We start from the raw sequence: 72089 nt of genomic DNA, 5'->3' as shown, positions 1-72089 counted from the left end.
TTGGTAAAGGGTAACTTTCTACTAATGAATATTTGAAACCATTGGTTACTGAGTGTCAAGATTTATATAAATTAGGCTTCACTTATACGAACAATGGAGATTCATACACAAAAAAATGTCAAGTTTTAAATATTATCGCAGATTCAATTGACCGACCAAGGTTGAGGTGTGGAACTCAATTTAACGGTGACTACGGTTGTGGTTTGTGTTTAAATTCTGCAGAAACAATAAACAAGAATATACAAGCACTGGAGTCTTTTAGTAGATGGCGTTTCAATTTTGTTAAAATCTTCAATTCTTAAATCAGAAATACATTATGCAAACCAATGCTTGATTGAGTTCATTGCAGGAGTTAAAGAATTATATAGAGAAAATGATTTAACATTCAACGTTCATCTATTAGCACATTTACCTGCAAGTGCATTAAATTGGGGGACCGTTGTGGACTCATAGTGCCTTTAGATATGAGGATTATAATCAAGTTGTAAAAAATTATGTAAACAGCTCTATTGTGTAATGTACCGTCCCAAATTTGCTTCTCTTTTCAACTGAATTCAGCAGTCATTAATTTGGAACAATATTGTGACAACTACACATCTTCAAAAGAAAAATATTTGATACATCAGATATTGAATCGGGATCATCTGCCTAAATCTTCAGTTTCTATTCATAACATCCATCTACTTGGATCTCCTGTAAATTTAATAATGACAGAGTAAAGTTTTTTAAATCTGATATTCATAGTAGTGGAATTAAAATTGATAAGGATGAATTCATTAGTTTCTATTCTAGAGCAATCATTAATCGGCAACAAATACAAAGTACATCTTATATAAGATCCAAAAAACACGATAATTTTAATGTTTTGCTGTTGAATAATACAATATTTAAGATTGAAATATTTGTTTTAATCAAATCACGAAATAGTTTGAAATGTTATGCCATTTGGAGGTTTTTTGAGAAAATACATAATCCTTCGAAAGATCATAATTATAAATTCACATATTTAGTAGAATTAAATGAGTTAAGCGATCAAAGTGTATCGATAGTAAATGTATTAGAGATAAATGAGTTAATTATGGTTTTAGATTCTCCGTTTTTAAATAATCCTGTTGGATGTGTACAATTAAATCATCATGAATGTTTAAAATAAATTTTTTCTATTGTTACTATTATGTTCATTTACAACTTGTAAAACAATTCGTGTAAATAATTATTACATAACACAATAATAAACTATATTCAATATTCTAATCTGTATGATTCACTTCCATGATAAAAGTAAGCACATTTAATTATGATTTCACCTACATTTTGATGTATTACATTTTTTGTGAATAATACCTGTACAAAGTTTAAATAAATTTTAATAATGATGAGTCTATAGGAGACTATAATCTATGAGACGTGATGCACATCCAAGGTTGAACAATGTTTTCTCGCGAAAATATCACCTGCAGGATCTCAACTATCATCATTAGAGTTTGACGTCGTCCAGAGCAGTGAGTTGTTAATGTGTTTGTTGACAATGATATGGACGAACTCAGGAAAAAGAACCGTTATTCATCTTTCAAATGCAGCTAGTATCATGTTATTTTTCTTAATTTCAATATTTATTCATTTTTTTTTGAAAAATGCTTATGTCTCGAAAACGGTAAGAGATAGAGCAAAAACAAATTTTTAAACTGTCTAATTCATGATGGTTATTTCTACTGAATAATAAATTTCAAAATAAATCCTTTAATAATAAAAATAGCCGTTCATACATAATGTTCGTAAAGATTTTTTAGTTACATTTCAAGTAGAGAACTGTTGAGATATTTTTTGTAAATTCTCTTTGAACATATTTGGAATAGATAAGAAGATCGACTTCGAACGAATGCCCTCCGAAAAGGATGTAAGGAAGAAAATTGGAAAGAAATTGAACAAATTAGGAAAAACTTTTTTTTTCTTATTCTAAAAAAAAGGTAGGTATGACTGGTTTTCCCAAACTGCCAGCAATGAGAACTTCTGTGCGTCGTTATTGCTGTTTAAATTATTATTAATTTTTTTTCATTTATTAATTGAATTTGTTGAGAAAATCTCAACTTGTGAATTAACCTAACCGTTTAAGGATAGGGATGATTGTGCCGGAACAGAGCAAACGGAAGTCAGGTTTTATAAAAAATAAAGTATCTTTATTTTAAGCACTAACAGGTACACTAAGTATACTGACAAACTTGAGTTGTTAACTAGGAAGACTGAATGTCGCTCAAAATCACTGAATGTCTAATTTTAATTCTTGAATCTGAATTGAATGTCCAAAAAACTACTCAACTTGGTGTGTTCGGTATTATTGACCTCCCACACGAGCTCAGCACGCTTCTCAAGTTGAGCAAGAATGTGATTGTGCACGTGGCGTTAGCCTATAAATGCAATGCAAAATGAATCTTGATGAAATGTCTTGAATTACACTGAAAAATCTTGAAATATTTCTCGATTCTAGTTTTAGAATGAAACTTGAATGGCTCTGATGATTTTCAATAGCACTAGTACTGATGATTGACTCAAACTTGTAAGATTTGTGAAGAATGAATAAGAATGGCGTGTACACGTGAACGAGAACAGTAAATGAATGGCGACAGGAACTTCATTAGTCAAAAGGGACACTCAAAAGTAGTCAAATGAGTGACTAGATAAAGAATTATTGATTATTAGGTCGATTGGTTATCGACCCCAGTCCCAAGATGGCCGCCGAAGTTCCTGTCAGCTGGCAAATTCAAATTGAGAATTAATTAATTCTTAACAGAATTAATGAAAACAAGTTTTTCTTTTCTTCAAATTTTTCAAGTTTTTTTTTCATTTCGAAAATTTATGTAGATATATATAAGATATATTTTGTAAGTATCTTAAATATATCTTTTTCATTACTGGGATATAAACGGGATATATTCCGGATATATAAAAATCGGCCAAAAGTATAATATCCCAAATATATCCCGGATATATCCCGCATACATTTTTTTTGTATCTGGATATATCTTGGATATATTTTGGATATATTTCATATATCTTCCAGATACATTGAATTTCCGTGTGGGTCTACTGGAGATAATTTGAATTTGAGATTTAAGTAATGTTTGTGTTTGTCTGTTATCGTTAAATAAAGTCTTGATACTATCGCTGTAATATTGAGCGTCATCGGCATCGGGAGTGCCGATTAGCCAGTTGAAAACATTTGATATGCCATTAATTAATCCACGACTTACGCGTGTTCGGTCAAAAATTAATTGTTGTAGAATTTCATGATTTTCATTTAGTTTGTTTATATCATTTTGAATCAATTGAACTGTTCTTTTACAATGTAATGATGATTGAACGTGATCTACATGATCGAGTACCGGTTTGGAGAAACGTTCATTAGTTTAAGATGCAACGTCGAGAATGAGTGTACGAGCTTCCTTAAGATAAATTGTATTTAGGTGGGTTAGTAGTGTAAACTTTGAGTTAGATATTTTTGCTGTTCCTAATTTATTATAAAAGATACCACTAGTGAAAGGTAGAGGGGTATTTTCGAAATGGAAGGAATAGATTGGATTAAGAAGGAGAAGCAAGATTATTGGAATCGTCTGGAAAATACAATTTTAATAGATTATCATGGTATTTGATATGCTTCTTTTTGTTATTAATAATTTCAACGTTATCGTTTGGATAAACTTTAACTACTTAAAAGGTCCTTTATAATTATAGCTAATTTCTTTGATACTCCAGGTTTAACTTGTTTCTGATATCCTAATACTAAATCGTTAACCTTGAATTCTTTTGGGTTTGTATGCTGGTCAAAATAGTTTTTACTTTTCAGTTTTTCATTAATATTATGTTCACGAGCTATTTTGAATGATTGATTCATCCTATATTGTAGTGATTTTATAAAATCATCATAAGTGTAACTAAATCTTGGTTCTTGAGTAATGGAAGAGGGTAAATAAGCTTTATGACCGAATAATAGTTCATATGAGTCTTTCGAGACCTTCATTAGTTTCAAGGTGATAAGGGCTGGTTGTTACGTGTTTAGTTTTGAATAGGTTGCTTAGTTCTTTGATTAAATTTGACATAAATTCAGTGCCTTGATCAGAAAGGAAAGTTTTAGGAATCCCAAAAGTTGCAAAAATTGAGTTCGTTAAAATTTAGCAACCGTTGTAGCTTCATGGTTTGGTGTAGCAAAAGCAAAGGAATATTTCGTAAAATCATCTTGTGCTGTTAGTGTGAATTTGTTACCAGATTCTGTTAATGGTAGTGGGCTGACTATATGTATAGCCAAACGTTCAAAGGGTTGATCGAATGTGGTTGTAATTTCCATGCGTTGTTTATTTGGTTTAAAATTAGTTTTATTTATCTGACATGAATGACATGTCTTAATATATTTTCTAATATCAGATTTAATGTTATGTCAATAGTAAGTTTCTTCAATTTTCCTATATGTTTTGTTAAATCCATAGTGACCTGATAGTTTACTATCGTGGTTTTCTTTTAGTATATGGTTAATTCCATTTGATCTTTGAGAATTATTTTTTTTGTATTAAATATTTTGATTTCATTTTTAGGAAATAGACATTTTGTTATTCCGTAGAGGTAAGAAGGTTTTATGTGTTCATCTTTATTAGGAGGAATAACTGTAAATGATTCATTACTAATGATCTTCTTGAGACACTTTAAACTAGTAAATAAATGTTTGCATTCCATCTTATCATGATGTAAATTTTTAGGGAATAAAATATAAATTGTTTGAGTTTTATTAGTAATTTTGATTAGTCAATTAAGGGTAGGTTGAGAATCAGAGAGGTCAAGGTTTTCTTGAATGTATTGGAAATATAAGTTGCTTTCGTCTAAGTCTAATGACTAAAACAGTATGATAGAATTCTTGATCTTTTCTAAAGGTCTATTTTCAGTTTCGAATTCGATTTCGTCGGAATTTGTATAGTGAAATTTTATAAAGTTTTTTTAGTTCAGTTCGTCATTAAATGATGTTAGAATGTTATGTGATTTATGATACTGGTTGTTCAGGGAAGATTCTTGATAAGCCATCTGCGTTCGAATTGATTCTACCAGGTTTATATTGTATTTCATATTCATCTTCATTAAGTGTCAGTCGCCATCTAACTAGTCGTGAAGAGGGGTTTTTCCAATTGAATAACCATTGGAGTGGTCTATGGTCAGTAAAGATAGTAAAAGATCGTCCAAACAGGTAGGGGTGAAAGTGTTCAATTGATTTTACTATGGCCAGTAATTCTTTCTCGGTTGTGGAATAGTTTTGTTCAGCTGAGTTAAGGGTTCTCGAATAGTATGCTACTGGTAGATCTTTATCATGAATGATTTGAGATAAAACATTGCCGATACCGATATGAGATGCATCGCACGTTAATACAAATGGTAAATTGAAGTCAGGATATCGTAGGATTAGTTCAGTTGTTAATTTTTTAAGGACTTCGAAAGCAGTTTGTTGTTGCTCCGTCCAGGTATAGGATGTATCGTTTCGTAAAAGCGCGGTTAATGGTTTAGCGATGAGCGAAAAGTTTTAAATAAATTTTCTGTAATACCCGATCATTCCTAAGAATATTCTTAATTTTTTTTGGGGTGGCATTTGAGAATAGCATTGATTTTATCAGGATTTGGTTTGATTCCGTCACGAGTAATAACATGACCCAAATATAAACATGATCGTTTAAGAAATTCGCATTTTCTAAACAAATTTTTGAAGGGATTTTAGCTTCTCCAAGAGTTTTTAAAGGAGCGTTAGGAGTTATGCCATTAGGAGATATACATTTATTATCAGTAAGAATTGGTGAAGTTAGACTTTGCTTTTGATTAGGGATATTGATGCGCCTGTGTCAACTAGTAGTTTTAGTAATTTATTAGAAGTCGTTGATAAAGGAGATTTAAATAGCACATATGATAAATCATTTGTATTAAAATTATAAATGTTTGATTGACTAAAATTCGCGAGTAAATGATTCATTTGATCACTTGAGTTAGGTTAATTTGGATTTGATTCAGTATTGCATACATAAGTAGCAGTTTTAGATTTATTCCCAGTAAACACTGAATATAACAGCAATATAACACAAAGGTAACAATATGTAACACGTTATGTAACGAAAAGTTACATATATGTTATATAACTGTAATATATTCTCAAAGTAACAAGTTTATATTGCAGATGTCACACCCATGTGACGTTGTAGCTATATAACGTAGTTATCTAATGGCAATATAATTAGTGTTACATGCATGTTGTATCCATGTTATATAACACTGTTATACTAGTAGTATATATTTTTTGTTATTTTTAACTTCCCAGTGGGAACATTGTTACTAACAAGTGATTATTGATCATAGTAATATTTAAATAATAAGTTTTAAATTGTTATAAACAATAAAAATAGGGACCCTTTCTATATATATGAGTACTTTTAACGCATAATTTTTTCGTTTACTAAAAAAATGTTACCAACCGTATGCCATAAATGAAACATACTTTTTTCCGTGTATAACAATGAAATTTGTTGTAAATAATGAAAAAAAGGATCTATGAGGTACATTCGAATTCTTCTAACGCACAATTTTTTCTTTTACTGAAATAAAGTAACTAACCATATCAAATGAATAAAAAACAGACTCATTTCGTTATAAAAATTCCATTCGTTATAAAAAATGGAAACGGGTTCTATTCAAATTGTTTTTTTTCCACTGGGAAGTTGGTCGTGTGGACCTTTCGGGTCGCACCCAGACCACTGCAAAGTACTGATATTTGTAGTTATCAACTGTAATTCATATAAAGTTGTAATTCGGGTTTAAATAAAGCGAAGTGAATAAGAAGAGTATTTAGTGCGTCAAAGTCTTCTTGAGGAAGCACCTCTATCTACCTTTGTCCGACTTCATTCCCTGTCAAACCTACATATTGTAAGCCGACACTGCTGTGCGGTAAGTATCATGATAATTTATATTATTACATTAAATTCATTAACTGAGGCGTGGGTTCTCGTGAGATAAGATTTCATTGCGACGATTCCTTTCTCAATAACAAATTCTTCTGGTATTATATATGTTAGAAGAGAAAAGCCCTGTTAGTCTAAGATCCCTCGTTTAGGCTTTGGCTGCTAACAACCTATTAATTAATTCTTCAAATTAATTAATAATAAATATCTTCGGACATAACACGCGCAATATTCTTGTAATGTAACATTGCCACATCGATGTTACATACGTTCTCTGTATTGACGGCATATTCTACAGATGTAACATTACAAAATTCTGATTATAGTTGCTTTTTTTTCAATGTGTAGATAAACTGAGATTAATAGCAGATCAGGGTAATTGCTTCTAAGCTACGAGGATATTTTACAGTTCAAGAACTATTTGTATACCTAAATTGTCAGAGAATTTCTCGTTCACTTTATTATTGGCTATGTGTATTTAATACTCAGAAAATAAGAATTTTTTAATCAATTTTTTTAACCTAAGACATTTACAAGATGTTTTGTAATCTCAAAAATGAATAAATCTCAATTTAAACAATATCAATCTTGATAAAAATGTTATGTAATCATAATATTACTGTAATATAACGAAGTTATAAAACAATGTTATATAAGTAAGGCAGAAATAGTAACATCTATGTTACTTCTATGGTACATATATGGTACATATATGTTATAACTGTAATGAAATATGTACCAAAAACTATGTCAAGGATATATAGCTACAATATAACAGTGTTTACTGGGTTGTTATTAGGTAAATTCCGATTTAATACGTTAGAGTTGGACGATTGAGATGGTCGATTTTGATTACGATTTTGTTGGTAGAAATTATTTCCTGAGTTAAAATTTTGGTTTTCATTTCTTTTTTATTATTATTATACTCGCGTACATTCTTCGATTGTATGACCTTCGCGTTTACAATAGCGACAAATTATGATGTTGCGTTAAATGATTTATTGAACAAGAATTGTTATTACTGTTGTTATGATTAAATTGTTTTTGTTTGTCGCCACATTCGTATGTTAAATGATTTGATTGTCGTCCGCATATTTCACATCTTTCATCTTGATCATCTTGATTAATATTTAATATTAGATGTAAGTTTAAAAGAAGATAATTTTCAACAGATATTTAGTATAGACTTGTCGAAGGAAGAATTGTACGTGATCTGACTAGTGAAGAATGATGATCATATTTATATTAGTGCATGGTGTGCATTCGGTACTATGATTGATGGCAGGGCAAAGGTTCCAACGTGGAAAGTTGGGAAATTTGGGCGTTAAGTCAGTGACCGTAGTTTTATTGCATTTCTTCGAAAAAGTCATAAAGCTAGAAATTCAGAAAATTTTTAGTAAAAATTAGAAAGTTAATAATTTTATTTTAATTGTCAGTAATTTCCTTTTGTATTAATAATAGTTTTGTTTCAATAATTTTATTGTTAATATTGGTCAATCATTAGGTTTTCCAACAAAACTTTTATTGACCAAGATTAATAATAAATGACAAAATCACTTGAATTATGCATGATGCAAATAAATGCTCTATATTTTTATAATTTAAATTAACAAACTTTTATCATAGTATCTTCCAATAAAAATATAAGATATTTGAATTAGGAAATACGATGCATTTATTTACATTACTCGAACTTTTACAATAATTGTAAAATCTTTTTAAAAATCAATGATGCATCACAAAGATCTGTTATTTCCTCAATAGACCGACTAATAAAATTGTTGTATTTTATCAAGAAATACTATCTTTAACTGATGAACCTTTTATTGCAAATAGGCATTGTACCGTTGATCACATACAAGAGTGTTATGTTAGTGACAATATAATATATGTTATCCCGAATCATACTAAAACATGGATTCTTAGTAAAATTCAGAACCGTGACTTTTATATTTTTATTCCGAAAAAGTGTCGTACCGATTAAAAACACTCCTATAACATTCAATTTATCAAGTCTAGCAACACAGTATCTTATCATAATAAGAATGGTTTCATTTTTAAGTTATAAAAAAGGGAGGTAAAGATGTAAATTGTCTGTAATATATTTTTGTATGAATATTATCAATTTTAGAATAGGAAAAAAAAATGATGAGTAAGCAGAACAGTTAAATGAATGCAATATATACATATACATAAATTATGTAATATTGGTAACGAACTACTTGAAAATGTCATAAAAATGTATTGAAAATTTTTTAATAGCTATGTTTATACACGTTTTGTAAATATATAAATAAACATAATAAAACATGAGGAAGAAAAATTCATATTTCTATGATGAAATGAATAACAAAACAAAACTTTACGAGTTTCCCAAAATTTTCCCCAGACATTTCCTAAAAAATAGCAGAATTGGTTAATTTAAATTCTAGAGTTTTTTCAGAAATTTACCAGAGTCTTGGCAATACCATCGAAACTCTGGTAATGTTCCAAATCACAGACTTTTCTGTTACGCCCAGTTACGATAGATTACAAGAATTTCTCTAATCGTGATTTACGACACGAAACGATATGATACAAGAAAAGTGTCTCAGATTCTCGTTTAAATTTTTCTGGATTGATTACAATAGATACGATTTAAATCTTTATTCGAAAATAAATTTTCTTTTATAGATACCATAACGAACAATAAAGGCATGTACAACCGGTTAGAAATCCTGTCGTTCTCTATCTGGTTCTATCGGTTTCTTTCACAAGGGATAATACATATAAATACGAGCTCACTACCACACAATAAAAAAACAGACTGGCCAGCATTTAACGTAGAAATAATCGAGAAATCAGATTAACTCTATCACTAAAAACACCAGAGGAAATTGATGATGCAGTCGTGCATTTTAATTAACCGATCCTAGAAAATAGGCGACTATCATTTTTCGATATCTATTATAGTTTTCGCTAAAAACGTTGAAGAAGGGCTTTTGGAGCAATTTTACCCCTTTTTGCACCCTGACGCTGGGTTCGCAACTCCCTAAAAACTACCCCTATTTAAATCTAGCATGCCTAGGAATGTTCCAGCCAAGTTTGACCGAGGTTGAGATCTGTTGTTAGCATTGTCGACAGACTTACGTACGTCTGTTTCCTTTCTGCGGCAGCATCTGACGTCTGACGTTGATCTTATGTTGATCATACGATAGGGAACCAAGGATACGATCGGATAGTCGCAGTCGCGACTGCGCTATCCTAAAACATGGAAACATTACTTTCGCCTAATCTATTTTATCTCAAATATTTCTCATCACGATGTTCTCTATTAGGATTTTGCTTTTCAATTGATATAATGCTTAAAACAAAAAGAAGGGTATTCACTATTGAATGTTGAAAAAGTTTAACCTATTAAATAATCCTAATCCTCTTGCGACATTTAGATATAAAGATAAATGTTCAAAGTCGGATTATCTTATTGAATCGATCAATTTCTTATTCAAATCTCTAATCTCATATTTTAAAGAATTCTTTTTTTTCTATAAAATCGCTAACTTTTTTTAGAATCATTATAATCCCATTCAGTTTGTGTCTGGATAGTCTAATGACTTTCATTCTAATAGAATCGTATAAAATCAGACGGCGTCACTGACTCATAAATTCTCATGGGATCTTATTTGAAATGGTCAAATAATTTCTTATAAATCAATGCAGAAATAAAAAAATATTTTTTTTTCCTTCTCATTAGGACGTACAGGGTTGTCCCATTTATTCTCTATCATTCTCGTATTATATTGTTGAATTTTCGTACCACCTGTAAGTTCTAAATTGACCAAATCACGCTAAAAGGATCCAAGCGATACCCAAAAAAGCGCTGGTATTTATCACATCGTTAATCAATATTATTTAAAGAATAAATTATTATTCAAGCCAGTGGAAGTATTGTAAAATCATAATAATACCGGAGCCAGGTTAGCCACCTGAAGTTGTTACCTCTTACGGGCCTATGAGTCTCCTACCAATACTGACAAAAGTATTTGAAAATTACTCCTTAACACATTAACACCTGAGATAGAAGAAAACAAAATCATTCCTGATCATCAGTACGGATTTAGAGGAAGACACTCATCATTAAACTAATATGGACGTATAGAATACAACTATGGGCTCAATTAAAACATTAGCAAGTATTTCAAAGCGGAAAAAAAATAATTGTCATTTGTAAAGATATGACAGGTAGAATGCAACTCGGAATTATATATTTAGCCCAATGTCCCATGATACGATTTTATATTATTTAAAAGGAGAACATTAAAACAATTTTTATAGAAAATCAATGGATTCGAAAGTGAAATACGACTTGGAAATTAATTTCATAATGCATTAAACCTCAATAGGATTCTGCATTACTTAATAGGTTTAACATTTCTAATATCCAATAGGAGATGAATAGATCTCTATATAGTCCAGTCATATTAAATTTTAAATCGGGAAATCTTGAAATGGATAAAATTTTAATAGAGTATTTGTAGGGGATGTAGAATTAGTTTCCCCTAAAAAAAAGTGAGCTCCGACACCGGACAAGGGTTGAAATCACCCTTTAAACGCTTTTTTATGTATTTTTTCACGTTTGTTCTCATTTTTTTCGAGAACTATAATAAATATGAAAAAATGTTTTAAATAAATGTTGTAGCGGCTACGTTTTTACATAAAAAGTCCACATCTTCGCAACCTTACCTGTAACAGGTAAAAAGTTATCAACCTCTAAAGGTTGGTAAAATTAAAACCGGTGAAAATATTGAACACCCTTGGCGTACGATACTGCTGTGAGAGAGACAGAGCGATACGTTCGCGCTTGTCACTCTCATTGCATGTTTTCGGGCCTAAACGCACGCATGTTAAACTACGCCCTTTGAGAAAACAAGAAGAGAAGATACATAGAGTCAATGAGTTAGAAAAAGAGAGCCTTATTGACTGATTTTGGGCTTCTCCGGAAATATCTGACGCACAAGGTCAGTGTTTTCCTTTTCAATACATCTCAAGTTTTAAATGTATTGAGTTTTATTTCAATTGACTTGAAATAAAATATCCAAGCCAAATAATAATAAATAAATAAATAAATAAATTAATTAATTAATATAATAAAATTAATAGAATATTATATATTGTGACGTTATTTTTGGGATAAACGTCCCATTGACACCTTAAAGAATAATTTAATGAATATTGGAAGCTAATCGTAGCCCATGTGGGTTGCTCTAGCTATTGTCCACGTCACATTTCATTATTTTGAGTCCTCAGGGGCTATTTAACCGATGGTTACAGTGATGGTTCACGTTTTGGTTTATAAACTATTTTAATCTAATGAATTGTAGTTATTTTTATTATTACTTATTTTGAAATATTAATGTAAAGAGAGGTAGCAAGGTTGGAAGATTATGTATTTAATTTTGGTAGTAGAAAAAGACTCAATAGGATAAGGAGGAGCTAGTAGAGGAGAAGTAAGAAATATTTGAGGAGCTGTGAAACCATTATGAGAGAAGTGGGTCGCTAACGTGGAGATGAGGGCCAAATGAAACGTGCCACCCGTTAGAGGATCCATGCTAGAAGACGTTCTAGCCCTGTGAGTGATCATCACTTGATCAGGCCCAGTAATATGCTAATAGTAGTTTTGTTACAGTTTAGAAGTAGAATAATGAAATGTAGGGAATCTTCCACCCTTGGCTTGCTTTCGTGATTTAGTTAGTTAATAAATTCAGTTTAGAGTGTTATAGTTTAAATTATAAGAGATATTGATGATTTTGCTTCGGGTTTTTCGAGTCATTATAAGATAAAATCAGGGTATTTGAGATTAGAGCCGTTAGATTAAGGTTAATTAATGTTTAAATTTTAGAAACGATAGGTAATTATTTAAAACTTGTTCCAGAATTCGAGTTAGAATTATTTGTTTGTAAAATATTTTTCTTTATTGATGATGCAGAATCGTTACAGAATGATTTATGATTTTGTTAATTGAATAATGAATAAGAAAATGATTTTGTTTTAATAAATTAAGCATTAATTGATAATTGGTATTTAAATAATTAGTAAAGAAGAGCCTTCAACTCCAGTTTGTTTATTTAACAATTTTAAATACTTTTGTGGGGTTCAACCGAGAATTATTGCCGGCCCTGACCCTCTCTCCACAACCCACATAACTGAGCTCCAGGAGATCCCCTGTCAGGACCTCTTTACCAGCAGCATCTTAATTAAGTTTAGTTTAAGATTTCGTAATTAGTTTTAAGATTTTTGAGAATTGTGAGAGTTTGGTTGGATTTTGATCTAAGATTAGTTGTAAGCTTGGGAGCGTGACATCCGTCCCCAATAAGATGTCAGTCAAAGGCATTTTTACAATCTTTTAAATTTAAATCTTTAAATGTATCATCTTACTGATTGTTAATCAAATTCTATGATACCCAGATTTTTTATCTAATGATCATTTAAAAATAAGCTTTATTCTTTTAATCTTTTAAAATTGGTTTTTTTTATTTCAATCATTTAATATTCAATCAAATTATAAAAATTTTTCTTTTTTTAAGGCTGGGCTGAAGTCAGAAAGGCGACTGATTCCCCCTATCCAAATACATGGGATCGGGAAATTTCTAATTTCTTCGCCAATTTACCATTATTTCTATAAAATTAGGTACCAAATTACAGAGGAATTGATGCCGGACTGACGTAAACAACAATTTTTTGTATATAGTGAATATTTTATTGAAAAAATTTGAAAGAATAATGAAAAAATTATGAATTGACTTGCCGCGCTTAAATTTCAAGATGGCGGCCACATCATTCAGATGAAAAATCACTAATTATTTCATTTTTATACGTTTTTCGCCCAAAATTCGTGTTTGCGTCAGTCCTTGCCACCTGTCTGAATGTTAAAAAAATCAATTCATAGTGTAAAATTGAATAATTTAGAAATAATTAGAAATCTTGTATTCCAGATGATATTCTCCGGAAAATTAGTTTGAAAAAATTCTGATAGGTGACAGCATTATGCTCGCAGATGACCTCAGTCATCCATATTGAAAAAATGCTCAATCCGTATCCAGAACTGATGGTGCCCTGCATTTTGGCGAGTAAATTCTGTATGTGTGTGTACGGGTAATATATGTATGTGATGTAAACATAGTGTATCACTTTACAATGCCCTACACTTTGATGACTATTGCAGTTAGGATAAAAAAAAATGATGATACTCATTTAACATTAATTAATATAATACCTGCAAATAACTTCAAATACATATACTCATCCATTATTATCATTTTTATTAGGTATAAATGTTAATAAGGAAGCTCAATTCCAAGTCGGCGTATCCAAGCATGTAGTGTAAAAACAAATATACATTAACTCAATATCGAGATTATGCTGGCCATGTGGTTAGGGCGGTCAGAGTTCTATTTTGCCGGGCAGGTTCGATCCCAGTCATAACCAATTTTTTTTTTCTACTTTATTCGTTAGATTAGCATGTAATTATAATATTGACATGCTATAATTAATCTTTTATAACAATTTGATTTTTTTTTCTCTTTATTCATTGAATTTATTGACGCTAAGTCGAAAAATATTTGAACAGAGCCATAAACTTTCTTTTTGTATAAATACATTGATAATAGCCTGTGTTTAACAACTTATACATCTTTACATGTATTAACAATGTTATGTTATTAACAAGTTAATCATATTATTATCAACATTGAAAAGTAGTTTAAACAATCCGTGGCGAGTTCCGGCACTTCGCTGGCAAGCTCTACCCCCACTCTCTATGCCCAAGCCTGCAGCTTATAATTTTTGAGCATATATAAATGTTTTGTAATCATAATAGCTCGGTGGTTAACGCATCGGTCATTTATTTTGATGGGCAGGGTTCGATTCCAGTCATGGTAAAGTTTTTTTTTTCTTTTTCATTTGTTAGATTTGCATGTAATTATAATATTAACATGCTAAAATGAATTCTTACCAACGATTTGATTTTTTTTTCTCAATTATTTATGTAATTTATCAACGTCGAGTCGGAAAACATATGAACAGGGTTATAAACACTTTTTTTACTATAGCTATATGAACGTAGCTTTTTTTAAGCAATTTAGAAATATTTAGAAGTAGTTGAAATAATCCACGGGGATTTCCGGCACTTCGCCGGCAAACTTTATCCCTACCCTTCGTACTCAAGCCTGCATTATACAATTTATAAACATAAACATGATGTCAGAGATAATATGTTAGCTCTGTAGGTAGAACACCAAGCTTTCATTTTACCGATTAGGGTTCGATCCCAGTTATAGCCAATTTTTTTTTTCATTAAAATTTTATATAAATACAATAATTGGTTGTTTGTATAAGTTCAAAATCAATTCATAGTGTCTTTTAAAGACAACATTTTCTAAAAAAGAGAATTCATAGTAACTCGTTCCTCACCCTCAGCTTATTTTCAGAAAACAAGTTTTTTTTCGTAATTAATTGGAAGAATAATGTAATAAAATATATGAATTGATTTATAAGTATATAAAGTCACTTGAACAAGAAACAGAAAAAAAAATTGCCTATGACTGGGATCGAACCCTGCCCAGCAAAATAAAAGGTCGGGGCTCTAACCACTGAGCTATTATAGTTCCAATTATATATACGATGCTTGAAAATTATAAGCTACAGGCTTGGGCACAGAAAGTGGGGGTCGAGCTTGCCGGCGAAGTATCGGAACTCGCCGCGGATTGTTTTAAACAATTTTTTATTATTAATAAGTTGTTTAAAAAAGGCTATTATCAATGTATTTGTACAAAAAAAGGTTAATGGCCCTGTTAAAATATTTTCTCATTTGTCATTGATTAATTGAAAAAAAAATTTTTACATAAAATTGAAATTTAAAACTCATTTTTGGCATGATAAAATTGCAATTACATGCAATTTAAATAAAAAAAAAATTTTGCCGCAATTGGAATCGAACACCGTTCGGTAAAATAACTGGCGAACCTTCTGACTATAGAGCTAGCATATTTTCATTTGCTTTGTTTACGTTTAGATATCGTAAGCTTCAGGCTTAGTAACAGAGGGTGGGGAATGTGCTTGCTCGTCAACTGTTCGAACTCGCAGTCTTCTCTGAAAATAAGACGGAGATAGATAGATATATTCTGTGCTTTGTCTTGCTCGAAACAGATTATTCAAAAATTTGTAAATTTCTTGGTGCCCTAAGGCTCCCTTTTGTAGTGCATCCCTGAAAAATTATCATTTTTCGAACGATTTCCCTGTTACCTACTCCATTTCAGTTGATGTCAAGCTTCGGCCTTTTGCCGCACAACGCGAGGGCGTAAAGTCAACTCCGGGAAACTTTCTGACTTCAGCCCAGCCTTAAAATTATAAGCTGCAGGCTTGGGCACAGAGAGTGGGGGTAGAACTTGCCGGGAAAGTGCCGAAACTCGCCACAGATTGTTTAAACTACTTTTCAATGTTAATAATAATATGATTAACTTGTTAATAACATAACATTGTTAATACATGTAAAGATGTATAAGTTGTTAAACACAGGCTATTATCAATGTATTTATACAAAAAGAAAGTTTATGGCTCTGTTCAAATATTTTCGACTTAGCGTCAATAAATTCAATGAATAAAGAGAAAAAAAAATCAAATTGTTATAAAAGATTAATTATAGCATGTCAATATTATAATTACATGCTAATCTAACGAATAAAGTAGAAAAAAAAAAATTGGTTATGACTGGGATCGAACCCCTGCCCGGCAAAATAGAACTCTGACGCCCCTAACCACATGGCCAGCATAATCTCGATATTGAGTTAATGTATATTTGTTTTTACACTACATGCTTGGATACGCCGACTTGGAATTGAGCTTCCTTATTAACATTTATACCTAATAAAAATGATAATAATGGATGAGTATATGTATTTGAAGTTATTTGCAGGTATTATATTAATTAATGTTAAATGAGTATCATCATTTTTTTTATCCTAACTGCAATAGTCATCAAAGTGTAGGGCATTGTAAAGTGATACACTATGTTTACATCACATACATATATTACCCGTACACACACATACAGAATTTACTCGCCAAAATGCAGGGCACCATCAGTTCTGGATACGGATTGAGCATTTTTTCAATATGGATGACTGAGGTCATCTGCGAGCATAATGCTGTCACCTATCAGAATTTTTTCAAACTAATTTTCCGGAGAATATCATCTGGAATACAAGATTTCTAATTATTTCTAAATTATTCAATTTTATACTATGAATTGATTTTTTTAACATTCAGACAGGTGGCAAGGACTGACGCAAACACGAATTTTGGGCGAAAAACGTATAAAATGAAATAATTAGTGATTTTTCATCTGAATGATGTGGCCGCCATCTTGAAATTTAAGCGCGGTAAGTCAATTCATAATTTTTTCATTATTCTTTCTAATTTTTTTAATAAAAATATTCACTATATACAAAAATTGTGTTTACGTCAGTCCGGCATTAATTCCTCTGTAATTTGGTACCTAATTTTATAGAAATAATGGTAAATTGGCGAAGAGAATAGAAATTTCCCGATCCCATGTATTTGGATAGGGGGAATCAGTCGCCTTTCTGACTTCAGCCCAGCCTTAATGTTTATCATTTCGTTGAACAGTCAACTTAAGAAATTAGGACTGGTAAGTTATCTTGCGTCGGTATAGTAGAAAAAAAATTCAACTAGTGTCACGGTTTTCTAATAGATGACAGTAATCACACTGTTTTCAATCAAAAAGTAAAAATGCTTATATGATTTTAAATTTTGAATTGTTTAATAGCAACTTACTACCAAAAATAAATATTAGATTGAGCTTCTTGAAATGGAGCATAATTTTCTTCAAAACCAATTACTTATATCGATATTTTTCATCGTTAGAGATATACCACATCAAGTTAGATTGAGTTAATGTCTTTACAATATCAATTACACATTCAAAATAATAAAAAAATACGTTTACTTTTAAATGAATTTTTCTTCAATATATTTCCTTTTTTGTTTCAGCAATCATTTAAGTTACTGAATTACTTGCTATTCTTCAGTTAGTTTGTGTTTTAATTGACTATCAGTAAGACAGTCTTCTAGTATTATCGTAATTATAAATAAAATAAAATATATTATTTGTATCATTAATTTACGCTTAGTTTAACTTTCTAATAAAGTTAGTTTCTTCCATTGTGTAATGAAATTTTTTAAACAGGTTTTTTTTCAATATAATTTTATTCAAACTCGTTTTTTCATTAATGACATATTTTTAAAAACAAAATAAATTTTCACACAAATAAATTATATATTAAAGAGAATAAATTAAGATCATATTAAATTTTTATATACTCAATTTAGTTCACACGACAATTAGTTTTAACACAAAAAAGTAATTTTTGGGTAAATATTAAAACACATTTAATATATATATTTATACATATTCATAATTCTAAATTGAATTAAATTTCATTTTTCAGATCGATTAATAAACATAATTTGTGACAGTGACATTGAATATTGTAGAATAATGAATGAAACTACACGACAAAATCATTCTCGAGCAATTCAACATACAATTGACTTGTACATTAATAATTTACAAGAGTCCTTGAGAAATGGAAGGTACTTATATAATTTGTTAATTTATTCAATCATTTTATATTAAATTTAAATAATTTGTTATAATATCAATTTATATATAGGATGACATTGTCAGAATATTTGTAGGCAGTAGTTGAACGCACAAATATTCGACGGGAGCTGAGACAAACGTGGCTCATAATTTGGAAGTGTAGAAAACCAAAGTTAAAGAGATACCAGCAAATGTAAACTTTCTTAAATATAAATAAAAGTTATACTTATAACTTCAGGAATGATTTTTGAATTCTTTAATTGACCCTGATTATTTTATTTTAAAATAATTGAATTAAGTAGTGATTTATATTAATATTATTAATAAATTATATTCATATTATATTTATATTTAAATTCAGTTAAATTAAGGTATTCATTAAAAATACTGATTTATTTTTATAAAAACTTAAGTAATAAAACTCGTTGCACGAAAATCGTTTATGTTTATTAAAGAAGAGAATAATACTGACAGACCTTATTTTTGAAGTTTTTCAACTTTTAATAATTCAGTTTTCAAATTTTTTTCACTTGGATTACGTTATTACGCTAACATTAAGATGAAAATGTTATTATCATTACATTATAAGCCTAATATACTTATTTATGTAGTGGAATTACATGACATTACATGAGCCAGAAAGAAGACTTTTTTTTGTATAAGCATTTTTAATTTTTGATTGAAAACAGTGTAATTACTGTCATCTATTAGAAAACAGTGACACTAGTTGAATTTTTTTTCTACTATACCGACGCAAGATAACTTACCAGTCCTAATTTCTTAAGTTGACTGTTCAACGAAATGATAAACATTAAAAAAGAAAAATTTTTATAATTTGATTGAATATTAACTGATTGAAAATAAAACACCAATTTAAAAGATTAAAAGAATAAAGCTTATTTTTAACATGATCATTAGATAAAAAATCTGGGCATCATAGAATTTGATTAACAATCAGTAAGATTATACATTTAAAGATTTAAATTTACAAAGATTGTAAAAATGCCTTTGACTGACATCTTTATTGGGGACGGATGTCACGCACCCGCAAGGACGCAAAGTCTACTTCGGAACTTTTCTTAGGTACACTCGTGTTCATTAATGCCTTCCCATTACCATGGGAGAAATTACCGACCGAGACGGTTTTTTTTATATGAATTATTCCATCTATTATTTTTCAAATATTCTATGACTAAATTCTCCTCCGGCCCTGCCCCCTCTTAAAAATAAATTTTCCCTACTCCAAAACATCTTATTTCCCCTAATTTTAATTATTTCCCCTCATTTTTGACAGCTAACAAACATTTTTGTTTATAAATAATAAACAGTGTACAGTGTCAATTTTATAAATGTAAACATAACTCGTGTTGACATGTATTCGAGAGGCGAGTTATCATAGGATATCTAAAGATTTTGTAAGTAATTATCAAATTTAAATTTAATTTAATATTACAGGTTATAATGTAATTAAAATATAATTGATATCAATTATATTTTATATGAGTTATCTCAATTTTAGAGCCGGCTTTCAAGTACTCTTTGGAAATTAAGCGATAGTAGTCAAAAAATTGATCAATTATGTGGTACATTCCAATGATAATAAGAAAAAAAGAAGCAAAAAGTTATAGTACAAAAAAATGATTAAAGGTGAATACAAAAAAGGAGATAATTGTGTTATTATCGAAGATGTTATTATCAGTGGAAGTAGTATTTTAGAAAGACTTAACTCCAGAAGGTTTGAACGTTACTAAAGCATTAGTAATTATAGACCGAGAACAAAGTGGCAAAAAAAATATAGAAAATGCTGGTATTAAAGTAAGAAGTTGTATACTCTTACCAAGTTAATGAAGTATCTTTTTGAAGCTGTTAAAAATTACTTTAGAAACGATTAAAAATGTTTCTCAATACATAAAAGAATATCAGCGACATTGATAACATTGAATAAAGGTAAAAATTAATATAAATTTTAAAACATTCATAAAAATGAATGATTGATTTTTAAATATTTAATATGTTTACAGAATCATCACATAATCGTTTGATAATGGATTATGCATCTAGATCAAAGCTTACTATGAATCAGCTGGCTGCCAATCTTTTCGAGCTCATGGGAAAAAAAAAAACAAATCTTTGATTAGCAGCTGACATGACAAAAACTAATGATATTTGTAGAATTAGCTGAACTTGCTGGACCCCCACATTGTTATTTAAAAATCCACGTAGACATAATTGATGATTTTTATGAAGCATTAAAACATAAATTTTTGATCATGGAAGACTAAAATTTTGAGATATCCGTAACACAGTAGCTCTGCAATATTCTAAAGGATTGTATAAAATCTCGGAGTGGGCGGATTTGGTAACTATTCATCCAGTATCTGGTACAGAGTGTTTAGATGGTGTCAAAGAAGCTTCAAAACATATTTACAAAGATCGAGGAAAATTCTTAATCACAGAAACGTAATCACAGAAATGTCATCACTTATTTTAGTTTTTTTATTTTTTTTAGTAACATTATTCCTTCACTCTCTTTCAGAAGCAGAAATGAAACAGATTCATTTTTGTTTATAAATAATAAACAGTGTATCTTCAGTGAATTTAAATGTTACATTTATTATAATTATAAAAAATGTTATGACTCAGTCATAACCAATTCATTATTTTGTTATTTTTCAATATACATATTAATAATGTTAATGATAATCACAAAAAATACTTTTTATTTTATTCTTATAATATTTGAAACATAGTACATTCTCATTCTTAAAAGATCTAATTCTTTTTGAGAAAATATCATACGTTATTTGCAATGATATGATAAGAAAATTTTTATTAATTATTTATACAAAGATATTTTATTTTATTTATTTCCGGAGTATCTGAAGCTAAATCATGACTTGTAGGAGTGACATTAACATTGACATGTGATTCTCTTCTCGCTGGACCAGCACCAAAACCAAAGGTCAAGAAAGATCTCTGTTTCTGTTGAAGTGCAAGAGGTGCAGGTGTTTTGACAGCTTGTCGATACTCTTCGCTGTTTGACTTGTCTTGCCGTTGACCCCGGTGACGAGGTCAAAGGTCCGGTAGAACCGAGCTAGGTCGTGAGCCAGGCGATGAATCTGACCTCTGGAAGTCTCCTTCTCCGCTGCTTCTTGCACGTTCTCCTCCTTCTCGATTCTGGGTGATAACAGGGCTGTATTCGCTAGCTGTGGTACTAGCTGTAGACTTAATATTTCCAGCATCGTCAGAAGTCGGTGGGGTCAGTAGGTCTACAACTTCGTCTCTTGAAGAGTCCCACTTGCTCGCAAAAGTCTGGCTTCATGTCGTTCTCGTAAGAAGTTTTGTTGTCTATTGCCAAAGATTATTTCACTTTCAGTTTTTTCTCTTCTTGGCCTTGACTATTTCTTTGTGGAGCTTGTGCACCAGATCCTCCACTGCCTGCTCCACTTGAATTCGCAGCTGAATGATGATTAGAAGGTGGCGTAGAAACTTTGTGCTGGTGTCTTGGATCATCTCGAGGGGTTGGTGCCATGGTCGAGAAGGCGCTTGTGGTTCAATGAGTCGGTGAGGAATGGCAGGTCGTGCTGGAGGTCCAGGTTCAGGTATTCTCTCTGATTTCTACTGAGCTTTTCTTCTATTAGAGTGTGGCTGTTGAGGATGTCTTGAGTAACGTTCGCTCTTCCTGGATTTGCTGGAAATTATGACGCAATGTGTCGCCTCCAGGAGATTGAACTATTGATGATGGTTCTCCAACAATAATTGTAAAATCAAAAGACACTTAAAAATACTTAATACAAACTAAATTTGAATTTATTTAGATAGATAATCATTCTTATCACTTGTTTTTTATCATTCAATTGTTTATGACATTGATTTATCATAACATGTTGAACAAATATTTTTTAAGATATCTAAAGAAATATTTCACTCGAGTGATATAATGAACAGATCCAATATATTTACTAATTTATCTCCTGCTCAAAGAGGCATATTATTGGACTTTTGGAAGCAGGTAAGAGTGTAGCAGAAGTATCTGCATATTACATGCAGTAAAAAAACTGTGAATTTATGGAAAACGAAATATGAAATTGGTAATGAGCATATTGGAAGATCATGAGAAAAAATAACCATCGGCTAGAACGAGAAACCAACATGCAGTGAAAACAGCTGATGCTCGCAAACACGTCAGACAATCCTCAGTCAAACGCAGCAGATATTGCTCGATCCGATATCGGACTCAGTATTCAGATATATCGTCATGAGAGCTGCAGTGTCAAAGGAGGAGTTTCGGATAGAGTAAATATATCTTGAATCTGACAGCTCGACGTAGGTTCAAGAGGGCAGGACTGTGATCTGCATAGCTGCACCATCCCGTACAGATGAGCATCGAAGAGCTAGTAATACCAATATGCTCATGATTTTCTAGGAGGGGACAAAATCACTCGGCTCATGTAATTTGGTCAGATGAAAAAGTAAGAAATAACTTAATCCTTTCTCTAATTTTAATTTACTAGAAAAAAGCTTTATACATTTCAGCTATTTTCAACATCAATGTCTGGAAAATTAAAAATCTGGCGACCTAGATGTGTAGATTGAAAACCGCGATACGTATTCCAGACAATTATAGCAACCGACAAACATTATGTTCTGGGGTTGCATGACCAGTTATGGAGTAATGGTATTACAAGAGTTGTCGTCAAGAATGAATGCTGAAGAATACGTCGACGTCCTTGAAGAAGATGTTGCTGCTGCAAGAGAGGTTTATCCAGAAGAAGATTATCGAATTCTCCTGTCAAGCGGTAACTGTTGCGTCACAGTCAGCAAGATGCAGTGGGGACTCTGAAGACACGCTGATCTGTCGCTGCACTCTGCACGCAAAATGCGCTTCCTGATGCTCGACACTAGTTAAGTACTATCTGGACGTAATCTCACTTCTCCTGCCTCAATCCTGCAAATCCCAGATATCTGAATACTATTGGAAAACAGCTGGAGTAATTCAATAATATTATTCTAAGTCTATAAATTTCTAATTCTATAAACTTAGTTTATAAAATAAATTTTATCTAGGTTACATGAGTCTGAATGGAGACAGGACAGCCTCCCAAGAACGAGAGACGATCTCCGAATACATGTCCAACAAGTTTGGCGACCAGAGTTCCGCACGCGTGATAGCGACAGTAATTTATCAACTCCATGCATAAACGATTGCAGGATGTTATCATAAACAATGGCTATTGGATAAAATATTAACTAGAGATCATAAGGCTGGAACAGCAATATAGTTAATACCTGAGAATATTCCAAGAACTAATTTTTGATGTATTGGATGGGTTCTAAAAATTTTTCCATAAATTCTGATAAGTGGCACAATTAAATTAATTTATGCCTAGTTAGTACATCTACAAGACTCACACGACATTGTTCATCATTTTTTTAATAAACATATCTTTGTCAAAATTACAATCTACTTGGCATAGATATATAAATTCTGTAATATTATTCAGTAATTGTCGTTGATAATATTTCTCAATATTCTCAAAAGAAACAGTAAGAGTCTTCTCATCTGGAGTTGCAAATCCTTAGTAGCTTCCAAGTATTTTATTTCATTATCTTATTTCAATTATTTAAGAAAATTTTTTTTAAATATTTAAATTATTTAAGAAATTTTTATTTCTTTCATATCTGAACATAAAATTCGTTTGGTGATTATTATTGATTAAAAAAAAATGTTTAAACTTTAGTTTTAATTATCACGTTTTTCTTTGTTCATTTAAACAAAAAAGAATAAAAATTATAAAAACAAAGAAAAATCGATTTATAGATTTTAATTCATTATACTACATCACTTTTGGAAGTGAAATTGATAAAAATACGTTAATTGCACAATTATTTCGAAAAATATTTAAAAAATGTGGACAGAAATATGATGAAGAAGTTGATTATGCTTCGAATGTATCGGTATCGATACATGTTTAAAAGGAAGGATTGTTGCAGGTTTTCAATATTTATTTGCACAACATGAAAAGTATGGCAGTAAGTTTTTTATAATATTATACTTAACACTCATTCAATATTAAGCTATCTTATTATAATAGTAGTGCGTCAAGTACGGTTACTGTATTGTTTTTCATCTGAAAATAATTTTTTTTCATTTTTTAAAAAAATCATTTAAGAAAAGAACATTCTTTATAAGACACCTTAATAACTATTTATCAGATTAAATTTGTTGTAGAATGATTGCAAATGATATTGGCGTTAAAGAGATTAATTGCATTGACTGCTATTTAAAATATGTGAACTGATGCTTGAATTGAGGTAAGTAAAATATTCAATTTTAATGTTAAAAAATTTTTTACAGCGACAAAGACGATTATACAAAATTGGAAATTAAGATCGAAAGGAAAACTTTTCGATTATATCATCAAGTTTTACTTATAATTTAATCCTGAAAAGCAAGTCTTCAATGTATAAATGTCTAGTGATAGACATATATATGTTTGCAATGTCTAGTGATAAAAAAGATCCACAATTACATAATTTATCTCGTTAAATATATTTATATTATATATTTATATATATAAGGAATTCAGATATAAATTGTAGAGTTCAAAATTAATGAATTGTTATTGTAAAGACCGTTAACAGTATATTATGCAGTGAAGTGAATATTTATTGTTACTGTTTTCAGTAACATAGTTAATAGTTTGTCTTCGATTCACTTAATAGAACTGCTTATTTATTAAATATCTTTGTATAAATAATTAAATAAAAAATTTTCTTATCATATCATTGCAAATACGTATGATATTTTTCTCAAAAAAGAATTAGATCTTTTAAGAATGAGAATGTACTATGTTTCAAATATTAATAAGAATAAAAATAAAAAGTATTTTTTGTGATTATCATTAACATTATAATATGTATATGAAAAATAACAAAAATAATGAATTGTTATGACTGAAGTCATAACATTTTTTATAATTATAATAAATGTAACATTTAAATTCACTGAAGATACACTGTTTATTATTTATAAAACAAAATGAATTCTGTTTCATTTCTGCTTCTGAAAGAGAGTGAAGGAATAATGTTACCTAAAAAAAATAAAAAAACTAAAAATAAGTGATGACATTTCTGTGATTACGTTTCTGTGATTAAGAATTTTCCTCGATCTTGTAAATATGTTTGTGAAGCTTCTTTGACACCATCTAAAACTCCTGTACCAGATACTGGATGAATAGTTACCAAATCCGCCCACTCCGAGATTTTATACAATCCTTTAGAATATTGCAGAGCTACTGTGTTACGGATATCTCAAAATTTTTAGTCTTCCATGATCAAAAATTTATGTTTTAATGCTTCATAAAAATCATCAATTATGTCTACGTGGATTTTTAAAAATAACAATGTGGGGTCCAGCAAGTTCAGCTAATTCTAAAATATCATTAGTTTTTGTCATGTCAGCTGCTAATCAAAGATTTGTCCCATGAGCTCGAAAAGATTGGCAGCCAGCTGATTCATAGTAAGCTTGATCTAGATGCATAATCCATTATCAAACGATTATGTGATGATTCTGTAAACATATTAAATATTTAAAAATCAATCATTCATTTTTATGAATGTTTTAAAATTTATATTAATTTTTACCTTTATTCAATGTTATCAATGTCGCTGAATATTCTTTTATGTATTGAGAAACATTTTTAATCGTTTCTAAAGTAATTTTAACAGCTTCAAAAAGATACTTCATTAACTTGGTAAGAGTATACAAACTTCTTACTTTAATACCAGCATTTTCTATATTTTTTTGCCACTTTGTTCTCGGTCTATAATTACTAATGCTTTAGTAACGTTCAAACCTTCTGGAGTTAAGTCTTTTCTAAACATACTACTTCCACTGATAATAACATCTTCGATAATAACACAATTATCTCCTTTTTGTATTCACCTTTAATCATTTTTTTGTACTATAACTTTTTGCTTCTTTTTTCTTATTATCATTGGAATGTACCACATAATTGATCAATTTTTTGACTACTATCGCTTAATTTCCAAAGAGTACTTGAAAGCCGGCTCTAAAATTGAGATAAATCATAATAAAATATAATTGATATCAATTATATTTTAATTACATTATAACCTGTAATATTAAATTAAATTTAAATTTGATAATTACTTACAAAAATCTTTAGATATCCTATGATAACTCGCCTCTCGAATACATGTCAACACGAGTTATGTTTACATTTATAAAATTGACACTGTAACACTGTTTATTATTTATAAACAAAAATGTTTGTTAGCTGTCAAAAATGAGGGGAAATAATTAAAATTAGGGGAAATAAGATGTTTTGGAGTAGGAAAATTTATTTTTAAGAGGGGGCAGGGCCGGAGGAGAATTTAGTCATAGAATATTTGAAAAATAATAGATGGAATAATTCATATAAAAAAAAACCGTCTCGGTCGGTAATTTCTCCCATGGTAATGGGAAGGCATTAATGAACACGAGTGTATAGCCCAGCCTTAAGGCTGGGCTGAAGTCAGAAAGTTTCCCGGAGTTGACTTTACGCCCTCGTGTTGTGCGGCAAAAGGCCGAAGCTTGACATCAACTGAAATTGAGTAGGTAACCGGGAAATCGTTCGAAAAATGATAATTTTCAGGGATCCACTACAAAAAGGGAGCCTTAGGGCACCAAGAAATTTACAAATTTTTGAATAATCTGTTTCGAGCAAGACAGAGCACAGAATATATCTATCTATCTCCGTCTTATTTTCAGAGAAGACTGCGAGTTCGAACAGTTGACGAGCAAGCACATCCCCCACCCTCTGTTACCAAGCCTGAAGCTATGATATCTAAACGTAAACAAAGCAAATGAAAATATGTTGGCTCTGTAGTCAGAAGATTCGACATTTATTTTACCGAACGGTGTTCGATTCCAATTGCGGAAAATTTAATTCAAATTGCATGTAATTGCAATTTTATCATGCCAAAAATGAGTTTTAAATTTCAATTTTTATGTAAAATTATTGTTCAATCAATCGATGACAAATGAGACAATATTTGAACAGGGTCATTAACCTTTTTTTGTACAAATACATTGATAATAGCCTTTTTTAACAACTTATTAACAATAAAAATAGTTTTAAACAATCCGCAGCGAGTTCCGACACTTCACCGGCAAGCTCTACCCCCACTCTCTGTGCCCAAGCCTGCAGCTTATAATTTTTAAGCATCTTCAATATTATTGAAACCATAAAAGCTCAGCGGTTAGAGCACCAATCTTTATTTGCTGGGCAGGGTTCGATCCCAGTCATAGGCAATTGTTTTTTCTTTTTTTTGCTTAAGTGACTTTATATAATTATAAATTAATTCATATATTTTATTAAATTATTCTTCCAATTAATTACGGAAAACAACTTGTTTTTCTGAAAATAAGCTGAGGGTGAGGAACGAGTTACTATGAATTCCCTTTTTTCGAAAGTGTTGTCTTTAAAAGACAATAGGAATTGATTTTGAACTTATATAAACAACCAATTAGTGCATTTATATAAATTTTAATGAAAAAAAAGGAAAAAAAAATTGGCTATGACTGGGATCGAACCCTAATCGGTAAAATGAAAGCTTGGTGTTCTACTCACAGAGCTAACACATCATCTCTGATATTATGTTTATGTTTATAAATTGTATAATGCAGGCTGAGTACGAAGGGTAGGGATAGAGTTTGCCGGCGATGTGCCGGAAATCCCCGTGGATTATTTCAACTACTTCTAAATATTTCTAAATTGCTTAAAAAAAAGCTACGTTCATATAGCTATAGTAAAAAAAGTGTTTATAACCCTGTTCATATGTTTTCCGACTCGGCGTCGATAAATTACATAAATAATTGAGAAAAAAAAATCAAATCGTTGTAAACAATTACTTTTGGCATGTTAATATTATAATTACATGCAAATCTAACAAATAAAAGAGAAAAAAAAAACTTTACCATGACTGGAATCGAACCCTGCCTAGCAAAATAAAAGACCGATGCTGTAACCGCTGAGCTGTTATGGTTTCAGTACGCTTATATATGCTCAAAAATTATAAGCTGCAGGCTTGGGCATAGAGAGTGGGGGTAGAGCTTGCCAGCGAAGTGCCGGAACTCGCCACGGATTGTTTAAACTACTTTTCAATGTTAATAATAATATGATTAACTTGTTAATAACATAACATTGTTAATACATGTAAAGATGTATAAGTTGTTAAACACAGGCTATTATCAATGTATTTATACAAAAAAAAAGTTTATGGCTCTGTTCAAATATTTTCCGACTTAGTGTCAATAAATTCAATGAGTAAAGAGAAAAAAAAATCAAATCATTATAATGGATCAATTATGGCATGTCAATATTATAATTACATGCTAATCTAACGAATAAAGTAGAAAAAAAAGTGATTATGACTAGGATCGAACCCTGCCCGGCAAAATAGAACTCTGACGCTCTAACCACATGGCCAGCATAATCTCGATATTGAGTTTATGTGTATTTGTTTTTATACTACATGCTTGGATACGCCGACTCGGAATTGAGCTTTTTGATTAACATTTATACCTAATAAAAATGATAATAATGGATGAGTATATGTATTTGAAGTTATTTGCAGGTATTATATTAATTAATGTTAAATGAGTATCATCATTTTTATTTATCCTAACTGCAATAGTCATCAAAGTGTAGGGCATTGTAAAGTGATACACTATGTTTACATCACATACATATATTACCCGTACACACACATACAGAATTTACTAGCCAAAATGCAGGGCACCATCAGTTCTGGATACGGATTGAGCATTTTTTCAATATGGATGACTGAGGTCATCTGCGAGCATAATGCTGTCACCTATTGGAATTTTTTCAAACTAATTTTCCGGAGAATATTATCTGGAATACAAGATTTCTAATTATTTCTAAATTATTCAATTTTATACTATGAATTGATTTTTTTGACATTCAGACAGGTGGCAAGGACTGACGCAAACACGAATTTTGGGCGAAAAAACGTATAAAAAATGAAATAATTAGTGATTTTTCATCTGAATGATGTGGCCGCCATCTTGAAATTTAAGCGCGGCAAGTCAATTCATAATTTTTTCATTATTCTTTCTAATTTTTTTAATAAAAATATTCACTATATACAAAAAATTGTTATTTACGTCAGTCCGGCATTAATTTTTCTGTAATTTGGTACCTAATTTTATAGAAATAATCGTAAATTGGCGAAGAAATTAGAAATTTCCCGAACCCATATATTTGGATAGGGGGAATCAGTCGCCTTTCTGACTTCAGCCCAGCCTTAATGTTCGAATTCTCGTGTGTAACCTAAATACATACTTACATATAATACATACAAATAGTAAATATTTTAATCAAATGAATAAAAATAAAAATATACGTAAACGAAAAAAAGTGTTACATAAAAATAAACTTTCTGATAGTCAAGTTACTCATAACATAATTACTAACGAACATCATTTCTCTACAATTAATAATGATTTATTCAATGAAAATAATAAGAATCAAGCAGCTACACATTTATACACTTTTCATAGATGGAAATCTTTTAATGTTGTTGGCAATGAAAAAACTATGTAAGTGAGAGCACTGCTGTTATTAAACGAAAAAAAAATAAACAATAATTTTGTCCAATACTTGATAGCAATTTTTCTTTTCTTATTTATAATTGCAATAAATACTGTTTCAACTGAAAATATTTAAGTAATTACAATTCTATAATTATTAAATACTTTACTTACTCAGAATATCAGTACAGCCTATAAGATGAGAGCTCACTGTTAACTTTTAAAGATCATTAACTTTACTTATTGATAAATAAATCGTTTTTTTCTTGTTAAGATTAAACATTGACAGTAATTTGAACAATAGGTTGTAAAAGTCAATAATTACCTTTTTAATACTATATTTAAATCAACAAAAGTAAATCACTGCACTAATTGACATTAAACTCAGGCACCTTGCAGTGAGAAAACGATATCAAATTTTATAAAGTTCTTAAACGATAAAAAAATTTATCACCAATAAATATATTTTAATATTTGTTTTTACCCAAATATTAGAATTTTTACTTAATCATGGATATAAGACTTGACTAATAGATAGAAATCAACAGAATAATATGTGAGAAAATATCTTTTAACTAAATTAACAATATTCCATTCACAATTCTTGATGTAGTCTTAATGTATTAGAGCGAGCTCATAATATATTAGAGAATACTTGAAACATTATTGTACAATATACCATTAAGATGATTGGATCGAATTAAAAAGAGTTTTACATTAAACGTTGATATAAAATGCATTAAATTGAAATTTTATGAATTATTTTTTAGAAAAACGTCGCTTTTATTTCTGATAAAATCTTTCTTTTAATTATAAAAAGGAATAAAACCATAAATAAATATTATTCCTAATAAGTAGTAGTTTACTTAAAAAAATGATTTTTCAACTGATCATTTAAATTTTATTAACTTGTGTACAAATATTTCATTATTCATAATATAATAAAAATTAATCGATTCCTACATTAGTTTTATTAAACAACATTCTTCATATTTGTTTTCACATTTTATAGCTATTTAATGAATGATTTGACCCAATCTTAATATTCTTCTGTGTATTTCTAATATATCATTGAACTGTAATTTTTACAGATTCTCAAAGAAAAAAAGAATTGGTGGAATTATTTTATTAAATACAATTGTGGTTATAATCTTTATTATATTAACTCAATCAGAAAGAAAAAAATTGATCATCAATGAAGATAATATCAAAAAAGTTCCAGATGTTGAAGTACCTATACCTCCGTCTCATAGTAAATTACGAAAATTTAGAGGGGGTGGCGCCATTTGTGCTGATGATAATAGGTGTGCAGAAATCGGAAAGTAAGTATTCGAAATACAATGAGCATAAATGAATATGTTTAAGTTAAGCAAATTATAAGTGTTATACACATTTCAATTTTATTGAAATCGTTAATTAAATACACAAAAAACTTGAGAGTTATTAAATAATTCTATAGATCAATTCTTGAAAGAAATGGATCTGTAGTTGATGCTGCTATTGCAACAGCAATCTGTAATGGCTTGGGAAATATGCAAAACATGGGTATTGGAGGTGGATTTTTCATGACGATATATAATAAAGCTACTGGAAAAGCTTATAACTTGAATGCACGAGATCGTGCTCCGTTAGCAGCACATACGAATATGTATAAAAATAAAAATGGGAAAGCATCAATAAATGGCCCTCTTTCAATAGCTGTCCCTGGTGAAATGGCTGGATATTGGGAAGCTCATCAGAAATTCGGAAAATTACCTTGGGTTGAATTGTTTAATGATACTATAAAGCTTTGTAGAAATGGGTATAGTTTACACCAAATTCAGTATGATGACTTGTTTAGAACTCATAGTACAAAAACTGATCCTACATTAAGGTAAAACTCTACTTTCATATCTCAATAATGATAAAATGATAAAATTATTCCTATTAAATTTACAGATTTCGGTTTTTTAATGAATCAACTCAAAAATTCAAACCTCCAGGAAGTTTAATAAAACTGGGAAATCTTTGTGATACTTTGCAAATTATTGCAAATAAAGGTGCAAATGAATTGTATAATGGATCACTGGGCCACATGTTAATTAACGATTTGCGAAAATTAGGTAGTATTTTAACGATAAACGATATACAAAATTATACTGCAAAGTGGCAAAATACTTTAGAAACACGTTTTTCGGATGGAAGTATTTTGTACACATCAAATTTCCCGAGTAGTGGAGGACTTTTGATATTTATTCTTAATGTACTTAACGAATTTAATTTTACTAGAGAAAGTTTTTCAGAAAATAATATTACAATTAACACATATCACAAAATAATAGAAACATTTAAATTTGCATTTGCACTAAGAAGTAAAATGGGTGATTCTGACTATGTTAATATGACAGAGGTCATTATAATAAATAAAATAATACATTATTAGTAAAATTTTTACTTATTCAAAAATTGTTTTTTCTTTCATACAGATTGCTGGTAATTTAACATCAAAGCATTATGCTAAATTGATAATGACACAAATTGACGATAGTAAAACATGGAATGATCCGAAACATTATCATGGAGAGACACACGTTTTGGAAGATCATGGAACTTCTCATATTTCTGTTATTTCTCCATCTGGTGATGCTGTTTCTCTAACAAGTAGTCTGAATACATAGTAAGTTCTATCCATAATGGAATATACTATTTTTTTTCATTTCCATTTTACATAAAGGTAATAAATTCATATTTTAGAAATGACAGACAACATGTTTTTTGATTTTATTTAAATTTTAGTTCAATTTCAACATCATAGATTATAATATACAGTATATATGTCTAATAAATACAATAAAACATTTATTGATGAATGTTTCATTATTCCATATCAGCTTTGGAAGCGGTATTGTAAGTGAATCAACCGGAATCTTATTAAATAGTGCAATGGATGATTTTGTGATTCCATCAATTGTAAATTATTATGGTCTTTCTAGTAGCGACAAGGAAAATTTAATTCAACCTGGTAAAAGACCTTTATCATCTATGGCACCATCACTTCTTGTTGATTCTGATGGAAATATTAAAGTGGTTATTGGTGCTGCTGGTGGTACAAAAATAATCACTTCTATAGCTTATGTTGGTATTAATCATTATTCATAAAAACACGAATTGTCAAAATTACTAAATTTTGAATTTTTTTAAAGGTAATAGCAAGAATTTTATGGATAAAAGATACAGTTAAAGAAGCTGTTGATGCTCCTAGAATTCATCATCAGCTGTTACCAATGAAACTTGAATATCAGTATGGTATTATGAAACCGATTATTGAGGGTCTACAAAAATTAGGCCATATAACATCTAGATACAGGGGTCGAGGAAGTGTTGTATGTGCATTGATTCAAGTTAATGGCACTATATATGCAAATGCAGATTATCGAAGAGCTGGAGATGTTTCTGGCATCAACGAATGTACTATTTAACTACCAAATGAATAAAATTAATAAAATATTTTATCATTTAAAACATCGTTTTGAAAATAAAAATTAATTATTTAGATAAATATTTATAAAACAAGCTAAATATCGGTTAGAAATTCGTTAAGTATGAAAACATTATTCTCTGAGACATCGTTTTATTGAAATAAAATGAATGACCTTAATATTGGTTAATTTTCATATCGACTTAAACGTGATTATTCTTTCAAAATATGTTGTTTATCGTATCATACTAATACACTATTATGTAGTAGAACTGCTAAAATATTTATCATTATTTTTGCTGAATAGTTAATTATGTATTATTCTGAATATCAAAGAAATTTTTATTCATGTAAACTGTTATCAACACCTGTTTCTAGAGATCAATAAATTCAATGTTTTGATTGGAGCTGTTCTACATACATACTCAAAGGTCAATTAACCTAAACGTGAAATTATTACATGTTATATTTCCAAAAATTGAATGGATTAAATTAATTCACGTAAAGACTACATTATGATATGAATATGTACAAAAATATACTATAATGGTAAAAATATATTATACCATATTTTAATATTTTCAAGTTTAAAAAATTAATGTATTATAAAAAAAATAAAAGTGATTGATAACATGGTTCACAATGTATTGTTAATGATAACTAGCATGATATAATGAACAATGAGAAGAGAATCGAATATACATATATTTCATTGCAATTTACGATACTAAATATTCATTGTAATTTCTTGAATGTCAATTGATTAGATTTAAGCCTCTTTTATGAATCATTTTAAAATGATTTTTTTTTACATTATAATTTTTATCGCTAAAAGCAATATAACAATTGTATAAATAATGACTCAAAGATGACTTTTATGAACATACATTAATAAGTACATGAAAGACAAAATCCTTGTATTTACATTCACATTTATATGCATATATTAAATGACTGAAAAGACAATATTTTTATATGTATACGTATGTAGTGACTTACAATGTGAACATATTTTGTTCATATTATTCCATTTATTCATTTATCATTTTATGTTTATATACACCTTTGTTGATCCTATATTCATCTGATTACTTCCAATTAATTAGAACACTATATATAAGCTCAGTTGATGATACAACACTAATTCGTTTACATAATAATAAATATTCAGAAATGAAAAATAATATATGTATATGTATTTATTCATATTAGGGGCCAATAAACTTTTTTAATTTTCACAGTTTTAATGTTATAATTTAATTTCAAAGTACTGATATACATATATTAACTTTTACCTTATATCTTTAATAAATTAAAAGTAGATATGTTATTATAATTATTCTTTTTTTTTCTTTTTGAAAATATCACCTCTTTTTTGGATTGATTTTTCTCCATTTAAACATCTTATGAAAATTAATCGTTTCAGAAAATTATTTAAACAGTCCAATTAAACAATTTATGTATAAAAGGCCATTTTTAATGGCCGATACATAACAACTTACAGTATCAAAACATTTCTAGAATAATCATGCCTTTTCTCACGTATAAATGAACATTGGAGCATGCGTGTACCGAACATTCCAGTGTTAATTCTAATATTGCGATAAAACATCAAGTATACATATCATAAAGTATTAATTGTATACATTCTTAAATTTCAAAAATTAAATTTCCTTCACGTCTTTGTAGTATGCAAAATTTTTTATCGAGTTGTTGTGATGATTGAAAATAAAAGAGAAAAATTCAATTGGGTATACAATCTCAAGTAGGAGCATGCGCAGTTGTGTATCAGAGGGTATATATTGAATCGAAAGGTCGTGCCGCATAACAGTAAACACACGTATTGAATGAGTTGTATAAGAAGCGTCTGACGCAAATTTTTTTCTTCAAGAACTTTTTATTGAATCTCTTGTGAAACATGTCTGAGGCATATATTGATGAGTACGAACATTTCAACTACGACTACGATAAACACATTTTTACTGGACACGGTGGTAAACAACGTAGTAAACGCGAAGCAAACGAGCACACAAATCATCCAGACCCTTGTGGTCATTCTAGAAAAATCGCTACGAAACTAATGAATTCCGAACACAATAAACGACAAATTGTGAAGAATAAAGCATAATAGACTGCCGTTAAAGGTAATCAAATTTAATTAATAAAATTCTACGATAAATATTTTATTCTAAAGTCATGACACTGCCAAAATGGCAGCCAAGGTCGTGGAAATTACGTCGCAATTTTATGTTTATTGACATTTTGTTCTATTTTTTTTGTTACAGTCGTGTTATTTGTGAGTTCATCTCCTTCGTAACGGAATCTCGGCTGTGAATAATATAATCACAAAACAACCTTAGAAGTACTCATAAAATATATTATAATAAAAAGAAGAAGGAAACATTGCTGATCATCCGCTACGAAAGCTGCCTGAACAAGCATTTATTCACGAATCATCGCTACACCTGTTTAATCATTTTACTTACGAGTTCAACGTTCATCTACTCAAAATTAATATTAGATAAACATTGACTTAATTTTTTAATTTTCAGTATAATTAATTAATTTTTAAATTTCTGAAAATAATTGTAACATTAAACAAACACAATCCGTGGCCATTTTCTTTACCAGTTATTATTATCATACTTTATACATTAGTGAGTATTGTAGAATATCTTTTTTGTATGACGAATAAATCAGGAATAGTTTTTACTCAAGTTATTGATGTACAAAAAGTATTACTTCAATAAAAATTGATTAAATCTTGGTTCTTTTCATTGTATTTCAATTTTCCGCCTGCTTTATATTAAACTTTTTTTTTCACTTCAAACGTAGCATTGACAAATTTTTTTGCTTCAAAATAAATAATGGTTGCGTTATTGAGCAGTTAATAGCAAATAAAAACAAAAATCAAACTTTAAAGTAATAAAACACTCGTATTAATACAACTATTTTCTTTTATCAAAATATAATTGTATAACCAGAAAAATAATAGATTAAACGTTATTTAAGATAAGCTAACTCTTGAAGTATAATCTCTCATAAAACACTCTAAAAAGCAACATTAGAATAAAATTTATTACTGAATCTAGTAGTGTCTTAACAAAATAATATAATTCAATAATAGATTAATAAATATAGACCAGGTAAATAACATTAGACTTATATGTATATATATATATATATGTATTTATATATTTTTAGTAAACATGTTTCAAAACTATTTTGAAAACATAGTTATCATTACATAAAAAAAGTAAGAGACAATGTAACTATAATAAATTATTATTTGATTACATTGTTAACAATAACATTTGTAGTTTAATTTAGAAAAATATTTTTGAACTCGAGTACTGTAGTTAATAATACTCTAAAACTTTTTTTTAGCATTGATTCTTACTGTTCATTAATTCTTACAAAATTTAAAACCTATAAGAATACAGAATTTGTGATTGAAAATTCATTAGTAAAGCTTATGGACTTCTGGTTCCAATTTTTGTTTCAGTATTCCAGAAAGAATAAATTCTGTAGTAACAACTGGCACTTCAATATTTTTTGGAATTTTTTTTACCATTTCTTTAATTTTCGGGATATCAATATCACAACCAACAATCACTGTATTTGGAATCCAAAGTCTTGGCATTCTTATTAATGATTTTCCACCTGCTACTTGTATCATATCTGTAACGATAACTTAATTTAATATTTATGAAGATGTTTTGAAAAACTATTATTTACCTTTAAGGTCCTTAATGCTAGGATTAACAATTTTAGGAGTAATGATGAATGTATATCCCAGTAATAATAAACCTTCACTCGATTTTTTTAAACTTTCACTCAATTTAAAATCAAATTTAATTTCTGATATATCATCCTTCAAGATATATTTATCCGTATCCAAAAATTCATCTTTTTCAATACATTCATCAATCCATTTTATAGAAACAATTGGAATACTTCTAGAAATTGCGCAAATAAATTTATATGTTCTTCTAACTTTGTCGGTAACCAAAACAGTTGCTTTTGAAGGTTCATCTGTTACTGTTCCACCTAAAAATTAACACAAATAACATTAAACTACACTTACTTCGTAACTATGAATTGTAACCTGTAATAGTATTCTTGCATTGATTTTTCAATTTGAAATAAAAAAATTCAAAGCATGATCATTTGTATTCGAATAAAGATATTATATGTATTTTCATTTAATAAGTTACTTCAATGTCCTACAACTAATGATTTTCGTGATTAAAAAAAAATTAAATCAAATTAATATAATATTAACTCTTGAATTGTTATTTATAATAATATCTAATTTTGAAATTTTTGGGTGTATAACTTTGTATTGTTAAAAAGATCTTATTCTTATACATTCCTAAAATTAGAGAAATCTTTTATTGTCAATATACTGCTTTCTCTCTCTCTCTCTCTCTCTCTCTCTCTCTCTCTCTCTCTCTCTCTATTAATATTGAACGAACAATCAATTGTATTCATATTAAGGCGCCTCGAGCGGAAATATATAGATATATAAAAGTATATGGACCTTTGCGCACGAGTTTTAGGCAAATAAATAGATAAAATAAGAAAATATCTATAGGAAAAGATTCGCGCAACAACAATTTATGGAATGATACGAGATAAGGACGATTAGTTGAAGAATAAATAAAATATCCGAAATTAAAAGTCTAAAGCGATTTGACAGATTGTTTTTCATATTTCTAACTCTTACTCGTTTACATATGGCCGACCAAAATCTGGTTACCCTACAATTTATGATTTATAAATCATTCGTTATTTTATAATTTGAGAAAAATTTTAAGCTCTAATATTATATATTACACTTACCTAGACTCTTTATTGATTCAATATAATCTTCAGGATTTATTCCAGTAAAAATAACACAATACTTATGAACTTGGAAACTCTTACGTTTAGATTCTTGGCGCAAAGAAATATTCAGACTATTGTCTAGTCTTACAACTGGTTTTTTCTTCTTAGAATCAATTAAAGACTGTGATACATCACAAATAGCCTTACGTTTTTCATGAATTTTTACTTCTTTAGATTCAGAACTAGAATTATAACCAGAGGTAATTACTTCAGAATTTAGTTCTGGTTTTGAAACTTGACTTTGATTCATTTGCCCTTTTCGTTCTGGTGTCTTTTTTATTCTCTTTTGATCTGTAATTGAATTGTAGATTATTTTTTTTTTTGTTAACAAATTTAAAAAACTAAAAAAAGTATTTGATTGTTAATATATTACCTAATTCAATTTGTTCATCTGACTTTGATAATTTTCCACTATTTTCTGATGATTTTTCTTTCTTATCATATTGTGAGAGCTTAACAGTCGCAATTTTGGTTTTTTTTCTATTGACCTCATCATTATCATTTATTTTATTATCACATTGTATAGACAAAACCAATTTTTTGGTACCGCTACTTTTTGAGATCATTTTTGGTTGTTCTAATACTTTTTTTTCATTGTTTGGAATATCTTCATCTGATGAATTTAGAGAAGCATGACTACGTGGAGAAAAGCCAGCGCCGTTTAAATTAACTTCTGGTAATCCTGTTAAAATATCATCATTCACATCGTTTGTTTCCTTATGATTTATAGTTTCATCAAGTCCTAAAAAATAGTCATTTCAAAGAATTTACTTTTTCATATGATTATAGTATATGCACATTACTTGAAGCAAAATTAAAGCTTGGACTATTTTAACCATTACAGACAAACAAAAAAAATTCCAAATATATAATAATGAGTATAAAATAGTATTACTACCTTGACAATCGAGTCTCTCACAAACTATAGCTATCCCATCAACAAATCCAGATAGACAAGGCTCATCGTTCTTTAAACCGGAAGAATTTTTCTGATATTTGTTACTGCGTTCTGAATCAGAACTATCTTGACTGTCAAAAACTGCTTTTCGCTTCCTTTTGAAGTTCAAATGAGCAAAATAAAGTTCTTGAGATTCTCCATCAACACGAGAATAATTACCCAATGTCTCTTTCTCCTTTTTCTTCGTATTTTTTCCATTCTTTTGACCACCAAATTTCTGAAAAGCAATATTATCTACTACTGTATCTACATTATCGGATTTTTCGGGAGTTTTTAAAATATCTACAAGTTGCTGAGTTAGAAGCTGAGTTGGTTCAACCATATCGTCATAAGCTACTTCACCAAACATACTGTCCAAATGTTTTAATACTACATCGTTATCCTCGTAATTAGAAGTGTGAATTTCTTGATTCTTATCTTTTTTATTTTTAAATCTATTTTTTGTACTTTGATTTAATGATAAATTTATTTTGTTCATTGAGATAGGAGTTGTTAAAGTATACTTTTGATCTTTATTATCAATTTTTTTTTGTGATAAATATCCATTTTCATCCTTTATATGATTGATTTCCTCATCATTTTCATTACTTTCATCATTATTCTCAATTTTTGATATTTCCTGAGATTCTTGTTGAAAACGATCATCATTACAACCAATTTTACATGATGAACTTATTCGCCACTCTGCACAATTTTTTGAAATTTTATTTTTTTTCAATCTCAAAGTTTTTAATGGTTTCTCATTAATATCACAGTCATTGTTAATCTCATTTTCAATTTGAATTTCTTGTTCTTCTAGCATATTTTCTGTCATAGTATCATTTTCGAATTCTATCAACTGTGTTGATTCATTATCATAATTATTACTCAAACCTTTATTATTTTCTTCATCATTATTTTCAGAAAACTCATCAGCTTTTTGTGTTTCTAAAATTTGTGTATCAGCTGATTGAGTTGTAAGTTTCAACACTTGTTTTCTTTCAGGAGATTCAAAATCATTTATTTCTCGTACCTGTGTATCTATAATTTGAGTTTCTAATGAATAAGTTTTACGTTCAATTAAATTAACTTTTTGGGTTTCTATTAAGACTTGAGTTGCAATTATAGATTGAGTAGCCGCTAAAAAATTTTTTTTACTCATTTGTATCAGTGTAGGAGATACAATTCGTTGAGTAGCAGCTTCATTATTATAAGAATTTACTTGAATGTTAGAATGAAGATTCGATGTTGTTGGTGACATAATCTGATTTGGTGTCATATACATTTCATTATCACTATCATCTACAATGTTATCTTCATTTTTAGCACCGAGTGATTCTGAAATTTCATCTAAATCTACAAGAACTGGACTTCCAAAATTTCTATTAAATAAATGAACGTCATTGTTTATATTTTCATTATTTAAATTCATATCAGTTATAACTTCACTATTAGTAGTAATATTTATATTACGATTTCCATTAGAATGTTCTTTTTGCAAAAAATTAGAAAAAACGCCTTCATCATCAGTTTCAGACTCATCATCTGTTTCTGCTACAATTAAGCACGATTGATCAGGTATTAAAGTTGATGAATTTTGAATGTTTTCAACTGCTATTTCGTTTATTATCGGACTTGATTGGTTTTGAGATGCATTATTAGACTTATTATTACTAGAAATATTATTAATACAAACCTTTTTATTGGTGGTCATAATCTCTTCATTTTTATTACTTCTTAAGACCATATCAGTGACAGGTACTTTATCTTGTTCATGTTCCTCATCACTTTCTGCAACCATTTCAACTTTTTGAAACGGTGCGTTTAATACTTGTGTTGTTACATTCTGATTTTTAAACTTACTTGATTTCTCTTTCGACTGTTGAGTCTCGGCATCATAAATTTCTGTTTTTTCTTTCCTAATATTCAAAGGTTGGAATCTTTGTGTTGCCATATTGTACACGTTATTATTATCTTGATTTTCAAATTCATTTCGTTTTTGTGTTTCGATGTCATAAATTTTTTTATTATTGAATTTTTGTGTCATCGCATTTTCCAAATCATTATCTTGTTGGTTTACAGAAATTTTTTGGGTTTCAGCATCATAAACTTGATCATTTTGTTCACTTGCTAATTTTTGCGTTGAAATTTGGCTTTCATCTGTATCGTTATTTTTATCACGATATTTTTGTGTTTCTTTATCAAAAATTTCGGATTTTACTGATATGATGTTTTTTTTTGCCTTTTGTCTATTATCCGTAGTTATATTTTTTCTACCAGATTGTTTGGAATCATATTTTTGAGTAGCACATTCATGGATAAAACTCTGACTTTCAATAGATTTATTAGTACGTTGAGTTTCTTCATCATATATAGATTTATCTGATTCATTAATGTTTATTTTGTCATTATTGCTAGTATCTTTTGAATTTATAGTTCGATTAGGTACTAAAGGCTTAACAAAAACAGCTTCTGGAGTCTCTTGTGTCCCCAAAACTACAGAATCATCACTATCACCGGTGGATGAAGTATTAGGTCTTGATGAATTTTTATTTGACTCTCTTCGTAGTTTTAATCCAGGTTCAGGTGTTGAAGGAATAATAATTGATTCATCATCTCGTAAACGTAAGTATGTACCATTTAAAATACCAAATGTTAATTTGGTACCATCTAATAATTGGTAAAAACGATCAGGTTTTAACTTCTCCTGAAAAGAAAATTTATATAATGTGTTATAATATTATCTTTATAAATTTAACAAATTATTGTAGTTTTCTAATATTACATTTGTTATTTTAAAATTTTTATAACTTTAGCATATTAGTAGAGCCTATTAATTCATTTTATTTCAAATTTTATTAAACTAACAAAAATTATCATGTTAAGATGTGTAAAAAATAATAGATTTTTGTTTTTACTAATTATCATAAAGTATGAATTATTTAAATTAAACTATATAAATACTTTACATCGTTCATTCGTGTTTTATTAGTTGATCGTAAGTCACAAATGAAGGCATGTTTTGCATCAGCTTCAATTTCTGCATGATACATTGAAACATTCTGTAAAAGTAAAATAACAAATAATGATTTATTAATTTATTAAATTACTGATAATACTATTAAGATGTTGACAATTTTATATAAAGCCAATATTTTTTAAATGTTCTGAGAGGTCTAGGTTAATAATGATAACTTTCAAGTTATCATAATAGAAAGTTCACAATATGCCATGATTAACTTCATAAATCAACGTAAATTTCGTTAATTACTTGTATTTTATTAAAAATAAATGTTAAAATACATAAAATTTATTCATATCATTTATTTTATTATGTAATTAATTAAATTTATCATAATAAATAATTGAAAGAGCATCAACCCCAATAGAGATAGTGGTTTACTATCATTTTAAATAGTGGATAACTTAAACTTGGCTTACTATATAAAGGGATAAATAAAAGACAGACCTACAGTGGAAAACAGTCAGAGTTTTCGAAATGAATCAAATTCTTTTGATTTGTTTCTTGCCTCTGGCTTTCGCTACTTTGGACATCGATAAAACTTCAGATGGTCCAAAAGTGATAACTCCGTTGGGAGGAATTCGAGGATTTTACGATCATTCACTTAATGGTAGAAAGTATATAGCTTTTGAAGGGATTCCATACGCTAAACCACCTGTTGGGGAACTCCGTTTCAGAGTAAATATCAAATCCATGTTATTAATTTTATTTATAAATTGTCGAAATAAATGTTTTCAAACTATTTATTTATTGAACTCACATACTTTTATATAATGTATTAACTTATGAACATTATTTAGCCTCCTCAAAAGCTTCCAGCTTGGAATGAAGACATAGTTGCAATTAAGACAGGATCTCCATGTCTTCAATATATTCATACTCCTCTGGATGCAAAAGAGAGAATAGTTGGGTCTGAAGATTGTTTATATTTAAATGTTTACAAACCAGTTCTTGAAAGTGCTAAACCCTTACCGGTGATTATTTGGATTCATGGGGGAGCTTTCCAATGGCATATGGAAGCTCGTGATGGTCAATTTACCAAGCCAGATTATATTATGGACAGGGATGTCATCTTTGTCACTTTCAGTTATCGTGTTGGTCCTCTTGGTGAGTAATTAGTTTATTGATATTTATTATTTAATAACAATTTATTTATTACTTTTAATCCATTATAGGATTTTTAAGTACTGGTGATGAACATATTTCCGGTAACATGGGTCTTAAAGACCAGAATATGGCTATACGTTGGGTAAAAGAAAATATCAAAGGCTTCGGTGGAAATCCTGATGAAATCACTCTTTTTGGATTAAGTGCTGGAGGTGTTAGTGTTCACTATCAATATTTATCTCCACTCAGCAAGGGTCTTTTTAAACGTATGCTTAACTGTTTTAAAAATAGACTCATTAATGTATTTACTTTTAAAACTTTTGAAAACTTTCAATTAATTTTCCACAATTTTTTAGGTGGACTTTCTTTTAGTGGAAATGCACTCAATCCTTGGGCTATAACTGAAGCTGCTCCAGAAAAAGCTAAAAAATTAGCTTCTATCGTAGGCTGCTCAACTTCAAATGTTGAAGAAATGGTGAAGTGTCTTAGAACACGACCAGCACGACAAATCGCAAGAGCCGATATGGACTTTATGCCTTGGTTTTTTAATCCAATGACTCCATTCGGGCCTGTTGTAGAAAAATCAACTGCAGAATCTCCATTTATCACCAAAATACCAGCAGAAATTATTATGGATGGAGAAGCTTACGATGTTCCTTGGATTACTGGTGTAGTTCCTGAAGAAGGACTTTATCCCGGAGCTGGTTAATTAATAGTTTTTTATATCAAATTGTTTTTTTTTTCAATTTTTTTTCAGTAGTTATACTTTTTTTTTTTAATTGTTCTATTAGATTTCTGTGCTGACAATGTTGCTTTAAAGGAACTGGATGCTCGTTGGGACTCTCTTGCACCATTCCTTTTCGATTACAACTACACAATTCCTCTTGGAAAACATATTGAAGTTGGACAAAAATTAGACAGTATTATATTGGAGATAAGCCAGTTGATAAAACAACTGCTTTATCTGTCGTTCACGCGATCGGTGATCGTCTATATGTGATGGGTAGCTTGAAGGCTGTTAAACTTATGTCTAGGGCTAACAAAAGCCCCATTAAATATTATTACTTTACTTACAAGGGTGCGGAAAGTTTGGGACCTGCTATGACTAGAACTAATATGGACTTTGGTAATTAAGTATCTTTTAATAATAAAATAATTGAAAATTAACAAAATTCTTCTCAAAGAACTTAGTTATAATATTATCTTAAACTATTTTTAGGTGTTGCTCACGGCGATGATCCTTACTACGTCGTCGGTTCTCCATTTATGAATCCAACTACAACTTCTCAAGATCGAGCCATGCAACGACAATTGCTTGACATATGGGTATCTTACGCTATTAATGGGTACGTATAAAAAATAAAAAGCTTATAATTAATTAAAAGTTATTGATAATTTAAGCATAAAATATTGCTTATTTTAGAACACCAAATGTCGGTCTTGACTGGACTTCAATCAATCCATCTCAAGATAAATTAGTTTATCTACATATTAAAGGTCCAGGAAAATTAGAAATGAACTCTGAAACCAACTTTGGTAATATTGAATTTTGGAACAGCATTGATTTTGATGAAAGCAAAGTCAATGGAAAACGAGTTGAACTTTAGTTATCTAAATGGAATATTAAGTTATGTTTTTTTGTGTTTTATCTTTCGAGATATAATTTTTTTTAAATCAATTGCCATAAATAAGTAACGGAAATTGTAATAAATAAGAAGTTCATATTGTAATAAAATAATAGTACATACATGATCATTAATGCAAATATCATTATCTAAATGTCTTCCCACTTTGTTGATTCCTTCAAAGATCGGATATTTTTTGTTTCCCACTGTTAGAGTCGCAACCTTAACAAAAAAAACGTAACAGAAAATATAACGCAAATATTTATCATGCAATCAAGAGATTTTAATTTAACTAATTATAATTTTTATAAAAATTTATTAATAATAGATAATTAAAAGATTACCTGATATACTCTTTTTGGTGTTTTTTGCAATGATTCTGATGATCTTGAAGAAGAACTATCGTTATCGTCTAATACTTGAGTAGATGGGGAATCCATGTCGTTCGAATTACACTCATAAACAATTATGCAGCAGTAAATTTTTATATTTAAAAAAAAATATTCATTGAAATTTGCCAAATAATAACATTAATTTAACTCATTTACAATGATAACATCAAAATAATTCTATATTACACACGTGATAATAACTTTTTAGCGGCGTCGTTGTTTGTTTTGAAGTGAAATTTCTATCAAATACATATTCAATCATGTACACTACGTAATATATAATATATATATATACAATAATGTATTTTAATATACCGGTGACTTTTATAAAAATGCTCCTTTTTAGTATATATCGACAAAATATATGTATGAATGTATATTTGTTACGCAGGTATGATTTTTTTTTTTATATTGAGTTTCCAATCTAGAATTTTTTTTAACTTCGGCTAAACTGAAAAAAGTATAAAAATTAAGATAACATTAAAAATATTATGTTTTAGTATGTAAAAAATTTCTTTTTCGTATTAGTAGGGTACAAAGTTATGTCGTAATCAACAACAATTAACAGAAATTCGTTAAAAAGTGAGTAGTTAGTTATTTATCTTGCATGTCTCGGTATTAAGATGGCCGTGCAAACATGATAATAGAAATTTATAATTTATTAATTTCTTAAGAAATTTTCATTGATTATTATTATTTACGGCAGACTTTTCAACCGTTCTAATAATAAAAAAAATTATTTTTCATACTAAAGCATCATATTTGGAATGTAATCACAAATTTTATAGCTTTTTGAGTTTAGCCAAAGCTTAAAAAATTCTAGATTCGAAACTCAATGTAAATAAAAATCATACTTGCGGTCGGTAATTGTTCTCCAAGGATACACCAGGCATTAATGAAGCCGAGTGTACTGATTGTTATGACGCCGTTTAATTCTATACTTTGTAGTAAACGTTGCCAGATTTTAAACGTTCTAATGGCGGTATAGATAGCGGAAATACTAGATTGAATGGTTGGGATCAAGTAATAATAATAATAATTTACATGTTCAATTTTAAACTTAAATATTTATTTTAAAACCTTGGTGACTTTAGTTTTTATTTATTTTGAGAAATAAAAAAAAGAATATATTTAGTAAATTTCAAATTTTTGATTTCAAGTTATTTTTTGCAACATCCCAAGTACTGTCATTTTCTTCAGGATTAGGACATTTCCGGTAAGCGTAACATAAAATTGAAGAGAATGTTTTACACTAACATTCATTTTCAAATGGCTGATAAAGTACATATACATGGTTTTTAATCATTGCAAAATAATTAATAACGTAAAATATTCAAAATTCACAATAAATTTTATAAAATCATTTCTGTGAAAAATATTTTTTAGCATAATTGCTTACTCAGTGTATTGCTTTTTCATATAGGGGATGAAAAATTTTTCAAGAAACCAACGTTTTTCTTACTGCATTGTAGTTTCGACCTTACCGTTCTGTGGTATATGTATACATATATTTATTCGTTCGTTTTCTACCTGCTTCTAACCTTCACTCTTATAATGTTTTACAGCCAGTACAATAGAGAATCCTCAGAAGACTGATTTTTCGAAACATCTAGTACTTACATTATAATAAATATATAAAAATGTGTATGTACAAGCGTCGATCTTATTGTGAACAAGTGTATTAATGCAATGTCCGATTCGAATTTGGATAAACAGGACACATTGAGTCCAAATCTTTCAAATAATTTACGAAGATTTCGATTTCAGAAAAAACCAATTGAAAAACTCAAAATGTGTAAGTTTTTTTTATTTCATTTAAAATTTTTTCTTTTTCTCTACATTTGAAATATAATTATTATTCTTTCCTTTAGAATTGCTATTTTTGGCCTTATTCAAATGTTTGGTGAACAAAGTCATTATTCTAAATCATTATTCACGTTTGTAACCCTATTTTAATAAGTCGTTGACTTTTAAAAATATAAAATATATAAAAATTTGAATATTATTTTATTCATCAAAAATATTATCCTTACGAATAGAAAATTTAAAAAATGTTCAATGAAATTAAGAAAAAATTATTTGTTTTCAGCTGATGACGATAGTAATCTAGTAGGCTCAGATACTCAAATCCGTAGAAAAGTAGTAAATCGCATTGAAGACAGTGATAGCGATGTAGGATCACCCATCAAGTTGAAAACATCCGACTCAGATGGAGATGAAACCAAAGAGAAGGATAGAAAATTGCAGTACCTGATTAAATTACATCCAAATCATGACACAGATGTAATAGTTTAATATATATATATATATATATATATATTTACATAAAAATGTTTTTTTAAAAGAATAAATATTTATTGAAAGAAATAGTTACAATATTATTGTTAATATTTTATAGAAAATTCAAGAAATATTAAACAACACCAATTGGGATTTGGATCTAGCAAAAAACAAGTTACAAAATAATAAAAAGAGACCATTAAAAAGTTCTCACAAATCAAAAAACAAAAAGCCTAGAAAAGATTATGATGATGATGATGATGGTGATGCTGACTCTGATGAAGCTACTTATAAAAATAAAGTTTTTGATAGGTAATATACAATTGATTTTTCTGTCAATGTAATGTTTTAATTTATATAATATGTGTTCATTTTAGTGATGAAGATTCTGATGTAGAGATATCGAATGAATTAACAGGTGATAAAAAAGCAGTATTAAATTTCATGCAAACTGCAATGATGTCAGAATTACTACTTATGAGTCAATGCTCTCAAAAAAAAGCTCAAGCAATCATTGATTCAAGACCATTCGAAGACTGGCGTGATTTAATAGAAAAATTTCAACATACAAAGTATCTGGATACAGAATTACTTAATTCAGCACAAGTTTTATTAGCTACTCGATCAGCAGTCGATAGTTTGATGAAAAAATGTCTCAGGCTTTCGGCAAATATGGAAAAAGCTGTAGCTGCTGGTGCTTCTATGATAAAAGAACAGCCAAAAGCTTTGGCTTCTGGCTTAAAATTAGCTCCTTATCAAATGGTTGGCCTTAATTGGCTAGCTGTGATGCATTCTCAAAATGTTAATGGAATTCTTGCTGATGAAATGGGTTTAGGAAAAACTGTTCAAGTTATTGCTTTTTTAACATATTTAAAAGAAGCTCAATTAATTGGAGAGAATGATGGTCCTCATTTAATTGTTGTTCCTAGCTCTACGATAGGTAAATTTTTACATTAAAAATATTTTCTCTTAATACTAAAATTATTTATCATAAAACTTTTCTCTTTACAGAAAATTGGAGTAATGAATTAGAACGTTGGTCACCAAATTTGAAGGCAGTTCAGTATTACGGTTCTCAAGAAGAAAGGAAAGACATACGAATGGGTTGGCGCAACGGTGATCTCGACGATGTTGATGTAATTTTAACAACCTATAATCTTGTTAGCAGTACTCCCGAAGAACGTAAATTATTCAGAATTATGCCAATTACGTATGTTATTTTCGATGAAGCTCATATGCTAAAGAATATGGGTACTGTTCGATACACAAATCTTGTGAGGATTAATGCCAAGCATCGAATCCTTCTTACTGGAACTCCTTTACAAAACAATCTTCTGGAACTTATGTCTCTTCTAATTTTTGTTATGCCGTCGTTGTTTGCAGGAAAACAAAATGATTTGAAGAGCCTGTTTTCTAAGACTCCAAAACTTGCTGGAGATAATCGAGATAAGCCTCTTTTTGAACAAGAGCAAGTAAAAAATGCTAAATTAATCATGAAACCTTTTTTTCTACGTCGATTAAAATCTCAAGTATTAAAAGACTTACCGATCAAGACTGAGAAGATAATAAAATGTAGTTTAGTGAAAAAACAACGAGAAATGTATAAACAATTGATGGTACAATTCTCAGAAGCAAATTATAGTGAAGATTCGGGAGTTTCCATGATGATGAAATTGAGAAAGCTTGCTAACCATCCATTACTTATGAGAGATTATTATGATGAAGAAAAAGTTCATGCAATGGCTAAAAAATTATCAAAAGATCCATCTTATAAGCAGAAAAATTCTCAGTATATTTTTGAAGAACTTGTTTTACTTTCTGATTATCAATTAAATCAGTTGACTAGAGTTCACAAGTGTCTTGCTGGTCAAGGATTACCTCAAGAATTAATTCCTATATCTGGAAAGTTAAAAACTCTTGATGAACTATTACCTCAGCTGAAAGAAGATGAACATAGGGTCTTAATTTTTAGTCAATTTACAATGATGTTAGATATCCTAGAGGAATACTTGACAATTAGAGGCTACACATTTTATAGGTTTATATTCGAATACTTTTCTGTTCCAACTAAATTTATAGATATTAAAATTATAAATACAATACCGGAAATAAGAATAAATTTAACTTATTTTCAGATTGGATGGTCAAACACCAGTGATAGAAAGGCAAGCTTTGATTGACGAATTTACACAAGATTCATCGATATTTATCTTTCTTTTATCAACTAAAGCTGGTGGTCTCGGTATTAATCTTACAGCAGCAGATACTGTAATTATTCATGATATTGATTTTAATCCATACAATGACAAGCAAGCTGAAGATCGTTGTCATCGTGTTGGCCAAACTCAGTTAGTTTTGCTTCTATATCATGTTTACTTATAACTTATTATCAAATTGAAATAATTATTTTCACATTTCATCTACAGACCAGTAAGCATAGTTCGATTATTAGGAGAAGGTACGATTGAAGAAGAAATGTATCAGATTACACAAGAAAAACTAAATTTAGAAGCACAAGTTACTGGTAACGAAGGTAAAAAACAAGTTGTATTATAATCAATTTTTTAAAATCAAAACCGCATTTTAAAATAAAAATTATCTTACTTACAGAAACAGAAAATACTGATAAAAAGAGTGTTTTAAGATTGCTCAAAATGACTTTAGGAATTGATCTCAACAAATCACAATCATTGTCACCAACAAAAAGTCCAAATATATCAGTTAATGGTTTTCATGGATAAATTTTCAATTTTACATTTTTTACAAATTTTCAATAATACATATGTGGCTAGCTCACTAGTGGGAAAAGTAATTATCTTAATGTGTGAAACACTATTTTTATGAATTGGATTATATGTTAACTTGGGATAAATTTAAAAATAGTCATCGACAATTTAATAATTACAATAAACTTGTTTGTGAGATATAACGTGATATACGATCAATAACACTCCAGTAAAATTTATCAATTTTTTAACACTTTTAGGTTTTTATACATCAAGTAAATGTAATATCAAATTCACAGTAACGTATTTATCGAATTACTCATTAAAAATTGCATTCCATAATTTATTGTACATTTGTATAAATTGTGAACATTTCTTTCACAATAAAAATCATTTTCAAATAATTAGCATTGTCTAAAAAAACTATTCATTACTAAACTTCCCTGAAATAGACGAAAGTTTTATTTTGAGGAAAAATATACAAAAGATTAACATACATTTTAAAAATAACAAACAAATATTTATTCCATGAAAAACAATTATTATACGTGCATGTATAAATTAACAAATTTCATCGATTCAAATTTGAAAAATTCCATGTAATTTTTACTAAGAAATATAAATTTAAGGTAAGGTATTTCGCTCGCTCTGGGCCGTATCAAAAAAAGAAAGACCCTGGGCCCGGAATTAAATTAATTTTTTTATAGAATATACATACTAGCTTTCTCCATATTAATTATTTTGTCTTCGATTATTTTGAAAAACACAAAAAGATTCAAAAAAGAAGGTTAATGCCTATTTTATAGGAGAGTTTAGACTAAAATTATTAACAATAACTTATTCTTTTAGGAATGGTACGATAAAACTTAATTTTTCTTTTTTGACAAAATATTTGGTATAAAAGCATTTACAGTATATACATATAATTTTTTTATGAAAATTTAAAGAACCGTTTTTGAATGAAAGTTAAAAAACCTAATCTTGTAGTCAATTATCATCGATTTAAATGGAGAGAAGAGTGAACTTTGATTTCGACTAACTCGAGTTCTAAATGATGAATTGATTTTTTTATGAAAATAAACTTTATTTTCTAATAATTTTTCATTCTAATGTAATAAAAAAAACCTTAAGAAAACTAATATCGATCGAAATACCTTAAGCAATCAATTATATTAATTCAATAAAATCCGTTGCATGATTATAATATGTGAAATAAATAATAAAAACTAAAAGTTCTCTTTAACGCAAATTAATAACTCTTCTTTATCCTCTATTCGTTTCTTTAACCCTTCGTTGGTCGCGCTATGAGGGAATCGCCGCACTTTTTAGTAATTGTATAATTATCATGCAACTAAATGTCATCAATACAAATGCACCGAGCTATTCCTAAATTACACTTTTAAGAATCGAGTGGACCCGTCAAAATATTTTGAATAACTCATATTTATTAAATAATTCAATTCTTAATATCAAAAATGAGTCGATTCACTGACAGAAATTTTTTCCGGTGGCGAATTATAGAATTTCCTTGTCCCCAGTATAAAAGTGATAGGTAAAAAGTTTCGGAAGGCAGGTAAAGAAAGTACCTGGAATCAGTAAAACTTCGTTTTAAAATGAATAAAAAAATACTGAGTCTAAATACAGAATATACCCACTCCTGAGTAGACTACAAGCGGTTGAAGAAGTAATAAGTATACAAGTTTTATGAAAATAAAGTACTTGTCTTTAAGTAGTCTTTCTACTTGGAATCAGTATAATGTGAGCCAATGTATTTGTATATCTCAAGTAGGTAGATAATAAAAGAAGATTACAAAGTTTCCTTCAGTTGATAATATAGTTTTCCTTACACTGAGGATCTTCCTTACTTACCACAAGTGTATTTTATACGGAGATCCCGTATAAAGCGTACTTATGCTAAGTATAATGCTGTTTTACACTTCAAAAAACCATGTTCTCACATTATGAATCCTTTTTTATTAATAAGAAAATACTTGTTACTTGATTCAAGTATGTCAATTCTTCACTGCAAGTATATTATATACTTAAATTAAGTATACGAAGTACTCATGCTAAAATTTTTTTCTTATTAATTTAAAAATTTCAAAATATAAATAATCATATTAATAATAAAAAAGTTACTGTTATACCCATTGATGAAAAGTAATCTTATAATAATTACAACAATTACTGTTGTACTTTTAAATACGTGGAGCTGCTACACTTACACTGGGCAGCAGCTCGAGATATGAAATATGCAACAATATTTGTTGCACTTATGAAAAAACTATGATTATCTCTATGATAATGATTATAATAATAATTATAATAATTACAACACATTACTGTTGTACTTTTAAATACGTGGAGCTGCTACACTTACACTGGGCCTGTTAAAAGTCTAACTCGTAATATAGCGCTCAGAGCGCAATTAATTATTAATTATTATTAAAGATTCTATAATCAATAATTTATCTCTGAGCGCTATATACGAGTTAGACTTTTAACAGGCCCAGTGTAAGTGTAGCAGCTCCACGTATTTAAAAGTACAACAGTAATTGTTGTAATTATTATAATATTATTATAATCATTAATTCATAGAGATAATCATAATTTTTTCATAAGTGCAACAAATATTGTTGCATATTTCAATATCTCGAGCTGCTGCCCAGTGTAAGTGTAGCAGCTCCACGTATTTAAAAGTACAACAGTAATTGTTGTAATTATTATAAGATTACTTTTCATCAATGGGTATAACAGTAACTTTTTTATTATTAATATGATTATTTATATTTTGAAATTTTTAAATTTAATAAGAAAAAATTTTAGCATGAGTACTTCGTATACTTAATTTAAGTATATAATATACTTGCAGTGAAGAATTGACATACTTGAATCAAGTAACAAGTATTTCTTATTAATAAAAAAGGATTCATAATGTGAGAACATGGTTTTGAAGTGTAAAACAGCATTATACTAGCATAAGTACGCTTTATACGGGATCTCCGTATAAAATACACTTGTGGTAAGTAAGGAAGATCCTCAGTGTAAGAAACTATATTATCAACTGAAGTAAACTTTGTAATCTTCTTTTATTATCTACCTACTTGAGATAAGACAAAATATTGCTCACAAAACATCAAGTAGAAAGCTACTAATACGTACTTCTTGTCATAAACTTGAATATACTCTTCACCGCTGTAGTTATGAGTGGTTATCGATGAATCATATTTTTTTTATCATTTAAAACGAAGTTAACTGATCCAGGACTTTGTACCGCTTCCGAAACTTTTTACTATACTTTTAACTGGGGACATAATTTATATTGCACGAAAAAATTTCGTACTTGCATCAAAAATAATATTATACTCAAATTGAGTATATTTTGTGTTTGCCGCTAGTATACTTTCTAGCTATCACATTTTTTTCTGTCAGTGTACATACAAAAAATTATTGTTTACGTCAGTCCGGCATTAATTCATCTGTAATTTGGTACCTAATTTTATAGAAATAATAGTAAATTGGCAAAGAAATTAGAAATATCCCGATCCCATGTATTTAGATAGGGGGAATCAGTCGCCTCTCTGACTTCAGCTGGTAATTTACTTTACCAACAATCAATTTTTAATATCAACCGTCGGTAATTTTTCAATTTAAATGCAGTTACTATAGTGTGGGGGCCAAATGTCGCTTGGGGATATTGTTCTTGTTCTACAATTTTGATTGGGCTCTTTGTAAAAGTTATAAATAATTTTGGTAGTTTTATAATTGTATATTAAATTATTTAATTATTATTTATTATGTAATTAAAACGAGTTTAGTTATTTTTATCAATTTTCCTTTTAATTATAGTTTTACTTATAATAATAATAAAATACAGTGGACTTGATACTATGAAGGGATTTTTATTTTTGAAACTTTTAATATGGTCGGCCTTCTGCTCTTTCCTACTACCCTATGGCACCCCTCGTTTTCACTTTTATATTGGTAAAAATATGAATGAACTATTAGCAAAGGCTTTTCAGTGCCCGTAACATCATTTAGATTTTTTTTGAGTGCTTTGTGAAACCATCAATGCGCATACTCATTATCATCGACAAATTACAAAATTGGAGGGAGACGTAAAGTTGCTCCATCCAAACCATACTACAAATCTTAAATGGTTATGTGGAATAGACAATATTTTTTTGATACTGAACCTCTTACAATTTATCTTTAATTTTATTTATCTCTTGTGTTAAATGATGTATATATTTCAAAAGTAGATTTTTAAGTTCTGTACTAACATTAAGTATTACTTCTTTTATTTACTAATATATTTTTCATTTATTTCATTTTTTGAAAATGAGTTTATGGGTTGATAAATACCGTCCGATATCTCTAGGAAAACTGGACTATCATGTTAATCAAGCAGAACAGTTAAAAAATATGGTAATCGATATTTTCATCAACATTATTAATTGCAATTAATAATTATAAACTGGTTTAGTTTTGTTCAAATGACTGTCACCGGTGTAAATGAAATATATGATTACAGGTTGAATAAATATTTATTGTTATTAAATTTACATTCATAACAGATCCAAAAAAGTGATTTTCCTCATTTGCTAGTTCATGGACCACCTGGTGCTGGAAAGAAAACTCGAGTCATGGCTATTATACGCGAACTTTATGGTCCTGGCGTTGACAAGACTTCGGATGGAATCGATGCAATTTGAGGTAGCACATTTATCGATATTTACTATATTAAGGATACTTTTATGTATCTAATCTAATAAAATATATTTTTAGACGCCATCAAAGAAAAAACTTGAATTAATGACAACTAGTAGTAATTATCACATTGAAATAAATCCTAGTGATGTTGGAATTTACGATAGAAGTGTTATTATGGACTTGGTAAAAACCACAGCTCAGACCCATCAAATTGACATTAATGGTCAACGCGATTTCAAAGGTAATGTAATATATTGATTAATATAAATCAATCAATATTTTAGAAATTATAATATTTTTTAGAATAAATTTCGTTTTTTTATTATCATCCAGCATAATAAAATTATACTATCAAAACTTACAATACAATTTTATTTTAGTTATTCTTTTGACAAATGTCGATCACTTAACGAAAGATGCTCAACATGCGCTCCGACGAACTATGGAAAAATATATAACAACTTGCCGATTAATTTTATGTGCTAATTCAATATCTAGAGTGTTACCAGCAATTAGATCACGTTGTCTAGAAATCCGTGTACCCGCACCTTCAATCGATGAAACAAAATCAATACTTATTTCTATAGCGAAAAAAGAAAATTTGAATTTACCAATGAATTTGCACAAAAAATAGCAGAAGCCAGTGGACGGAATTTACGACGAGCTATACTAATGTTTTGAAACATGTAAAGTCGAATCGTAAGTTGGACTCCACATAATAATTTTTAATAATTATTAGATTGTAATCTAAAATTTGATCTATCAAAAATCAAATAATTTTTTTATCTTTATCTTCATGATGAATTCAAGTTCATTCTCATTATTTTATATGTCATTTTTACATGATCAATTAATCAGCTTAAAAAATCAAATACTAAAATATTTTATTATTAATTTGAATTTTTTATTCCTAGATATCCATTTACTGTAGATCAACAAATAACCCAACCGGACTGGCAAGTATTATCACTAAAACTGCTGCATTAATGGTGGCAGAGCAAACTCCAAAAAAACTTTTAGACATTCGGAGTAGGCTGTATGAGTTATTAACTCATGCTATTCCATGTGATTTAATATTTAAAGGACTTCTCAGGAATGTATAAGAAATTGGTGATTTACAACTAAAGTCTGAAATAGTTTCAATTGCTGCTGAATACGAGTACAGAATGTGTCGTGGTTCGAAAGCATATTTCATCTTGAAGCATTTGTCGCAAAATTTATGGCCATTTATGAAAAATTCATGAATATGACTATGGATGATTTTGAATAAGTAAATATAAAAGAATTTTTGGTATTATCAATAAAAATTTAATATAATTGTGCTATTTATTTGTATTTCCATATTCATAACAATCTTGAGTAATTTCTATTTTCTATAAATAAATTTAATTAATGATAGTATTATCTAATTATAATGATAATGAATCATTTAAAATATTGCTGATATTATTAGTGCTGTGACAACTGAAGTTCCTAACATCGTCCCATCCTGTTTTATATACATGGTTCATAGATAAAAATATACCTATGTCCCAAGCCTGTTATATTGTAATTTATATTAATATTAATATGTAATTTAACCGATTAAAATATTCTAAATAGATCATCATAACTTACCAAATGTCTAATTCCATTAAAAAAATGATACATCGCTGGCCATGCGATAGCAAATTTTGTTAAAAATACTATGGGTACGGGCAAGCAAAGTGCATGAAATGAATCAATAAAAAGATTTACTCCTCCCGGAACAAAAAGTTCAGCTGAAAATTATTTGATTTTATCACAATGTATTTTCAAATTAAATAAGAAAAAATGTTATTCTTACTTAATCCAGCTCCAATGGCATAAAATGCTAAAGCCATTCCAGTACCTCGATGGGTAATAGAAAGCACACTAGTTAACTGAGGTTTATAAATGGTCAAATGTGGTGACATTGGCCGTTTTAATCTTTCATTTTTTTCTGCATGAGTTTCACATACTGGTGTTGTAACTCCTCGTAGTAGAGTTGAAGAAATTCTTGGAGCACTGTCAATAAAAGTCATTAATACGAACAATTAAAATTGTTACATTACTTTTAATGAGTTTATTTATCATTCTATTTACTCAAATAAATGTTCTAAACTTATTGTACATAATATTAAATTCTACTTGAGTGAATTATAATTGATTGAATAACCAATTTTCAATTTTATCATGAATTTTATAATGAAGTGTTCTTATGTTCAATTTAAATTAAACGAATCAAAACATTGTTAACTAATACAGTTTTTTTAAAAATAATTTTAATAAAAAATATCTTGTTATATGATTTAAAATAAGCCGATAAAAAAATACTACATGGCTATTATTAATGAAATATAATAATATTTGAAGTAGTAGAAAATACCTTTTTATAAAATTCTCTATCAATAAAATATGGATATAACATTATGTATACAAGAATCTTACCATAAATTAAGAAGTTTTTATGTCCTAAAGATATTATATTTCTTTGCCATAATAATCTGAAAAACGCAAATGAATATTTTTTTAAATTATTATGTAGAATCATGTATAAATATAAATAATGACATTTTACCTTGAATAACACAAGCCATTTTTGCATACGTGTGTATTATAATTTTTATTTTTTAATATATTGAATATCTAGAATTGGAATACAAAAAGAATTGTTAAAAAATTTATTACATGAAAAAAAAATTAAAGATTGGATCTAACTATGTATTAAGCTAATAAAATTGAACTAACCAAAAAGATACCAAACGAGACTGTTCCTACTTTGCCTTGTTAACACAACATTTACATGAGTGGGAATAAGTGTCTTTTTTGGTTATAGTCGAACTGGACAAAGAGGTACTATAGTATATGGAATAGTGTATAGTATATATGGAATTCAGACGGGTGCCATAGAGTGTCCCGAATGCCCAGAAATGTCTACGGCATCATTGTTAACAAAAATGAAATACCCTAGCGTTTAAAATATACACTAACTATTATGAAAGAGTTTTTCTTCTACACTCGACATTCGATAAAAAGTAGTGAAAGTAAAAAATTTCATTTTGTCCAATTGTTACGATAAATAATGATTGTAATTTGATAAATTAAAAAAATATATCTTGAATAAATGTAGTTAAATTAATTTTTTTACATGAAAATGATTCATTTTGTCTACATGGCATACACTAGCGCTCCTTTCAACATCTACTGCCGGTAAACTAGATTTCGTAAGGTAAGTCAAATACCAACATAAAAAACTACAAATTATTTTAAACATATTACATAGCAAATTTTCTATTTTATTACTTAAATAATTACAAAAATAAATTTAAGACGTTTGGGTTGAATTTTAAAAGAAGAAAACATCTTAACAATCTAGAAAATATTATTAGAATTAAATATTTTATTTTTAATCCACTTAATACATGTTAATTATTAATTTTAACTAATTTGTAAGAATATTGTTTAAAGACATTACCATTTTAATTAACAATAAAAATAGTTCTTTAATGTCAAATTTCTAGAACGTTTTTAAAATCAAAGAAATTAATAAGAACTTTAAGAAACTTAAAAGAAAAATTACTAAACCTTTAAATTTTTTAAATAATAAACTGATAAGTGAGAAAAATAAATTTTTGTCTTAAAAATTCCAAAAGTAGACCAACTAAAAAAACAAATTCTTTGGAGTACTTCTCCACAAATTGAGAATTTCAAAACATGTTTATAATTCTCATGTTCAAAATGACACTTTTTATTTAGAAAAACAAATTATAGAATTAATTAAGTCGATCAATGTGTTGTGGAACAGCTCTACAGATAGGACACACTAATGCTTGCTCATCTAGTTCTGCCAAAGCCTCCAGTATCTCCAGGCAATTCCAACAATAAACTTTATGTCCATAAGGTTGCATTATGTATTCAATTCTGTTCGATGAGCTTGCAACGCATTCGTTGTTTTCTTGATTTTCTATAAGAAAAATATTCATTGAATTAAAACCAAATTATTTTCTTTAAACATATATCCTTTTCGTCATCAAAAGTCATGCCAATATCAGTGAAAACTAATATAGAACCTTCTAAATTTGTAACGAAAGTAAATACCAGGATTTAGAAGAAAAAGCAACGTCAAAGTATTGAAGGAGTAAGAAGAATGACAGTATTGAGCAAGAAATAGTAGTGTAGTCAATGATGAAGCGTTTAAGCCTGTGAAAAAAGTGTATATTTGGAGAAATCATGAAAAACACTCATAACTGACTTGTATTTTTTACTATTGTAAAATTATTATATAATGTAATAAAAATCTTACCATGTCTGATCTCATTTTGTCTTGGGAGATTTTCTAATATATTTCGTTAAACACATTATTTCATTATAAGATATCTCTGGAGGATTTTCATTTAAATCTACTAATTTTACTAAAGAGAAGTCTGAATAAAGTGTTAACCCATTGAATCATATATCTTGTACAATTGAATCGATCAAATTTGATGCAACTGCTAAAATGTGTTTGTATCTATTAAATTGTTATCAAGTCTTCTCCATAATTCTCTTAAATCAGTTGATTTAGGACAACAGGTTAAAGATGGTGCAGATATATATCTGTTTTCTCCTCTTTCTGTACGATCAAGATCTCGATGAGTTGATTGCATCCATTTAACAATCATTCCACAGAACTTCCAAATATCAGGTGATTCATACAATTCGCAGTTATTTTCTTCCAATGTTTATGGGCGATGTTCGAGAAAGCCTCAATCTCTTGATAAAAAGAAATGTTGTTTACTCCAACAGAACTGATCCAATTGGAATAATAGTATTTCACGAAATCTAGAAATCCATTATTCAGTATGACCTCAGGTATAGAACTGTACAAATCGATAATACACGATTTATCTAATTTGCAGGTAATAAGCTCAAGCCTATGAACTTTTTCAATATAATTAAATGATGAGGATTTGTTACATTTATTCCTTGAATATTGTTGGCATAATCCAGTAATATCTGCACATAAAAATGATAACCTTATTATTGTTAATCTAAGAATAAACGAAAAAGAAAACGTTTATTACATTTTAAGAAAGATTGAATTATTTGAGAGTGATATACATACCATACAATAAGAAATAAATAGTCCTCGAATTTGAGCCTCGGGAAATTTGTAGACAATTCATTGTACAATTTTTTATCAAAATTATAAATACTCGATCAATGGTTATATTATTTGTGAAAAATTTTTCTGAAATATCTGTAGTAATTTCTTGGTATGATACATTATGGGTTTTTTAAATCAGATTCCAACCTATTTGGAAGCTCTGTAAATTAAAAATTCATTAATTTTAAATAAGATATATCACCTTTCTTCGAAGATTAACCATTGCTGGTAAGAACTTACGTGATTTCTGAATGAAATAGTCCATGCAACAAGTTTGGAAAGATCCATATTCGTAGGAATCAATTTTTGAGTCATGTCCACATAGAGATTAGTCCTGATATTGCGTAGTTTGTGGAGTACGCCAGCATCAGTGAACACAACAGCAATTTTATGTTGATATGATCGGAACGAGCTTAAAAATTCCACCATAATGTTCCCTCTATTATGCATAAATAATTTACTGTAACGCTGTCTTTGCACAATGGCGCGAAATATGAGTAATGATGGTGGTTGAGCTAGAATTCTCTCTTGTCGCCATTGAGATCATAGACGATTATATTTTATGGAATGGTACTAATGCTGATGCTTTTCGATTCCTTAAAAACATATCAAAAATCAAATTTGTGTTAAAAAATAATTAAAGATAGCAGTTAACTAAAACTTTGAACAAGTTTTTTTGAAAATTTAAAAAATGATGTTTTAATGATTTCGTTACCATTTGATCCTTTATTTTTTTTATAAATCTAACAACTCTAAAGTTATTAAAAAACAAATTAATTAAATAATGCAACTCTCATTTCAACGTTTTAGCTAAATTGCTGCTTTATTTATGATACTTAATTAGCCTAAATAAGTATAAATATTTCATGTCCCCCTTTAGTCCTGCCCCGTCTCCCCTGCACTTAGCCACGGGGCCATTGTACTGGGTCCAAACTTATGGTAAAGGCGGTCTTAGGTGGGTTGGTATAGCCCGGCCTCGTAGCAAAACTGCAGAAGCCTGTCCGTCCCGACCGTCTCGAGAATGGGTGCGTCGGTCCCAAGGTTCCCTAACAGGCGCTGCCTGGGTTCCCTTAGCCCCGAGCATTCCCTTATCATGTGGAGAGGCGTCTCTTCTTCCTCACCACACACCACCGGCTCGCGGATTCCTCTCCGCGTCCCAGCATCTTCATATGGCGTCGAATTAGCCAGTGCCCTGTGACGGTGCCCACGGCCACTCTTAGCCTTCTTTTATCCAGTTCGATCAGGTCCCTACTTACTTGAGTTGTGGGTTTCCTGATGAACGCTCTGGTGTGCCGCATCCCCGAGGTCTCCGCCCAGTAGCTGGTGAATCTTTTGTGCAGCCACTTGTCCCCCAGCGCCTTTACAAGTTCCCCGGGAGCGTTTATCTCCACTGGGCCCCTGTCACCTCCGCGCTGGCGCCAATACGGGCCAGCCTGTCAGCTTCGGGGTTTGCCGCGTATACCGCAGTGACTTGGTACCTTTAGCAGCTTCAGTTTGTTGCAGCATGCCGCTTGTTTTAGTACCCTTCTGCAGTGGTCTACGAGTTTTGAACAGGTAGCCACTTGCGAAAGAGCCGTTAAGGCAGCATAGCTGTCACTGCAGATATAGATATGCTGCCCAGTGCAATCTCTTTTGGTGATATGCATAGCGCATAACAGGATTGCGTACACCTCTGCCTGGAACACGGAAGCGTCCTGGCCCAGGGTGTAGGATTCCTCCACCCGTGGTCCCCCGCACCAGATTCCGGCTCCGGCCTCTCCCCCCTTAAACTTCGCCCCATCTACGTACCAGACAGGCCCCTTGGGAGTAAGCGATTCCTCGCCTTCCTCCAGCCAGGTCCGTCTGTCCATGAAGATGACTTCGTATCCGGGTGAGAATTCTAGCTTCCTGGGGCAGCGATCGACCTTTTTGCCACTGAGTCCCGTAGGGTCCTCCGGGCCAAGGATCGCCGCATGCCCTGCTCGAAAGCTCGTCCACTGTCTATGGCTCCTCAAGCGGATGGCCGCCCTCTTCGCTAGCACCTCCACCATCAGTTCCGGCGGAGGGATGCTCAGTAGATAGCCCATGGCCAGGGTCGGGGTCGTCCTCAACGCTCCCGTTATACCCAGCAATGCTGTTCTAGACTTCATTCAAATGCCTCCTGCAGATGTCCCTCCTGACGAAGGTCCACCATACTATGGAGACGTAGGCTAGTTGGGGAATGACCACAGCTGTGTACAGCCATTTTATTGTTTTCGGCTTCAGTCCCCATGTGGCGCTGAACATTCTTCTGCAGGTCCAGAAGGTAGCCGTGGCCTTCTTGACCTGTTTGTCCACATGTGCCCTCCAGTGGAGCTTCCTATCTAAGGTTACTCCAAGGTAGCACACTGTTTCCGAACATTTCAGCTGTTTGCTGAAGATGGAGGGAGGCCTGAACTCAGTCCTCCTTCCTCTTGTGAACAGAACCAGTTCAGTTTTGCTCGGGTTGACCCTGAGCCCCCGAACCTGGCACCATCTCTCAACGATGTTGAGGGCCGTCTGCATTCTCAGCGACAGACTACCCAAATCGTCGCCTGTGACCGTGATGGCCACGTCATCAGCGTAGCCTTGAACGCTGGAGCCCGCCTTTTTCAGGTTCGTAAGAAGTTCGTCCACCACCAGGGTCCACAGCAGGGGAGATAGGACACCTCCCTGCGGGCAGCCCCTGGCCCCTGCAGCTCGAACCTCTGTACCTCCTAAATAGACGATGGCCGTTCTACCGGCGAGCAAGTTCATGATCCAACGTGCAAGCGTGACGTCTGCTCCGAAGTTCTGAACTGCCTCACCCATAGTTTTGAAGGGTGTGTTATCAAACGCCCCTTCGATGTCTAAAAAGACCCCAATTGCCGACCTGCCTGTCTCCAGGGCTCTCTCCAGGCCTCCTACGAGGTCGTGGAGGGCAGTCTCTACAGACTTGCCACTTTGGTAGGCGTGTTGTGCTGAGCACAAGGGCCTGGTGCACAATGCGCTCTCTTTAAGGTAACAGTCCACAAGCCGCTCCAGCGTTTTTAGGACGAAGGAGGTTAGACTTATGGACCTGTAGGCCTTTGCTTGGTCATAGCGGTCCTTCCCCATTTTGGGTATGAATACCACCCTGACCGTCCGCCAAGCCTTAGGTATGTAACCCATGGCAAGGCAAGATCAGTAAATATGTACCAGTCTGCGCCATAGTCGCTCCCCGCCTATTTGCAGCAGAACCGGATAGATTCCGTCCGTGCCTGGACTCTTGTAGCGATCAAAGGTACCGACTGCCCATTTTACCCGATCGTAGGTCACCACCCGCCTGGCGGTTTCCCAGTTGGCCCTTACGAGCCCGCCTGGTCTATCAGCCTCGCTTGTGGTTTCTTGCACCGGGGTCGATCCCGGAAAATGCGTTTTAATGAGGAGCTCCAGTATTCCTTGATGGTCGTCGACCATCTCTCCCTCCGGAGATTCTAGGCCTCGGAGCGCCACGTTCCTGCCGGGGGTAATCAGCTTGCGGATTCTGGCTACCTCAGGTAGGGCCTCCAGTCTCTCGCAAAAGCTTCTCCAGGCTTGCCTCCTTACTGACTTGATCATAGACCTGAATCTTCTCCGTGAGGTTTTAAATTCAGTCCACATCTGATCCGTCTTGAGCTTTTTTGCCCTGTTGAAGAGTCTCCTGGTTTCCCTGCGAGCCTTTTCAAGCTTCCTGTTCCACCATGAGACTCTCCTGCACTCCTGCATCACCCTGGCTGGGCATGAGCAACTATAGGCCCCTGCAATAGCGTCTTGTAGGTCCAGCACTGCCTCATCGAGGCCGGCCGGAGACCCTACACGCCCTTCCGTTCCGGGTTCCCCCATGAGTCTTTCTAGTTTCTGCTTGAACAGGCCCCAGTCAGCGCTTCTTGGGTCCTACGGAGTTGCGGTTCCACGTTGCCCACTTCCCCTGTCAGAGTGAGATTTATGCGCCGGTGGTCCGACAGAGTTTCCTCTTCGTCCACCCTCCACTTCCTGACGAAATCATAGATTTTCGCCGTGGCGACAGTTATGTCGATGACCTCCTGCCTGACCGAGGTAACAAACGTAGGTTTGTGCCCTCTGTTCAGGACTTCTAGGCCGTGCCGAGTGAGGTATTCCAGCAAGCTAGCCCCTCTTTCGTTAGTGTCGCTGCTGCCCCAAAAGGTGTGATGAGCGTTAGCATCACATCCTAATATGAGCTCGCAGCTCGTCCTTCGGCAGTACTCCACGAGTCGTTTGACCTCCTCAGTGGGTGGTGGTTCATCAGAGTCATAAGGAAGGTATGCTGAGCCGATAACGACTTTGATCGGCTCCCCTCCCAGCTCTATTTTCACCTGTACTGCCGCCAGATCCCTTGTGCAGTATTGGCTGAGCCCCACAGGGTTTAGTTCTCGTCTCACGAAAACGCATGCCCTAGGGTCCCTATCACCTTTACCGCTTATAAAGGATCCGCCTTTGGCGTCTCCTTTCAAGACCTCTCCCTCTCTACAATAAGGTTCTTGGATCAGGGAAACATCTGTGTGCTTCACCGCTAGGTCTCGACAATGTAGTGCCGCGGCCGTGTAGCAGTGATGCAAGTTAATCTGCGAAATCTTTAACAGCCCCGATATCACAGGGATTTCGGCGCCGTTTGATTTCGCGTGTTGGGAATAGGATTGGGATGCGGGAGCGTAGGAGGGAGATTAATCCTGCGTAGAAGGGCCAGCCATGTCGCCGTCCCTTCTTGCGCCCTCTCCCGTAGGAGGGTTACCCGTAGGTTCTGCTCCAGGCTTTACCATGTCGGTCAGCCTGATCTGAGACAGGACCCTCCCCACCCTTGCCAACTCCTGGTTCTTCGTGGGTCTCCCCCGTGCCCCAGGAGTTGGCGTAGCCCGTCCACTGGTCCGAGATTTGCCTTCTTCACAGTTCGCTTTCTCAAGCCCCGGTGATGGCTCCCTCGGAGGTGGGGGGTTGGTGGGCCCTCCTGGTGCTCCCTTCTCCTTCGAGGTAGAGGCTGCGTGCGTTTCCGCACGCCTCCTCTTTCCTCTCGGAGGGGGTACCGCCTTGGAGGTCCCTGCCACCGGTAATTTCCTCTTTCCGGGTTTGGCCTGCCTCCCCTCCACAGCCTTTGGCGCCTCGAAAAATCGAGCTCTGCCTAGGCCGCAGTAAGGACTCATTCCTAACCCTTTCAAGAGCTTGAATGACTCGTCGTCCACACCAATGACTAAGCTAGTCAATGTTGGCGTTGCCTTCGTGCTCCAAACCCGCCAGAGGTTGGTGTGCAGTTCGGCGTTTTGGCCTTCGAGTCTTTTCAAGATCACCGCCGGATCCACCGATGGCCCGGGAAACCGGGTCGCGGTGACCCTGGAGAGTCTTGGAACTTTCTCCCTCTCGAAAACCTCGAGGTTTACTCCTTCCAAGATCTTTATGGAGGGGACTGTCTCCTTGAGCCATGTGGCTGCCCGTTCATCAGGACAGTTGATCCACAGAAGCCCTCTGTTTGTGGCCCTCAAATCCCAGAACCGTGCCACTTTTGATGGCATCGTCCAGGGCCCGAAGAAGTCCTGCCAGCACTAGTTCCCCTTGCTGCTTGCTGAGGGTCGCAGAAGGATAGAGGTCCAGCGCGATGGCCACCCTCTTGCCTCCCGCAGCCGCTTCAGCAAAGCTGCTAGGCCCAGGTGCTACGCGAGCCTCCTTCGCTCGACATTTTGCGTCGGTGCAATCCTCCGACCTCTGCCTTTTGGTGTTACCCACGGCTTCGGTGGAAGACCCCGACTTGGTGGAGCTAGTGGCCCCGGTCTCGACCTTAGGGTCAGTCCTGGTACCACAGGAAGTTGCCTTGCCTCCAGAGATTCCGCCGGTTACCACAGGGGCCCCCGGTTTCCTCTGACTTGGCTCAGCCTTCGCTCCGGCTGTGCTAGCCCCGGATTTCTCCAGTTCCAGCAGCTTAGCCTTCCTCAACCTCTTCCACGCTGCCCCGCAAAGCTTTTTCTTATTGGGGCGTGACGGTGGATCAGGTTTATCGAATTTCTTCCCCTGATCCTCCTTGCCGGTAGCAGGTCGTTCCTTACAAGGCAGCTCGGTTTGCACGTCGCCGTCCTCGCTGGTTCGTCCCGCCTCGGCTTTTCCAAGTCCTATTTCTTCGTCAGAAGAGATAGGACCCCCACTACTCCGAATGTTGTCTAAGTCATCTATTCGAGTCCCACGAGTGATGAGGAAATAAAGGTCCACCTGTGCAGAGCCTCTTGCACAGGTAAGGCTAGCTACAATGGGGGGTCGCCTGGTACCCCAAGGGCATCGTTTGCGACACAGTGTCCCAGTGCCATTCAGTCTTCAGCACGATGGCTTACACCTTGACTTGAGGAGTTGGTCCACGGTGCCTCTTAAAGTGTGTACACACCCAAGCTGCACTTGCCAGCGGCTTCCCTCGTGTTCGCACTCGGTACGCCTCGCGGCCCCCGAGGCCTCCACTCGGTACTACCCGGACAATGCTCCTATCCGCCACCTGGAGACGCGCCCGGTAGGTGCTCAATCTATGTTCCACTCACTCGTTTATAGAGATCGTGGAACCCCTGGAATATTCCATGTTAAAACTTTAAACGTTATTTTGATTAATGATATTTTAGAAAAACTGACAGACTGGCGATTTCATTGTAAATATTTCGGATGTTGGTTAGTCTTCTAACGCAAGCTTGATGTAATTGTTGACGAAAGTTCGAGATTAATTTCAAATTGCTTTGCTGAGGATGATTGTGTTCTTTTATAAGAATACAATGATTGTTTATATCTTTGCACTGGCCTCGACAATTCTCTCTTTGATAGAGACTACATCGCCAAAATCTGAAATAATATGAGATTATTATCAAAGAGTAAAATAGAGTAAATAGATCGATAAATGGACATCATCCTGAAGATGGACACATTTTTTAAACATTTTAATGTTTCAATGCATTTTTTATCCTTTAACGAAGATCTTATTAATTGAAAACTGTGAAATGCTTAACGTAAACATTTTTTTTATCTATTTATAATAATTTTGTGTCCATCTCCTGGACTTAATTGCCCATTTTTTCATGTGTTTACCCTACATTTTTTTTAAAAAGACAAAAAAATAAGAAGAATTAGCTAGTTTCCCATACAGTCAAAACGGAAATGAAACCAAACATACAAAATTAATAGATAATAAATAATTGTGAAATACTTACATAGCATTATCCGTTTGTCGATATCTTACGTATGAATATCCATTGTGAATTTTTCTAATAGGGATTTCACGCCGTGATAACATTTTAAAAATAATGAAAAAATGATTATGAAACTTATTTTTCTTATTGATTATTTACTTTTTCATGTATCGCGTCCACCAATTTGCCGTAATAATGCCGATCTACCGAACACACTTTTCAGAAAAACAACTGACGAACGATAGTTTGAAACGCTTATTGTTGAATGTGTACAATACGTTTCAAAAATATCTATTCACTGCTGATATGTTGTAGGCTAAGTATACTGATCAACACAATGGATAGATCGGAAAGAAAGACGGTTCAGAAATCTAATTTATGGTGTACACTGTATGTCATCTATATCGTGAAATTTTTAGGTCCACCTCCTTTCTACTGACCAATGAGAAGCTATCTTTCTTGGTTTTAGGAATTAACGCCACGTGACCTTGCTAACTGCCGTTTGATTTTGATCTGTTACCAATTTATTAGCGAGAGAAATAATTTTATAGAATTTATTATACAGTGCGTATACAGTGCTTGTAAAACATCGTGGAGGTTTTTACGTGATAGCTTGTGGACCAAAAATTTCTATTTGTGAGAAGTTGGAAAACAAAATATTCAATGGCTATTGCTATGTTTATTCGAAAGGAGTTGGATCAACAAAGTAAGTGATAATATATTTTTCTTACTTCTTTTAAAATGATTTTATTCTTTTCAATTAAAATGAATTCAAAATTAATGAATTGCAGATACGTTGTCTGCAGAGAAAAAACAAATTCATATTGTCCGGGTAGAGGGAAGATTGTAAATGGTCAGTTTTTTATGTTAACTGACCATAATCATGTCCAGGTTAAATCAGTTGATGCTACATATGCATTTGAGAAGGCATTATATACTGCAATCATAAACAACAGGTTGAAATCTGTCAAGTCTGTTTACAATGAAATTAGTTTGCTGTGAGTATAAATTTTCCGATGTATATGTACACATTAAATTTTCATTTTAATATACAAATGTATTTACACAGAAATTATATATTTTTAGACATCCTGAAGCAGCTACTATAAAAACATGGAAAATTATGGAACCCAGAATGCGTCGTTGGCGAACTCAAGTTCAATCTCCAATACCACAGAATCTCCAACAATATCAAAAGATTTTAGATGATCCTCGCTGGATATTTCTTAGAAAAAACTATGATAAAACAAGTCTGATGCACGTGTCAACTTCAGAATCTGAAGACAAATCTTATGTGACGATTTTTGGTAACAGGACGTTATTACAAATAATTAAAACACCGCAGCTTTTTATGGATGCTACATTTAAAATTGTGCCAAAAAAACCACAAGCCCTTCAGATCTTTACGATTTTAGCATTAGTGAATAATACTGTCAGTGTTATTACTTTTGAATTAAAAAACAATAGGTGTTCTAATATAAAAATGTGGAATACATTCAAATTTTGGTATTTCAGGCAATCCCTATTTTTTGGAGTCTAATGGAAAAGAAAAGTAGTTCAGCATATCGTCAAGTTTTGAAATGTTTTACTCTTCTTGTTCCTGATTTGGTACCAAATATTATTATATCGGATTTTGAAGCAGCTCTTTCAATAGTGATTGAAGAAATATATCCTGGAACGTTGCATAAACGTTGTTTTTTTCACTATTGCCAGGTCAATATACACTGAAAAAATTTCCAATTCAATCCAAGAGAGTTAACTATATATTTTATTTTATTTCTGTTAATTAAATAGGCTCTAATGAAAAAGTGGAAAAAACTTCAGTTATTACCTCTCATCCAGCGATGGAAAATAGGACGGATATTATCAAAAAAATTCTTTGCGTTGGCATTATTACCAGCTGATAAGATTAAAGAAACTTTTCAGTGGTTAATTAATAACATACCAGAATCTATAAAAAAACTTTTTGAAAAATTTATCAAATATTATGAACGACAGTGGATCAATAGAATACAGCCTGATCGATTCAGTGTATATGGTATCGATATAAGAACAAACAATTATGCAGAATCATATAATAGGATTCTTCAACAGAACCTTGGAGAGCATCCATCGATATGGACCTTTACAGGTATGGAGTAAAAATTTCTAAAAAAAGTCACAATAGTGGATTTATGTATAATTTTTCTTTTGATGATTAAATTATTCAAGTACATGCTATTTGAAATTATTTTATGTTTTTCAGAACATATGAAAGATCATTCGCAAACGATATTGTTGAAATATCAGACTTTAATAATAGGTAATGATGTTAAACGAGCAAGGAGAGATGAGAACATAATTTTTAATAATCAATTAAGAAAATTATGGAACTTATATGAAAAACAGATAATAAATTCGATACAATTTCTGGCTTATGCAAGTCATGAATTGAAATCATTCTCCAAAAAACAAATCGGTGATGGACTTACAAACGTGCAAATAATATCACAGAATAACGGTAATGATATTGGTAATTCAATGTATAATATCGTGCTATGAATAATAGGAAAAAAAAATAAAATGTTTATCATTCTTTTTTAATATACAGCTCAAAGTTTAAATGATTTCTCTAATTTGGAGGTGTTCCAGGAATTAAATATCGAAAATACTATTTTTATTGTTGATTAAAATAATAAAGATCAGAAAACAGGAGATACTGGAGGCTTTGGCAGAACTAGATGAGCAAGCATTAGTGTGTCCTATCTGTAGAGCTGTTCCACAACACATTGATCGACTTAATTAATTCTATAATTTGTTTTTCTAAATAAAAAGTGTCATTTTGAACATGAGAATTATAAAACATGTTTTGAAATTCTCAATTTGTGGAGAAGTACTCCAAAGAATTTGTTTTTTTAGTTGGTCTACTTTTGGAATTTTTAAGACAAAAATTTAATTTTTCTCACTTATCAGTTTATTATTTAAAAAATTTAAAGGTTTAGTAAATTTTTCTTTTAAGTTTCTTAAAGTTCTTATTAATTTCTTTGATTTTAAAACGTTCTAGAAATTTGACATTAAAAGAACTATTTTTATTGTTAATTAAAAATGGTAATGTCTTTAAACAATATTCTTACAAATTAGTTAAAATTAATAATTAACATGTATTAAGTGGATTAAAAAATAAAAATATTTAATTCTAATAATATTTTCTAGATTTTTAAGATGTTTTCTTCTTTTTAAAATTCAACCAAACGTCTTAAATTTATTTTTGTAATTATTTAAGTAATAAAATAGAAAATTGCTATGTAATATGTTTAAAATAATTTGTAGTTTTTTTATGTTGGTATTTGACTTACCTTACGAAATCTAGTTTACCGGCAGTAGATGTTGAAAGGAGCGCTAGTGTATGCCATGTAGACAAAATGAATCATTTTCATTAAAAAATTAATTTATAACTAATTTATTCAAGATATATTTTTTTTAATTTATCAAATTACAATCAATTATTTATCGTAACAATTGGACAAAATGAAATTTTTTACTTTCATACTTTTTATCGAATGTAGAGTGTAGAAGAAAAATCTTTCATAATAGTTAGTGTATATTTTAAACGCTAGGGTATTTCATTTTTGTTAACAATGATGCCGTAGACATTTCTGGCATTCGGGACACTCTATGGCACCCCATTCAGACGTAAGCCCTACTGCCCCACCACTAGCGCATGCGCATAAGCACTCAATGTATTACTACAGGCGCGGTAACATTTAATTTAATTGATAAAAAATTGTGTATGATTCAGTTTATAACGAGAATGCCGAGTGTGAGAGCATTTATTAATCAACAAATAACGTAAAATTACTAATCAAAATGTTAATAAGAGTACTGCTTCCTCAGGAATAATTTATTATTGCATTATTCTTACTGATGTTTATGAAGAAATCATATAAGTCAATTTATTGAGTATTTTTATAAAATAATTTTAAAATATAAATAAAGATTGTTAAATATGTTTTTCCAGCAGGTCTTAAAATTTAAAAAACTAAAAATAACATCGGAATAATTTTTTTACTATTTTACTACATAAAATGAAAATGTTCATGCTTTATACTGTTTTATGTTCGATTGGAATATTGATGGAATTTTGTAACCATCATTGTGTTTTTATCTCTTAATGATTTATTATATAATAATAAATCATTAATAATATAAACTAATTTTATTGACGTACTTTAATTAATTGTTATGATAATAACGATTTCAACAACAAAGTTACTGCATAATAAGGAATTTTTTGTTGATGAAACATTGATAAATTTCATGATGATGTAAACATGAGTGATTTGGTAGCATAGATGTCGAGATAAATGTTAATTGCTCTTTTGAGTAATATAACTTATTA

At 31.0% G+C, this 72089-nt stretch overlaps 7 protein-coding genes and 3 pseudogenes across 16 annotated transcripts; 6 read left to right on the top strand and 4 right to left on the bottom strand.

Annotated features, from left to right (window-relative positions):
* Positions 1-20151: 20151 nt before the first annotated feature.
* On the top strand, positions 20152-21097 carry LOC118071446 (uridine 5'-monophosphate synthase-like; annotated as a pseudogene).
* Positions 21098-25773: 4676 nt separating this feature from the next.
* Positions 25774-29923, bottom strand: LOC118071445 (uridine 5'-monophosphate synthase-like; annotated as a pseudogene).
* Positions 29924-29983: 60 nt separating this feature from the next.
* LOC118071439 (glutathione hydrolase 1 proenzyme-like) lies at positions 29984-33752 on the top strand. Of its 2 annotated transcripts, none has more exons than XM_035090606.1 (7): positions 29984-30265; positions 31348-31578; positions 31716-32129; positions 32195-32645; positions 32722-32912; positions 33127-33370; positions 33439-33752. In XM_035090606.1, exons 1-7 carry the CDS (start codon positions 30048-30050, stop codon positions 33712-33714), a joined length of 2025 nt encoding a protein of 674 aa, XP_034946497.1. In that variant the 5' UTR covers positions 29984-30047; the 3' UTR covers positions 33715-33752. The 2 variants fall into 2 exon arrangements, with proteins under 2 accessions (XP_034946497.1, XP_034946498.1); XM_035090607.1 differs by having other exon boundaries at positions 30146-30265; positions 31473-31578.
* Positions 33753-35524: 1772 nt separating this feature from the next.
* LOC118071441 (nuclear protein 1) lies at positions 35525-36097 on the top strand. Its single transcript, XM_035090609.1, has 2 exons — positions 35525-35857; positions 35999-36097. The coding sequence occupies exon 1, from the start codon at positions 35632-35634 to the stop codon at positions 35839-35841; it is 210 nt and encodes a 69-aa protein (XP_034946500.1). The 5' UTR covers positions 35525-35631; the 3' UTR covers positions 35842-35857; positions 35999-36097.
* Positions 36098-37019: 922 nt separating this feature from the next.
* Positions 37020-45925, bottom strand: LOC118071435 (homeobox protein 2-like). 4 transcript variants are annotated; one of them, XM_035090598.1, is made up of 9 exons: positions 45639-45925; positions 45418-45516; positions 42510-42602; positions 39848-42247; positions 39502-39778; positions 38977-39345; positions 38559-38894; positions 37452-37763; positions 37020-37394 (listed from the first exon to the last, which is right to left on the bottom strand). In XM_035090598.1, exons 1-9 carry the CDS (start codon positions 45732-45734, stop codon positions 37177-37179), a joined length of 4200 nt encoding a protein of 1399 aa, XP_034946489.1. In that variant the 5' UTR covers positions 45735-45925; the 3' UTR covers positions 37020-37176. The 4 variants fall into 4 exon arrangements, with proteins under 4 accessions (XP_034946489.1, XP_034946488.1, XP_034946490.1 ...); XM_035090597.1 differs by having other exon boundaries at positions 39502-41346; positions 41404-42247; XM_035090599.1 differs by having other exon boundaries at positions 39502-41331; positions 41404-42247.
* Positions 43006-45424, top strand: LOC118071440 (venom carboxylesterase-6-like). The gene is given in 8 exon segments (XM_035090608.1): positions 43006-43240; positions 43363-43669; positions 43738-43935; positions 44026-44373; positions 44461-44574; positions 44577-44795; positions 44889-45015; positions 45093-45424. Coding segments are annotated over 8 exon segments (1698 nt in total). The 5' UTR covers positions 43006-43039; the 3' UTR covers positions 45277-45424.
* A 487-nt stretch (positions 45926-46412) lies between the features above and the next one.
* LOC118071437 (SWI/SNF-related matrix-associated actin-dependent regulator of chromatin subfamily A containing DEAD/H box 1 homolog) lies at positions 46413-50892 on the top strand. Of its 6 annotated transcripts, XM_035090601.1 has the most exons (11): positions 46413-46698; positions 46847-46902; positions 47110-47179; positions 47252-47481; positions 47776-47969; positions 48085-48278; positions 48344-48906; positions 48978-50004; positions 50102-50314; positions 50393-50499; positions 50577-50892. In XM_035090601.1, the coding sequence occupies exons 4-11, from the start codon at positions 47376-47378 to the stop codon at positions 50705-50707; spliced, it is 2535 nt and encodes an 844-aa protein (XP_034946492.1). In that variant the 5' UTR covers positions 46413-46698; positions 46847-46902; positions 47110-47179; positions 47252-47375; the 3' UTR covers positions 50708-50892. The 6 variants fall into 6 exon arrangements, with proteins under 6 accessions (XP_034946492.1, XP_034946496.1, XP_034946495.1 ...); XM_035090605.1 differs by lacking the exon at positions 47110-47179; XM_035090604.1 differs by lacking the exon at positions 47110-47179 and having other exon boundaries at positions 46413-46709.
* Positions 50893-54989: 4097 nt separating this feature from the next.
* LOC118071433 (replication factor C subunit 3-like) lies at positions 54990-56720 on the top strand (annotated as a pseudogene).
* A 114-nt stretch (positions 56721-56834) lies between these two features.
* Positions 56835-57447, bottom strand: LOC118071444 (succinate dehydrogenase cytochrome b560 subunit, mitochondrial-like). The gene is given in 4 exon segments (XM_035090611.1): positions 56835-56888; positions 56890-56943; positions 57023-57165; positions 57231-57447. Coding segments are annotated over 4 exon segments (468 nt in total).
* Positions 57448-65230: 7783 nt separating this feature from the next.
* On the bottom strand, positions 65231-65704 carry LOC118071443 (neuromodulin-like). Its single transcript, XM_035090610.1, has one exon. The coding sequence runs from the start codon at positions 65702-65704 to the stop codon at positions 65231-65233; it is 474 nt and encodes a 157-aa protein (XP_034946501.1).
* Positions 65705-72089: the final 6385 nt, after the last annotated feature.

Source organism: Chelonus insularis, unplaced genomic scaffold (assembly GCF_013357705.1).
Source record: "Chelonus insularis isolate UGA/USDA-ARS -01 unplaced genomic scaffold, ASM1335770v1 contig_83_pilon, whole genome shotgun sequence".
In the NCBI taxonomy this organism is placed as follows: Eukaryota; Metazoa; Arthropoda; class Insecta; order Hymenoptera; family Braconidae; genus Chelonus; species Chelonus insularis.
This window is presented reverse-complemented; position numbering and strand designations above follow the sequence as displayed.

Coding starts and splice junctions, on each gene's coding strand:
- LOC118071441 (XM_035090609.1), top strand. CDS start 35,632: ATGTCTGAGGCATATATTGATGAGTACGAACATTTCAACTACGACTAC.
- LOC118071437 (XM_035090605.1), top strand. CDS start 47,376: ATGTCCGATTCGAATTTGGATAAACAGGACACATTGAGTCCAAATCTT. Junction 47,482..47,775: donor AATTGAAAAACTCAAAATGT/GTAAGTTTTTTT, acceptor ATTTGTTTTCAG/CTGATGACGATAGTAATCTA. Junction 48,907..48,977: donor TGTTCCTAGCTCTACGATAG/GTAAATTTTTAC, acceptor TTCTCTTTACAG/AAAATTGGAGTAATGAATTA.
- LOC118071435 (XM_035090596.1), bottom strand. CDS start 45,734: ATGGATTCCCCATCTACTCAAGTATTAGACGATAACGATAGTTCTTCT. Junction 42,603..45,417: donor ATATTTGCATTAATGATCAT/GTATGTACTATT, acceptor TTACTTTTACAG/AATGTTTCAATGTATCATGC. Junction 38,895..38,976: donor AGATGAACAAATTGAATTAG/GTAATATATTAA, acceptor ATTCAATTACAG/ATCAAAAGAGAATAAAAAAG.
- LOC118071439 (XM_035090606.1), top strand. CDS start 30,048: ATGAATAAAAATAAAAATATACGTAAACGAAAAAAAGTGTTACATAAA. Junction 32,913..33,126: donor ACAAGTAGTCTGAATACATA/GTAAGTTCTATC, acceptor ATTCCATATCAG/CTTTGGAAGCGGTATTGTAA. Junction 33,371..33,438: donor TAATCACTTCTATAGCTTAT/GTTGGTATTAAT, acceptor ATTTTTTTAAAG/GTAATAGCAAGAATTTTATG.
- LOC118071443 (XM_035090610.1), bottom strand. CDS start 65,704: ATGAGTCCTTACTGCGGCCTAGGCAGAGCTCGATTTTTCGAGGCGCCA.